We start from the raw sequence: 58,229 nt of genomic DNA on the forward strand, positions 1-58,229 counted from the left end.
CCAGGCGTCCCAAGAATGCCTTTTTTTTAAAAGATTTTATTTATTTATTTGACAGAGAGAGATTGTAAGGGCCTACTTAGCCAGAACGATTCCATCTCGGATTAAACAGCCATTTTGTTGTTTATGCAGTAAAATATGGTCGACCAGTCCCTGATAACAGAGCCCAAATACAAGGGCGGGTCAGGTCAGGTGGAGAAAACAGAGCCCAAATGCAAGGATGAGTCAGGCCAGGTGGAGACATCCAATCACTCTCTCCGTAAAGAATGTGGGCCCCGCCTTTTGGGCGCCTTTTGGGCACCAATTCTGACTAAGGTGATAGGCTAGTTCAAATAGCTACTACAGGGTGAATTGTAATTCAATTGGCCACCCGTGTGGAACCTAGCATGACTACGAAACTTTCTCTGTGTGTTACAATCTCATTGGCCACCTGTGTGTGGCCAGGCTCAACCACATGGCCTTTGCTCTATAAAAGTTAGTCTGTAAGGCTGGGAGTGGTCACCCTCTCTGTAAGAGGTGGCCCCAACCTGTGGGTTTGATTCTGGACGCTTGGCACGAAATAAAGCTTTGCTTGACCTTCGCTTTGTATCAGTCTCGCTCCTTTGAACACGGACCCTAACAAGATCACAAGTAGGCAGAGAGAAAGGGGAAGCAGGCTCCCTGCTGAGCAGAGAGCCTGATGCAGGGCTCAATCCCAGGACCCTGAGACCATGACCTGAGCAGAAGGCAGAAGCTTTAACCCACTGAGCCACCCAGGCACCCCGAGAATGCTTTTAATAAGACAATACCTAATGGTATCTGTGAAGCCTTTTCAAGGCTTGTAGAAATAGTTGCAATGGATTAATAACCATTTCAGCTGGGGTGCCTGGGTGACTCTGTTACTTAACTGTCCACCTTTGGTTCAGGTCATGATCCTGGGGTCCTGGGATCGAGCTCTACAAGGGCTCGCTGCTCACCATGATTCCCTGCTTCTCTCTCTGCCCCTCCCCCTCCCCCTGTTCATACTTTCTCTCTCCCACGATCACGCTCTCTCTCGCTCATAAATAAATAAAATCTTTATTTTTTTTAAAGAGTTATTTAAGGGTGCCTGGGTGGCTCAGCCGTTGGGTGTCTGCCTTCGGCTCAGATCGTTGTCCCAGGGTCCTGGGATCGAGCCCTGCATTAGGCCCTCTGATCTGCAGGAAGCCTGCTTCTTCCTCTCCCACTCCCCAAGCTTGTGTTCCCTCTCTGTGTCTCTCTCTAACAAACAAATAAATAAATAAAATTTAAGCAAGTAAGTAAATAAATATTTTGCTTATTTATTTGAGACAGAGGAGAGAGGGAATGAGGGGTATGGTTGGGCAGGCCAGAGCAAGAAGGAGAAGCAGGCTCCCCACTGAGCAGGGAGACAACGTGGGACTTGATCCCAGGATCCTGGGATCATGACCTGAGCCGAAGGTAGACACTTAACCAACTGAGCCACCCAAATGAAATCTTAAAAAAAAAAAAAAAAAAAGAACAAAAACCAAACAAAACATTTCAGCAGTGGAAGAGAAAGGATATTTGAGATTTGCTGAAGATATGGATTCTATTTTTTTCTTTTTTTTCTTTTTTGGTGGGTATCAAAGCAAGGTTTATTGAGTGATAGTAAAGCAAAGTTTATTGAGTGATAGTACAAAGCTCCCAAAGAGGGAAGGAATCCGAAAGGGTTACCTTAAGCTATGGATTCTAAATATTGTTTCATTTTAGAAAACATTCCTAAAATCCTTTTCCTGGTTTATATTTTGTTATGCACAAAAAGGTTAATGAAAACGCTGAATGTGCTCCCAAATTATATGGTGTGACATCTGGACACAAGGTTTAACTTATTTTTAGATTTATTTTTAGATTTGACAACATAGAGGATTACATTCTCTCTGTAATGGACGATTTTCGTGTCTCACAGTGAACCTGACTTTGAGAAATATTTTTGGAATATAAATCAGTAAAGACAAGTATACAAAATTATCATTGACTATACAACAAATTTGGTAAAGGCTCCGAGCACAAACATTCTGTAATTTGTTCACACCTTTCAGTTTTATATTCAGAAAAATTGTTATAGCTTTAAAAGACATAATAAAAGGTGACTGGCTGCAAAGCAGAAAGATTTTAGACCCCTTCCATAATTTTTCTTCACCCCATAACAAATTATACAATACAAAAGAGATTGTGAAATTGTCTTGTCACATACATATACAAGATATTTAACCAAGGTGGAACAGCAGCTATTATGTCTTTCAAAGGCTAATCAATAAGGCCTTAATTTTGTATTTCCCAAGGAACATTACCAATATTACCAACATACTAATAACCAATGATTGGTTACATAGGAAGCAGTTTATTGTAACTTGCTGAATAAATTGATGTGCCTTAAGAGTGTATTTCCTGCATGATGATTACCTTGCTGAAAAGATCTTTCTTTGATTCTACTCCAGGGAAGAAGCTGAAATCAGTGTGCATGAAAGGAAAGCCAAGATACAAATGGAAACTTTGATTATTTTCTTGAGAATAATTAAATTGCTTCATCGTCCTATTTCTAGATCCACCCAAACTTTATGGACAAATTTTTCTCTAGTGATTGTGCATAGCGGCAAGAACGGACAAGAATATTAGAAATTAGACATTAAAATATGAATACGACCATCTTAAATCTGCTTCTGAAAATATCATGCATCTTCTTGAAAATACACAAAACTGCAGTCTGTGAAATTGTTTCCATGGAATCAGGTCATTGCCCAAGAAATTATCAAGACCAAGAATTAAAAAGGACCAAAGTCTTTACCATAATAATTTCCCATTAGAGGAAGAAACAAAATAAACTGGTGGCAGTATTACCATATTACTGGCAGAAGTAGCCTTTGTTACTCCATGAAGCTCAGTTAGAAGGGTCTTAGTTAGTAATGCAAATGTTCCTTTTTGTTGGCCATAAGAACAGCCAGCAGTCTCCAGGGCTGAGAAATGGCTGTTCTTGCCTTACAAGGTCAAACTTTAACATTTTAGCTACCACTTTTTAAAAAACAGATTTTATTTATTTATTTGAGAGAGAGAGAGAGGAGAGAGAGAGAGAGAGAGAGAGAGCATGAGAGGGGTGAGGGTCAGAGGGAGAAGCTGACTCCCTGCTGAGCTGGAAGCCCCATGCGGGACGCAATTCTGGGACTGCAGGATCATGACCTGAGCTGGAGGCAGTCGCTCAACAGAGCCACCCAGGAGCCCAACTACTACGTTTTTAATGATCAGAAAAATGAATTTCCTTTACAAGAAAGTTCGCATTTTTTCTTTACTTTCTGCAAGTTCACTCTGTTATGGCGACATTCTCATTGACAGAATAGCGATTTTTAACTATCAAACATTCACCATTTGACCAAAATATATTTCCGGCCGACTTCACACTGCAGGTGTGACTACACTGTGAAAATAGCTCGTGCGCCCAAGAGCAGGTGTCCCAACGGGACGGTCTCACACTTTAGTGATCTGGTACTTTGTTATGGACATTGACTTGATTCATTTGTAGAAATCGGGTTTGGGAAGATCTTCAATCATTCTGGGCATGTTTGAAATGAGGACTGAGCTGGAAACTCAGGGTTTATCCTAACCGCGCCTCACACTCTGTCAACCCGAAACACACAGCCTCCGCAGACAACGCCGTGCTCTCCCCATCCACTAGTACAGACCCCGCAAACGACAACCTCAATAATCCGAGAGGTCAAGACGACTGTAGACTTCAGTTTGGGCCCGAACAGGGGCCGCGTGCGACGCGAGCCGCCACCCCGCGCTCGACGCATTTGCTGTTTCTGCAAACGAGGAACGTCCGCCCATCACGGATTTGGGCTACTCGGTGCAACTCACCGGCTCCCTCCGGCCGGTTTCGCTCTCGCGCCCCGCCCACCGCCGCCGTTCCAAGCTGGGCTGCCCTCCCGCCCTCCCGCCTCCCTTCGGGCGGTGCTCGCTAAGTGGGGCTTCGGGAAGAAAAGCGCGCCCCAGAGAGAGCCCGGGTTTGGGGCTGGGCCCTGACTCTTCAGTGCGAAAGCCTCCGGGGGTAAGCGAGCAAACCACCCGCGGGCGCCGCTCCGCAGCCGCGGGGACGGAAGTGGCCGCCGGGGCCGGCAGGGGGCGCGCTGCGGCGACGGGCGGGCGGCGCGTCTAGGCCGGAGCCGTTCCCAGGGTGCGCTCGGTGTCCACAAAGCGCCAGCTGAGGGGCCGCTGCGGGCCGAGCGCCGCTGAGCCTGTCCGCCGCCTCCCAGCCTCGCCGGCCGGCCGCACCACCTCCGCTGCATCCTCGCGCCCCAAGCAGCCGCGCGAGCCCGGGCGGGGAAGGCAGGGCCGGGCGGGCTCTGCCTGCGGAGAGGCCAGGGGCCGGCCTGCGTCGAACCGCGCGGCGACGACGACTCCGGCGACTGCGGGCCGGGCGGGACATAGCGCAGGGCCATGGCCGAGGCGGCGCCGGCTCCGGTAAGGGCGGTCCGCGCGCCGAGCGCTCGAGCCCGGGACGGTCTGGGCGCCTAGGGCTCTGCGCCGCAGACCCGAGGGAGGGGAGCAGGACGGGGCGGCCGGCCTGTCAGGCTCCAGGCCCCGGAGCGCAGGCGCTCCCGGGGTCCCGCTGGCGGGGAGAGGCCGGAGGGGCGGGGTGGGACGCCGACGCCGAGCTCCGGGCTGGGAGGGCGCGCCCCCTCCCCCAGGGCGAAGCCCCCGCGGGCCCAGGGCTCCCCCTTCCCATTTGGACGTTCGTGGCGGAGAGCGCCTCTTCCGCTAGTGAAAGAGGAATGAGTGACGAGGGGCTCCTCCCGCTTGGTGTCAGCCCCCCTACAGCCCGCCAGACTTGGGGGCCATCAGCCGTTCTCAGCTTCGGGAGCCGTCGGCACAAAATCACCTTCGTGCAGGCAACCTGAGCCTCGCACAGCCGCAGATGCGGCGGCGACGGGAGCTGCTAGGCGGGAGGAAGGTCTGCGTGACACGGGGACCCCCAGTGCCCAGTATCTGACAATGCCCGCCGCGCAGGAGGCCCTCGGTCAGGACTGCTCAATGACGGACTGGCTGGTGCGGGTTCCGAGGACAGACGGGATGAGCTTTTACGTGTTTATTCATTCCGCGGGTGTTTACCGCAGGCGCGCAGCGTGCCGAGCAGTCTCCCGGTTGCTATAGCTGCAGAGATGACCAAGAGAGTCCTTGCGCACAAGAGCCACGTAGGATGAACGGTGACGGGTCCAGTGGCATAGCACTGAAATATGCCTTGGGTTTGTCAGCTAAGAAGCCTTTGGTCACCCCCAAGGAGCGCCGTTTCATGGGACAAGGGCCAGAATGAGCAATCGAGGAGTACCTGGAAAGTGAGACGGGAAGGAAAAGAGGGAACAGTAGCAGTGGGGTAGGGAGTAGCGCAGATGGGAATGCAGTTTCGGCCCTGAGACCCATTTTCCTTTTTCCGATATATATATATATATATATATATATATATTTTTTTTTTTTAATGTGGTAGAGATGATTATGTCTCTAAGGCCAACCCTATGTAAGAAATATGATGGGAACTACAAATTTAACATTACATTTTCTAGTAGTCACATTCAAAAAGTAACAAATCAATGAAATTAATTTTAATATATTTTATTTAACCCAGGGCCTACAGAATATTTCAGTGCATAACCAATATTAACAACTTAATTTTTACATTTTTCCCCCCACACTGAGTGTGCAAAATCTGGTGTGTATTTTATACTTATGGCACATCCCAATCACAATAACCATGTTTCAAGGGCTCAGTAGCCACATGTGGCTACTGTACTGAATAGTGCAGGTCTGTCTTTCAGAGAAAAGAATCAGGAGAGATTGAAATACTGACCATAAAAAAAAAAAGAGAAAAGAACAATGTCCCTCAAAATATGGCAAGAGTTTGGCTTTTAGAGCCTAAGTGGAGTGATTAGTTTTAAAGAGGATGACACTTTTCCCGTGGGAATGGAGAAAGCATGCGTTAAGCTACTGATGAGTTTGAAGTGGGAAGGGATGTGGAAAAAAAGGAGAAAGTTGAGAGAGTTTCAGTGTCATTACTCTAATTTTCTTTTCAAAGTAGGAGGCCATGTTGTCGCCTGAGATTGAGGGGGCCTGCAGGGGACCAGAGTCTTAGTGCTGGTCACATTCTCCCAGCACCAGTACCAGCGGCATCAGCATCAGAATCAAAATGCAGAATTGGGGTTTTCCTCCCAGACCTCCTGAATCAAAGTCTGCATTGTAACAAGCTCTCCAAATGATTCTTCCGCACATTAGTTTCAGGAGCATGCTGGGGGTTTGCCGTGGCCACTTTATGGAATGGGAAGAGAAGCCCTGGGGGGTGAGGGGAGGGCACCAGGCAGTGCTGAATTCCTGCTGCTTTGCTTAGAGACCATTGGTGGGTAGTGACACCAGTTTTCCCTGGTGTGTGACATCCTTTAGTCGGGTTTACCAGCTTGCTTGTAGGAAGAGAGAAGGAACAATTAGACAGATTCAGAGCTGGAGCTGGTGAGGCAGAGAAGGTGTTGGAGGTGGTTAAAATGATCAACCGAGGAAAAAAACAAAGGCAGGAACAGGCTAGTAAGCCAGGAGCAAAAGGCATGGTCAGGGGGTTAGTAGGATTGAAGCGCAAGTAGCCAGTGAGCTGGAGAGTTGGGAGGTTGTGGCCGGGGAGGGCATTATCAGATTCATGGAGTTGGAGGGCTTTGTAGAGGTCGTTCTGGTCCACTCCTATTTGTTGTCAGCATTTTTTTTTTTAAGACACTTTTTGTCTTGCAGCATTTTCAGTGACTAGGCAGCCTGTTATTTTCTTGGAGAGATCTAGTTTCAAAAATTATTCATACAGGCCAGGGTTTGCCTGCCTAAGAATTCCACGTTGGTTCTAGTTCTGCCCTCTGGAGTGAACGCAGTATAATACTGAACAAGTGTGTTCTGCCTTCTGTTTTATAGCCATCAAATATTTGACAATAGCCGTCATGTTTTCTCCATGCTCAACATTCTCAGCTTTAATGAACTATTACTGAATGGTATAGTTGTGGTTTGTAAGCGGGGTGGTGGATAGGGCCAGAGCATGTCAGTAAAGGGTTTATCAGAAGGCAGTGAGTTCAGTGAAAGCGGGAAAGATCTGATGCACTTAGGCTTTTTCCAGAAATAGAGGGTACATCAGCAACCTGAGCCTCTGGACGGTTGGCTCTAGGGCCTAACGTCCCAGGTAATATGCCAGGTTGGTTCTCCACCCCGTTTCACTCATTCACTGTCTTACTTAATTCATCTCTGACCCACCAAAGCAATTCTCTTGGCTTTTGATGCTGATGAGCTCCACAAAGATGAGGCTTATGCAGGCAGTGTGAAAATGAGATCTAGATTCATCTCAGCTGGTCAACCAGTTAACTAGTACCCCTTTGATTTTAGTTTGGCGTAGGGCTCCTTCCAACACTCAATGTCTTGTCTCGTCTCTCCACTGCATGTAGACTTCTGAATGGGACTCTGAATGCCTTACATCCCTGCAGCCCCTTCCTCTTCCCACGCCCCCAGCAGCAAATGAGGCGCACCTGCAGACCGCAGCCATCTCCCTGTGGACGGTGGTGGCAGCCGTGCAGGCCATCGAGAGAAAGGTGGAGGTCCACAGCCGGCGACTCCTACACCTAGAAGGACGGACAGGGACGGCCGAGAAGAAGCTAGCCAGCTGTGAAAAGACAGTGGCTGACCTTGGGAACCAGCTGGAGGGCAAGTGGGCCGTGCTGGGGACCCTGCTGCAGGAGTACGGGCTGCTGCAGAGGCGGCTGGAGAACCTGGAGAACCTGCTGAGGAACAGGAACTTCTGGATCCTGCGGCTGCCCCCGGGCATTAAAGGAGATATCCCAAAGGTAATGCCCTCCCTTCTAGATAGAAAGTGGGGTCCCGGTCCGTAGACGAGGAGGAAGCCTGTTGGCCAATCAGGCTAAAGGAAAGATGAAGATTTTTTTGTTTATCCCTTTGGGAAACATTTTATGTCCCATTTAGCGGTGATTTGAAATGTCAAACTTAAGACTGGCACTCTTTCCAGTTCACAGTTGACTACTTGGCAGATAGATTTTTTTTCTCTTATGCTTTTTCCTACCCTTTCTCTCCGACTCACTTTTTTTTCTTTTCTTTTCTTTTCTTTTTGTTAACTTGCTTGCCTCAATCTTGGTGTGGAAACTAAATTAAATATTTAAGGGATGCCTGGTTGCTCAGTTGGTTAAGCCACTGCCTTTGGCTCAGGTCATGATCCCAGGGTCCTGGGATCAAGTCCCACATCAGGCTCCTTGCTCAGCAGAGCGTCTGCTTCTCTCTCTGCCTCCGCCTGCTTGGGCTCTCTCTCTTTCTTCCTCTCTGACAAATACATAAATAAATAAAATCTTTTTAAAAAATTAATTAATTAAATATTTAAATCAGCCTGTTTGAATCTGTTGGTGGTTCTGGCGAAAAAGAGGACGAGGGAAGAGCTGTAGGGTAAATGGTTAATATAAGGGTTTGGGGCCCTATAGGTCTGGGCCTATAGAGATTGGACCTTCAGCATCCTTTACAGAAGTGTACTGTGTTAGGACCAGCCCTGCTGGAGGGAGTAGCCCATAAACCAAAAGAAGATGAACATCCTTCTTAATAAGCCATGGACTACAGCCTTGAGGCGGCTAGTTTCCTGGAGTGAGAACTGTTTGCTCCATATCTATATCCTGAAGGCACAGCATTGAACATTCATGTAAGGGTCCCTGGAACTTAAATATTAGTGGAGAAAGAAAGATAATATAAACAAACAAGAAAATAAATCAATTTAAGTCCATAGATAAAAATAAAAGTGCTGTTTGGTGACTTATTTTATTTATTTATGTATTTACTTATTTATTTTTAAAGATTTTATTTATTTATTTGACAGACAGAGATCACAAGTAGGCAGAGAGAGAGAGAGGAAGCAGGCTCCCTGCCAAGCAGAGAGCCCGATGTGGGGCTTGATCCCAGGACCCTGAGATCATGACCTGAGCCGATGGTAGAGGCTTAACCCACTGAGGCGCCCCATTGGTGACTTACTTTAGATGGGATTTTCAGAGAAGTCCTCGTAAAGGTGTTGATGTTTAGGCTGAGACTGAACGACAAGAAGGACCTGGCTGTGAAGGTCTGAGGAAGCGCTATCTAGGCGGAGAGGGTGCCAAGTTCAGAGTCCCAGAGACACGGACAAACACGGAGCACTCGAGGCAAGGGGAAAGGCCCATCAGCTGGTGTGTGGTGACTGGGGGGGGTGATAGGGGTCAGTCAGGTCATGCAGGGCAGTTTTTCAGCCCTGACTTCTTACATTTTGTGGGCACCACAGCTAGAGATTCTGATTGAGTGGGTCTCAGATAGGGCCTAAACATTAATAATGCTTGCTTGCTTGTTTGCTTGCTTTTTTTTTTTTAACTGATTGATTGATTTCAGAGAGCGAGCGCCCCAAGCATGAGGCATGGGTGGAGGGGGTGGAGGGAGAAGCAGACTCCCCTCTGAGCAGGGAGCCTGATGCAGGGCTGGATCCCAGGACTCTGGGATCATGACCTGAGCTGAAGGCAGACATTTAACCAACTGAGCCACCCAAGTGCCCTGACATTAATAATTCTTACAGCTCCATTAGTGGAGTCCAATTTGCGACTGGGACTGTGAATCACTGACATAGGGGTCTGGAGACCAAGGTAAGGAATTGGTTTTATGTTGGGTGTAATGGAAAGAAACTGAGGGTTTTAAGCAGAGGAGTTATATCTGGTTTATATTTTGAACGAATCGCTTTGGCTCCTCTGTGGAGGACGGGTCAAGGTGGTAGGAACAGAAGCAGGGAGAAACACAGTAGGCGGCTGTAAGGGGTGGGGGCGATGAGCATGGCTTGGGCAAAGGTAGCAGTCGGGGAGATGGACGGTGGACAGATGCAGGACGTTTGGTGGAATTGATGGGTGGGGGTCACTGATGGGAATTAGGGAATGAGGAACGAAGAACAGTGATCATTATAAATTTGCTGTGTGATAATGCACTTAGAACTTGGGGTTTTTTATTTTAAAGATTTTATTTGGGACGCCTGGGTGGCTCAGTTGGTTAAGCAGCTGCCTTCGGCTCAGGTCATGATCCCAGCATCCTGGGATCAAGTCCCACATCGGGCTCCTTGTTCTGTGGGGAGCCTGATGGGGGGCTCGATCCCAGGACCCTGGGTTCATGACCTGAACCGAAGGCAGCCGTTTAACTGACTGAGCCACCCAGGAGCCCCTAGGGTTCTTATGAAAATTATTGAAGCACTTAGAACAACCCTAACTTGCTCAAGATCACATAGGTGGGAAATACAAATAGTAGAGTGGTATCGTAACCCGGTTGGCTCCAGAACACATGCTCTGACCCACTGTAGGTTCACTGACCCGTAGGCTCCCAGATGGGAGGTGGTGGCATTTACTGAGATGGGGACTGTCTTGAGGGGTGGGAAGGAATGAGGACTTCTCTTCTGGCAGTACTGGGTTTGAGATGCTCATGACACATTCAGGAGCGATGTTAAGTGGTCTCCGCGGCTCAAAGATGAGGAGTATTTGGCAGTCACTGGTGCACAGATCACACTGTAAGTCATGAGGCTGGAGGTCATTGCCTCAGGAGAGAAAGTGGAGAAGCAGGGGGAAGAGTCCCAGGATTATATCCAGGAGCAGCAGAGCCAGCAGAGGAGGCTGAAGAGGAGTGGCCAGTGAGGTGGGAACAAGAGGGGAAAGTATGTGGGGTCACAGGGCAAGGAGAACAGGCATTCCAGGAGAGACTTGTCCTTTGAGTTGCATGTGACCGAGAGGTCCAGAAAGACCATGACAGAGTATGCTTTGGCAACACAGACCTAACCCGTGGCCTTGCCAAGAGTTCTCTTGGCCCCGTGCATGTGTTGAGGGTGGGGTTGGGGGGAGGGATAGAAATCTGAAAGGGGACGGGTTAAAGAGTGAGTGGGGAAGAGAGAATGATGACCGATGCCTCTGTGCAAGCTTGCAGAGAGGGACATCAGTCCACATCTGACAGAGAGCCTTCCCCACTGTGATTCACATGTGTGTCTACAGCCTCTCCTGGAGATTAGCAGAAAAGCTAAGTTAAAGTGTGTATCCATTGTCTTACCTGGAGAAATGGGTAACAGTTAAACTCTTAGGGTGCTTGGGTGGCACATGACTTGGCTTTGGCTTAGGTCATGATCTCAGGGTTGTGAGGTGGAGCCCCATGTCAGGGTCCGTGCTCAGCAGGGAGTCTGCTTGAGTTCCCTCCCTCTCTGCCCCTCCCTCTCCAAATAAATAAAATCTTTAAAAAAAAATGTGAACTCTCCATCTTAAACTCCAAAATCATATATAAAATAATGGGATTTTCTTAAAGATTTCTTCGTGAAATTAGAATATACTGGTGATTTACTAGCTTTAAATATGGGAAGTAAAATCTGTCTTTGTCTAAAAAAGCTCTTATTCTGTCCTTACTTTTGAGGGCCAAGTTCAGAATAATTTTCCCACAGTGTTCTTCTTAGTTTCAATTTTTTAAATTGTGGTAAAATAGGGGCACCTGGGTGACTCCATTGGTTTAGTGTCTGCCTTCCGCTCAGGTCATGATCCCAGGGTCCTGGGATTGAACCCCATATCAGCCTCCCTGCTGAGTGAGGTGTCTGCTTCTCCCTCTCCCTCTGCCTACCACCACCCCCCTTCTGCTGCTTCTCTCTCTCTCTCTCAAGTAAATAAAAGCTTTAAAAAAATTTGTGAATAGGGGCGCCTTGGTGGCTCAGTCGGTTAAGTGGCTGCCTTTGGCTCAGGTCATGATCCCAGAGTCCTGGGATCAAGTCCCACATTGGGCTCCCTGCTCAGCAGAGAGCCTGCTTCTCCCTCTCCCTCTCCCTCTGCCTGCCGCTCTTTTTATGCTCTCTATCTCTCTGTCAAGAAAATAAATAAAATCTTAAAAAATTCATGATGAAATAAATACAACATAAAATTTACCCCTAGACCTTTGTTTCTTAATGGGTATGTTAAGTTTATGAAGATGAGTATGTATGCTTTTTTTTTTTTAAGATTTTATTTATTTGAGAGAGTGAGACAGAACAAGCAGGGGGAGCAGTATAAGGAGAGGGAGAAGCAGGCTCTCCAATGAGCAGGGAGCCTGTTGTGGGGCTCGATCCCAGGACCTTGGGACCATGACCTGAGCTGAAGGCAGAGGCGTAACTGACCCAGCCACCCAGGTGCCCCGAGTATGTATTCTTTTTATTGGATTTTTTAATCTTGAGAAAACGTGTGTGTGTGTGTGTGTAGTAGTAGTAGTAGTAGTAGTAGTTACCAGGAGTCTTTCTTGTTCTCTGATTTTCCTTTTCTCATAGCATCCTGTTTTATTTTATGGGTGGTGTAATATCTCTCAGATCTTTGTGGGGATACTACTTAGGAGGTAGCAGTAGTGTGGTTTTGTTTTTCAAATTCTGTTGCCTAGGCATTTCTGTTCTTTACACATTTTACCCCCCCATTTTTTTTAATTTTTAAGATTTTATTTATTTGTCAGAAAGAGCGTGAGCACGAGCAGGGGGCACGGCAGGCAGAGGGAGAAACGGGCTCCCCTCTGAGCAAGGAGCCCGATGCGGGACTCGAACCCTGGACCCTGGGATCATGACCTGACCCACCCAGGCATCCCTCCTCCCTCATTTGCTGTTTGTGTGGCCGGCTGTTCTAACTGGTCCTTGAGACTTTGTACTTAGCTTGTATTTCAGAGTTTAATGACAGGAAGCTCCAGTGATGGGAGGGTGAGCTCGCCTCGTGACCAGCAGCTAAACAGCAGAACCGGGAAGTGCTGTGTGAGGTCATAGTGTCCACACCGGGTACCTGGGGAGGCAACTTCTGTGTTTCTTTCCAGGAGAACCTTCCACTTTTTGCCCAGGCAAAAGTGCCTCGCTTTAGAAAAAACTATGCTGGAGGATGGGGGGTTCTGTTCTGCAGATGACCATCCCCTACATGAAGCCTGAACTCCAGCCAGGCAGGCTTCAGAATTCTCCTCTGAAAGTTCTCTGCAGTCTCCTGTGCTTCCGTGTTTTCCTGTTCCCGTCAAGCCTGTCCATAACCTGTCCGTCTTTTAGGACTAACCAGAGCCCCACCTCTTCTAGACTCATCCCATACCCATTGTAGCTTAATACCTAAAATTTCTGGTCCATGTCTTTAGTTTGAATGTAATCCTATGCTTATTTTGGGCAGAAACCAGTTTTTATGATCTTGATAATTAGGATAAGCCTTGTACTTAGTGGATATTCAGAATATGTTGTATTGTGTGAACTTAATAGCTGCTCTGCATTTGTGCCTGTCTCTGTGAGGGACTGTTTACAAGTAATGTCCTCCAGCCTCCCAAAACTCGGAACCCTAATTTATCACCTTTCTCCCTGAAAACCTCTTGGACTTCTGGAGGCTGAATCTGTGCCTTACGTTTTTCCTGTATCCTTCCAGCAACTCACACAGTGTTTTGTGACAAGTAGGGACTCAGTGAGATACCGAATGACTGAACTGCAGCAGGGAGACCTAAGCCCAGTGTGATTATCATTCCAGGTGCCGGTGACATTTGATGATATCTCCATCTACTTCTCCACTCCAGAGTGGGAAAAACTAGAAGAATGGCAAAAAGAACTTTACAAGAATATCATGAAGGGCAACTACGAGTCTCTCATCTCCATGGGTGAGGCCAAGCTGTCACCTTTTGAATGAGGTGACCGTGGCTCCAAGGGGGCTTTGAACAGGCCCTTGTCCCCAGCAGTCCTCATTTTCACTCTGTCTTCACACACTTCACGCTTTATAGCAAACCAGAGATTTCCAGTTTGCTCTTGCTAAGTGAGAAATCATGAGCTCTCCTTCTGCCGATTTGCAGGATGGAGAGTGCAGCTCAGGGTTCCGGCTGGGCCGCAGGTGGTTTCCCTGGGTGTCCTTCACTTTGAAAGGGCCTTGTTCTCCACCTTGAGGCACATTGTCCCTGTCCCTCAGTGAAAGCAGCAGGCGGCCAGTGCTGACGTGGCATGCGTACCTTCCCACACGTTACCGCTCCTCTTACGTGCTTTCCAAAGAGATAGCGTCCATACAGGAGGTAAATCAATGGGGCCAAGTGCTACAGATTGGGAAAGGAATCCCCTGGGACCGTGGACCTCAGAGCCTGTAGCTCAGGCTTAATGGCAATTCGTTTTCGTCCTCATTGATCTCTTGGTCATCCCCCCTTTCCCTTCTTCGTCTCCTAGATTATGCCATGAATCAACCTGATGTCTTATCTCAGATTCAGCCAGAGGGAGAACATAACACAGAGGAGCAGCCAGGACCAGAGGAAAGTGAGATTCCCACAGACCCCAGTGAAGGTAAGTAGCAGAAGAGATTGTCCCCTCCTTGTCTGCCTTTTCTGGTCAGAGACAGTGTGGCTCGGAGCCGAGTAAGCAGGCTTCCAGAGACTTCCCATGCCAAAGCAGCTAGACCGTGAATGGATCCTCAGGTATTTAAATAGGAGCAAGCACTTAGACCCTGCGGGTCCTTTGCCTTCTGCCACGAGTACCGCGAATCTGGGGCTGTTAGTGGTATCCCACGACGAAGTTCTGAGACCTAATTATTTAGTAAAATAAACATGTCCTTAGATGGCAGGGGAAGTAGTTGCGCTCATATGAGGGGAAGTGGCTTCAGTGAGTGTACACCCAGTTGTTCAGAAATGCTGGGGGCGGGCTGGGCGTCTGCACGGTCCCTGGGAGACGCACTGAGCCAGCAGAGCCTGAGGATGTCCACCTGGGCCGAGTGGACTTCGCCTGGCTTGGGAGGCGGCTAGCGCTGCCCAATGCTCCTTAGTTTATTCGGCGGCCGCTGGCTGACACTGAATGGGAAGGACTGCTCAGCCCAGTCCAGTGGTTTTCCTTCTCTCACGTCTCACCTCTGCTGTCAGCAAAAGCTCATTGTTTCGTTCTTTGCTGGACAGAAAGTTCACCCTTCAGACATCTCTATTAGATGAACTTTTCTTACCACCTACCCCCTCTCCCATACACTGTTATTTTTCTCTAACATCTTATTATGAGACTTTCCAAACAGAAAAGTTGAAATAATTTTGCAGTGAACACCTAGATACCTACTACCTAGATTCTGCCGCTAATATTTTACTCTTCTTCATTAGCAGTATTTATCCATCTCTGCATCTCTGTTAATCCATCCTATTTTCAATGTATTTCCAAATCAATAAAGACATTAATACATTTCCCCATAAATAGTTCAGGATGAATATCATTAACCTAGAGTTCAGTTTTTTTTTCCTTTGGAGGTAAATTTTACATACAATGAACTGCTCAGATCTTAACATTCTCTGACCCTTTAATTCTCTGACATTTAATTCTCTGACATTCTCTTTAAGAATGTATGCGTGAGGGCGCTTGGGTGGTTTAGTTGGTTAAGCATCTGCCTTCAGCTTAGGTCATGATCCTGGGGTCTTGGGATCAAGCCCTGTGTGGGGCTCCCTGCTGGACGGGGAACCTGCTTCTCCCTCTCCCTCTGCCTGCTACTCCCCCTGCTTGTGCTCTTTCTCTTTAATGAATAAATAAAATTTTTTAAAAAAACAAACAGGAAAGAATGTGTGGGTGATTATATTAAGCAATGTAACAGGTTGAATTTGATTAACTTTATGTCATGGATATAAATAATCTGAAATCATATCAAAAAGATGGGTGACTTGGTTACAGTAATTATTGGAAATTACTCCTTAGTTTACATTATTAGTTCTGTGACAGTTTTCAGCTAGTATAAATCAGTGTGTCATTTTATTTTGGGGGACAAATGGCAGAGGTGTAACTTGGTTTTGTAATGATGTGTGAAAGTTTTAGTTAGCTGCCATCTTGCCAGTTCATTTTTACCGTGGTTAAGACTCCATTTGGGTGGTCAACCAAATATGTTAGCACAGATTTATATAAAATTAAACCATCAGTGTAAGCATTGGATTTCTTTAATGCTTTGGTTAGATTCTGTGCAGTTTTAGCTTACATTGCTGATTATCCATCTAGATATTTACTAGAACTTGAGGATAGGATTCAAATGATTTGGACTGATCAATATATAGCATTTTTTAAAAGATTTTATTTACTTATTTACTTATTTGATAAAGAGAGAGCAGGGGGAGGAGCAGAGGGACAAGCAGACGCTGCACTGAGCAGGGAGCCCAATGAGGGGCTCAATCCCATGACTCCAAGATCACGACCTGAGCCAAAATCTAGAGTCAGATGCTTAACCGACTGAGCCACCCAGGCACCCCTATTTTTTTTCTTAAAGATTTATTTATTTATTTGGGAGAGAAAGTGTGTGTAAGTGAGGGGCAGGGGGAGAGGGAGAAAGAGAATCCCAAGCAGACTCCTCGCTGAGCGTGGAGCCTGACGCAGGGCTCGATCTCATGACCCTGAAATCACAAACTGAGCCAAAATCAAGAGTCAGGCACTGTGCTACCCAGGCACCTCAGTACTTGTTTTCTTTGAAGATATGCTCCAGGGGCACCTGGGTGGCTTGGTCAGTTAAGCGTCTGCCTTTGGCTCAGGTCATGATCCTGGGGTCCTGGAACTGAGCCCCAAGTTGGGCTCTGCACTCCGCAGGGAGCCTGCTTCTCCTTCTAACTCTGCCCCTCCCCCTGCTTATGATCCCTCTTTCTCTCTCAAAAAAATAAAATCTAAATATACATGCTCTAGGCTGTGCTGGGGGTCCCCAAGTCCACCCCCAGGTTTGGTCCTTTACTAGGAGGACACACAGGGTTCAGCATAAAGTCATGCTTAGGGTTAAGGTTTATTACAGCAAAAGGACCCAGAGAAAACCAGCAAAGATAAAAGGCGCACAGGGCAAAGTTTGGAGGGAACCAAGGGCAACCTTCCAGAGGCCTCTTGCCATAGAGTCTCACAGGACACTTGCTGTCCCTCTAGCAATGAGTTGTGACAACATGTGCAGAGTGCTTTCTCCCAGAGAAGCTCATTAGAGCCTCGGCATCCAGGGGTTTCACCGTGAGCTGGTCAGGTAGGCCTCCTCTGCCCCACGCCAGAATTCTAGACCCCTGAAGGCAGACAAATGCTCAGCATCGGCGACAGTGCACAAACAGGTTAGGCCTGGTGCAGCACTCCTAACACTGCGGGCAAGTTTTCTATCTGCACAGGGATGTAAACCTTACAGACAGGCCCTTTTGAGAATAGGCAGTCTCAGGCTGCCTCTTTCAGATTTTCTTTCTCCTAACGCACAAAAAAACTCCCGATTCCTTTCCGTGGAGAATAGTAATAAACTGTCTGCTTATTAGGGTTCCTAATAGATTGTCCCACACAAATACTAGGTAGAGGTACTAATTCGAGGCCACTTTAGTGATATAACTAATAAAATATCTTTTTGATAGATTGTTCTCCATTTAGGGTTCTTTTTTTTTAAGTAATCGCTTTACCCAAAGAATCTTTTTTTTTTTTTTTTTTTTTTTTTTTTTGCTTTTCAGCAAGCAGCCTCTCTTTTCTAAAACATCATAGTTTTTAAAAATCAATTTTCAGGGGCGCCTGGGTGGCTCAGTGGGTTAAGCTGCTGCCTTCGGCTCAAGTCATGATCCCAGGTCCTGGGTTCGAGCCCCACATCGGGCTTTCTGCTCAGCGGGGAGCCTGCTTCCTCCTCTCTCTCTGCCTGCCTCTCTGCCTACTTGTGATTTCTCTCTGTCAAATAAATAAATAAAATCTTTAAAAAAATAATAATAAAAATCAATTTTCACATACTGTGCAATTTGTTGTTAGACCAGAGTGTTTATATTGGAATATTGATGTACTTTTAGAAACCTTTTTTTTTTTTTTTAAGATTTTATGTATTTATTTGACAGAGATCACAAGTAGGCATGGAGGCAGGCTCACCGCTGAGCAGAGAGCCCGATGTGGGGCTCGATCCCAGGACCCTGGGATCATGACCTGAGCCGAAGGCAGAGGCTTTAACCCACTGAGCCACCCAGGCGCCCCTAGAAACCTTAATTTAAAACAAACAAAGAAGCCTTAATTTTCTAAAATACATTTGTATTTTATTCATATTTCTTATAAAGCCCATAATTTATTATTGTATATCATTTTGGAGCTTTAGAAGAGCTGTGCATTATAATTAAGTTTATAGGTAGAATGGTAGGAGGGATTTGACTATAGTGATGGTAAAATGTGACAGCCCTTCCCTTTTATGTCCAAATATCTTGGAATTAGTTTTACATTCTGTCTCTGTCCCCATCATCTGAATTTGATGAAGAGAAAGAAAAATTATCATATCTCCCTAAGGAATAGTCATTGATGCCTGGTGTCTTGGATAAAATTGCATATAATTAGTGGAGAACAGTAGTGAGTGGGAGGACGCAGAAAAATATAATCTTGAGATTTTCTGCAATTCTTCTTTAACTGTATGTATCACTAGGGCCACGTGCAGACCAGCTGTGTGTGTGTGACCATTATTTGGTGACTTATAACTTGAATATTGAACTACCAAGTTTTTAGAATTTTTTGGAGAAATACTTGACCCAGGAAGTTCAAATGGAATAATTACTGAAAGTCCTTTATCTTTGCCTTTCTTCTGGTTCAGAAGCCATGAACTCATGCCAAGACTGTAGCATGACCCCAAAGGAGAGTGAATTCATTTCTAAATCTTGCAGCTGTGGGGAGACTTTGTGGGTCATTGTTTCGGGTGCATTGCGATGATCCCGTCTATCCCGTCTGCGTCTGTTCATTCTGGTCCAGCAAGGCTGTCTTTTCCTAAACAAAATCAGTGATTAAGGCACATCCCAATAAGATAATTCTTTTATTTTAGTTTATCGTATTGGAGAACAAGAATCATTCTGGGAATGAGAGCACTTGGAGGGTTTAACTTGTTACACAAGCTTTTAACGCGTTCACCTGACAGCGCTTCAGTCCCACATCTGTTTCACAGAAAGTTTTAAAAGAAAGTTGTATTTTTACCAGTGGTTGTTTCACGGGTCAAGTATTGTTTGTTGTCTGCTTAAAAAGTCCGATCTCAGCACCATTTTAACCCAGTTTATACTTTCATCCATACCCCAGAACCTCAAGATTCTAGCTTCTTTGCAGACAGCATGGGTCCTTACACACACATACACAGACACACACACGCACAAGCACACACCATCAGATTTCCTCATGGTAAAAATGACATTCAAACAGTATAGACATTATTTTTTTTTTTAATTTTATTTATTTATTTGACAGAGATCACAAGTAGGCAGAGAGACAGGCAGAGAGAGGGGGGAAGCAGGCTTCTTGCTGAGCAGAGAGCCCGATGTGGGGCTCGATCCCAGGACCCCGGGATCATGACCTGAGCCAAAGGCAGAGGCTTTAACCCACTGAGCCACCCAGGTGCCCCTAGACATTAAATTTTTATGTTTTCTTGTGATCAGCTTTTCTATTTTTATTTTTTATTATTTTTTTTAGTTTTATTTATTTTAGAGAAAGCATGCGAGCTGGGGAAGCGGCAGAGGGAGAGAATCTCAAGCAGACTCCCCACTGAGTGCAGAGCCCTACACAAGGCTTGATCTCTCGACCCTGAGGTCATGACCTGGGCCAAAACCAAGAGGTGGAAGCTCAACCGATGGTGCCACCCAAGCGCCCCTCAGCTTTTCTACTATTAACTTCCTCGCAAAACTAGAACCTCAGCATTTTTCCATTTCCTCCTACCTGATTAGTATTCAGTTTTTTCTATTCTTTGGCTTTCTCCAAAGCCTGCTGCTGGCGTGAACCAATGATTTTACTTTCGTCCTATGTTTCTGTACATCTCCACTGTTGGGGTTCCTCAGGCCTGTGAGGGTTGTGCTTTGAGAGCTGCCGTGGTGACCTGACCAGCAGTTGCCATATCCTGTCGCCATGCAGGTGTCTGTAGGAGGCCATCACAGTACTCAAGTTCTGCTCCTTTGTTCTCACTTCCAAAAGATCCTCACGCTATCCTCCCACCAAATTATAGGAGCCACAACAGTATGCTGTGCATTCTGTGACACTAGTGCCAAGCCCCAATTATTTTATCAAATCAGTATTTCCTTAGCTGTACTGATCTAGTTAAACGAGCCGAGGAACTTTCAGCATCATTATTCAACAGGAAGGGTTAGCTTCCTGGGGTTCTCATGTTCGGTGACGATATACTTAGCCAGTGGGTTCTAATAACAACAGCCGTTTACATTTCTGGAGAACTGAGTTACTTTTTTTACCCTTCCATAGTTTTTATGGTTGACTGCTGACTAATGTAACAAAAGATTGGAAAGAATTCAAATACCCATCAATAAGGGACTCTTGAAGAAACAATGGGACTGCTACATAGTGCAGCTGTAAAAGGAATGAGAAAGATCTCTGTGTACTGCTACACACGGATGCCCAGAATATATTGTCAAGTAAAAAATGGGTACAGAAAAGTTTGAGTAGTATGCCATAGAAAGAGGGGGAAAAAATGAAGATGTATAGATATTTGCTTATATTTTTATAAAGAAACAATGGAAAATTAAAACAAAAAGCAGTAAGAGTGACTTTCTATACAAGGAGAGAGAGATTTGAGATGGAAGCTAGTCCTCTCTGATTGTATTTTATAGTTTTGATTTCAGAACCTTATAAATATTTTATAAAATTTTAAAAAATTAGGGACGGCTGGGTGGCTCAGAGGTTTAAAGCCTCTGCCTTCGGCTCAGATTATGATCCCAGGGTCCTGGGATTGAGCCCCACATCGGGCTCTCTGCTCAGCAGGGAGCCTGCTTTCTCTCTCTCTCTGCCTGCCTCTCTGCCTACTTGTGATCTCTGTCAAATAAATAAATAAAATCTTTAAGAAAAAAATTTTTTTTAAATTTAAAAAAATCAGGCACAGGCTGAAATAATTACCGTATGATATGTGCATAACATACATATGTAGAATAGATTTCTTTCAAATGACTAAAACAATATTTTAACTGTATATCCCTAGAGGGATAGATCCTGAAGACTAAAGGTCACAAAATAATCTTAAATTGAGTTCATATTTTTGTTGATATATTGGTATTATTTTGACACAAGTATTCAGATAAAGCAAAGATTATGTTAATGTCATGAGAAACCAAAACTCTCAGGGTAAGGGAGATAATATACAAATATAAAATCAAAGGACTTGGGGCACCTGGGTGGCTCAGTCGTTAAGTGTCTGCCTTTGGCTCCGGTCATGATCCCAGAGACTTGGAATCAAGCCCCGCATCGGGCTCCCTGCTCAGCGCAGAGCCTGCTTCTCCCTCCCCCAAGCCCCCTGCTTGTGTTCCTCTCTCACTGCCTCTCTCTCACTGTCAAATAAATAAAATCTTTAAGTTAGTTAATTAATTAACTCAAATAAAGTAAAAGGACTTAAAACCCTGTAATCTTAAATATGAATCATAAATTTTAACATAAATTCATGAACTTTTTTCTAAGGGTGCCTGGGTGGCTCAGTCGTTAATCAACTGTCTTCAGCTCAGGTCATGATCCCGGGGTCCTGGGATCGAGCCCCCATCAGCCTCCACGCTCAGCGGGAAGCCTGCTTCTCCTGCTCCCACTTCCCCTGCTTGTATTCCTTCTCTCGCTGCCTCTCTCTCTGTCAAATAAATAAAGAAAATCTTTAAATAAGTTAATTAATTAAAACAAAGTAAAAGGACTTAATTAAAACCCCATAATTGTAAATATGAATCATAAATTTTAAGATAAATTCATGAACTTTTTTCTATAAGATAACGTATTTTAATAGCTCTGTCTGTGGAAAGGAGCTAGAAGCAACAGCAAGCTATGAGCAGTTAGTACCCTTCTCATCCAGATCACAGTCTCTAAATTCCACTTCGCAGATCAGCGATTGTGTGGATGGAGCCGGAAATGTACAGGATGCACCTGGGATAGTCTGTGGCATCAGAAATGAAGGAAACTAGATGTTTGATATGTGAAAAGACAGAGCTGCTCTGAAGAGGCTCCTGCTGGCCAAAGAAGGGACAATTGGAGCGATGAATTGAAACTCATCAAACAGATAACATTCTACGAGTTCATAATGATAAACCAAAAAAAGAAAAAAAGTCAAAACCATTTGAATGACATTGGGAGGTTTTTACTTTTTTTTTTTTTTTTAAGATTTTGTTTATTTATTCGACAGACAAAGATCACAAGTAGGCAGAGAGGCAGGCAGAGAGAGGAGGAAGCAGGCTCCCCTCGGAGCAGAGAGCCGGATGCGGGGCTCAATCCCAGAACCCTGGGATCATGACCTGAGCCGAAAGCAGAGGCTTTAACCCACTGAGCCACCCAGGCACCCCGACATTGGAAGGTTTTTAGCGCGCTCATTCAGAAAATTGATGAAGAGAAATAATTGTGCACTTTAAAAGTCTTATAGGTTTGATGAATAGAAAGTTCTTCCTCTGGATAGCTGCGAAAAGATCCTCTTCCTTAAACCCTGTCTGTCCTCTCCTGCTTTTCTTTCTACATGTGTGGGTATAAAATCTGGGAGAAAAGAAAGATAAGGTTGGACTGTGTTTAATACATTTCATCTTGTAGTTTAAAGAGGGAGCTGGAAGGGCAGCCTGGCTGCGTGCGCCAAAACCTGCATCCCCCCAGTGTCGCGGCACAACTGCCAGTCTTTTGGGCCTCAGTGTCGTCAACCTCGTATTTCTGCTTTGGACACACCTTTAGATTTCCGTGGTCTCTGATTTAAAAGGCATTGGGCAAAAACAGTGAGTTCTGCCTATTTGTTACACATAAAACCAGAACCTGCCTACAAGGCTCTTTGGAGAAATAGTCTAGTTTGAATTTGCTCTCTGCACCTTGTCAGCTTGCCAGCTTGTCCTCTCAGGCCAAAAAAGGCTATATAGGCCTTGGCTGGGGTAACACGCACAGCTGTTTCTGTACTGACCAAATGAGCCATGTTATGTGCAAAGCTTTTAGAGGCTGTTCTTTTTTCTTTCCAAAAGAACGCCCCCTCTCCCCCCACCAGGCTGGAGGGACTCACAGAGACTATTCTCCTCTCTCCTGGGGGTTCAGGAAACAATGAGCTGTATCATTTAATAGGCAGAAGTAATACAATCTTTTAGAGCCCAGAATTGGAAACCTGGAAAGTATGTTTAAGGAGTCAGATCTGTGTTTAAACAGACCTGACTTTGTAATTCTGGGGATGCCTTTGTTTTTTTAATTAACATCTAAGGAAAACCTTTTTGGTCAATCTTGGTTTCTTCTGCCTTTTTCCTGTATATTTTATTTTTATTTATTTTTTTATAATTTTTTTAAGATTTTATTTATTTATTTGACAGACAGAGATCACAAGTAGGCAGAGAGGCAGGCAGAGAGAGAGGAGGAGGCAAGCTCCCTGCTGAGCAGAGAGCCTGATGCGAGGTTCGATCCCAGGACCTTGGGATCATGACCTGAGCCGAAGGCAGAAGCTTTAACCCACTGAGCCACCCAGCCATCCCTTTCCTGTATATTTTAAAGCAAACCTTTGATAATGTGGCATTTCATCATAAATACTACCTTACTGGCAATGTATTTAACCTCTAGGGGCCCTCTCTACCAAAATGGAGAAAATAGACCCTGCTTCATTATTTCATAACCAAAGCTGTGAGAGGAAGTGAAAATATTTTGGAAGGGAGAGTGCTAACAAAATGGAAGGCACTGCTGATTCTAGAAGTATATCAAGGTGTCCGCTCCAAAATAAAACCTATGATTTGTTTTAAACTGAAAATAGTCACTGAAGTTGAGTATATCATGTAAAAATACATAAATGTGGCTTCATTTCGAACTGGTTCTCCAGATGCTGTATGCCTTTTTTTAAAGGCTGGTGCAGTTTTGGTTTTGTAATCAGAGATAAATATTTGGGCAAGACAGTGTTCAGTAAGCCAACATGATCATTTTCACTTTCCGAGTCGAGCCCTGAAGGCCATTCTCTTCCCCCCAAACAGAGCCTGGCATTTCAACATCAGATATTCTGTCTTGGATCAAACAAGAGGAAGAGCCCCAGGTTGGGGCCCCACAGGAGACCAAGGAGAGTGACATGCACAAGGGCGCCTATGCTGGTGAGTGAGGAATCCGAGCTGCCCACACCCAACTTCTGCTCAGGCCAGGACTGGCCGGGGAAGCCGCCGATGGGAGGGGGTTGTGAAGGCCAGGAAGTGGAAAAAGAATGGGGAAAGGGGTGTGGGGGGAAGACAGGCTCAAGGAAGTTAGAGATGAAAATGAAATCAAACTAAGATGAATTTTAAATGAGAAAACACACTCTTTTATGTATAAAAACAAAGTAGATCTGTTAGAGGAAGAAAAAGAAGTGCATTCAGAGGGACCAACGGCATGAGAATGGGGAAAGACACAAGAACATGGGAGGATCATGTAGAAAAGGATAGAACAAAACGGGAGGAGACCAGCCATAACAACAAGAGTGTCCTTGGAGAGGCGCGAATGTCGCCGAAGCGCTCTCCCTCAGGACAGACGGTGGTGGCAGAAGCAGCAAATCGCTTCTTTCCAAGAGCCTGAACTTCAGCGAAATTTTGCCTTCTGAATTGTAGAAGAGACTCTCGAGGCCAGAAGGAACCCATTATATGACTTAATGCAAGCTATTTTTAAAGATCTTCTATTCCCTATGTTCTTTTAGACTCTAGGAAACAGAAATAAATAACTGTTACTGCTCCTCGGGTATTTATATCGGGCACACACACATCAGTCCTGGGCATGCCTACTGCTAAGTGTCCGCGGTGAGTGGGCCGGGTGACTTCTATAAAAGAAATGAGGAGTTTGGAGAACATACGTCAGTTTTAGTTTGGGTGTCCAGATAATGCCCACAGCAGGCTGCGAAGTCAGAATTGGGCCCCACAAGATTGGTGTGATAAGGCTGGGCATACTTCTGGAAGTCGGGAAGATAGGGGTGCGGGCTACAAAAGGGAGGGCAGCCTGAGCAGAGATGCAGAGGCAGAAACAGGGGCTCGGTTTTCAGGGAAAGCAGGGAGCGCTCACGGGAAGGATTTATCTGGCAGACCGAAGAGGAGTAGGAGTGGGTGAATGCGGAATTTTAGGCCTTGTCACAAAAGGGAACAGAGTCAAAGGCCAGGAGCAGAGGAGAAACTTAGCGAGAGGAGCGCTGGCAGGGCGGAAGCGGGCGTTTCTCCCTTTCGGAGCGGGGCGGGGTGGTGTTGGGGTGTGCGGAACAGGCACGGCGGAGAGCTCTGATGATTTGCCGCAGGGACCGTCCAGGCCTTGATGCTTGTCTCAGATCGCCACTGACTTCCTCTCTGGGCCGGTTAGCTCAGAGCGGCCTGCGGCAGCCGGGTAGCATCGCGGGGGGCCGCCACGAGGCCCAGACCGCTGCTGCCAGGTGTGACTCTGAGTCCTTTCTTTCAGATGAAGATCTCGTCATCAAAGCCGAAAGCCTCGCCAGAGCCTCCTTGTGCCCAGAGGTCCCAGTCACCTTCTCTTCACCACCGGCCGCGAAGGATACTTTTTCGGATGTGGCTTTCAAAAGCCAGCCGTCCGCCTCCATGGCGCCTTTTGGACGTCCGGCCACGGACCTGGCCGAAGCCTCCGAGGGCCAAGTGACCTTTACTCAGCTGGGCAGCTACCCCCTGCCCCCTCCCGCCGGGGAGCAGGTGTTCTCGTGCCAACAGTGCGGCAAGAGCCTCAGCCAAGACATGCTGCTGACCCACCAGTGCGGCCACACCGGGGAGCACCCCCTAGCCTGCGCCCCGTGCCCCAAGCACTTTCCCCCACAGGCCGAGCTCGGTGGCAGCTCCCAGCCCCACGCCAGCGAGACGCCCCCCACCTGCCCGCACTGCGCCAGAACGTTCACGCACCCGTCGAGACTCACCTACCACCTGCGCGTCCACAACAGCGCCGAGCGCCCCTTCCCCTGCCCCGACTGCCCTAAGCGCTTCGCCGACCAGGCGCGGCTCAGCAGCCACCGGCGCGCGCACGCCAGCGAGAGGCCGTTCCGCTGCGCGCAGTGCGGCCGCAGCTTCAGCCTGAAGATCAGCCTCCTGCTGCACCAGCGGGGCCACGCGCAGGAGCGGCCCTTCTCCTGCCCGCAGTGCGGCATTGACTTCAACGGCCACTCGGCCCTGATCCGCCACCAGATGATCCACACGGGCGAGCGGCCGTACCCGTGCCCCGACTGCAGCAAGAGCTTCATGCGCAAGGAGCACCTGCTCAACCACCGGCGGCTGCACACGGGCGAGCGGCCCTTCAGCTGCGCGCACTGCGGCAAGAGCTTCATCCGCAAGCACCACCTCATGAAGCACCAGCGCATCCACACGGGCGAGCGGCCCTACCCCTGCGCCGACTGCGGCAAGAGCTTCCGCTACAAGCAGACGCTCAAGGACCACCTGCGCTCGGGCCACGGCGGGGGCTGCGGGGCCGACAGCGACCCCTCCGGGCAGCCGCCTGGCCCCCCGGGGCCCCTCCTCCCGGCGCTCGAGGCCCCCGGCCTGGCCACGAGCACCGAGGGGCTGGAGGCCAGTCAGTGGTACGGGGACGGGAGCGGAGGGGCCGTTCTCTGAGCCTCGCTCCTCCGGTGGCTGTCTGTGCTCCCCGGTTTCCAGCGCCCGAGAGCCCCTCCACGCCCTCCACCCCCTGCAGCGATCGCTCTGCGGCTCGCCGGCGACAGGGGATCGCAGACACTTGACTAGAGACATGCTGGAAGTTTGGAACTTCACAACATCCCAAGAACACATTTCGAAATCCGGAAAGACCTGGAAGGGAGCCCAGCATCCCGATCTTTACAGAAGTATTATCTAAGCAGAAGTTATGTAAGAGGGTTGCAGAGAGGTTGGAAAGCGAGATTTGGCCCGGGTTAGTCCATCCCAGGGTGATACGTTGATAATGACTGTGGCTCTCGGTAGAGACAGGTGCATGGGAGGAGCCTCCAGATTTGGAAGCCCATCATGAGGCATGAGGGTGTTTCATTGAACCTCATTGATTCCCTGATGGTAAGATAGTTGTTAGAAGAGAGTGTTGGACCCTCGGGCAGTGGTACCGCTTCTCCCTGGTAGGAGCTTAAAGTCGGCTCCTGTGCTCATGCGCCGCCTCTCCCGGAATGGTAACTCAAGACTGCCTTCCTAGGTTTCCTAGACTAATTCTTCTGATACGTTTTGTTTAATTTGGGGGGGGGGCGGGGAGCAAGAAGTCTGACTTTTAAAGCTTCTTAAGGAGAACGGGTCTTTGAATAGTTTGATTTGCAGAATTCAGGCTTTTACTGGCATTTAAACTGCTGGGAACATTTGCCGAGGTCCTGGTTTAAAAAGTGGGAGCAGTGTTCTCCGAACTAGCTTTAAAATCTAGGGAGCCCAGAGAAATTTCAGATGAGCCTAAAATGTGTGCCTGAACCATGTTTCTTATAAGGAGTCATTTATGTCCAGTTTTTCTGTATTTGCAAGCTAATAAGCTGATTTTTCTGTTCCTGGTGTTTCGTGTTCTTGACAGTCCTCAGCAGAAAAGATCACAGCACTTTCCGGAAGCGTGATGGAGCTTCAGAAAATGCCAGTGGATCTCAGCTTTCATTTCCCCGGTTGTGAGATGGTGGTGTTATAATGCGGCTTTCCTGGGCCAGCAGGGCGTGGGTTCACCCCTTCTGACTCTCCCCATTGGCAGTGGGCAGATTGAGGAACTCTCTAGATCCCTGAGCACTAAGCACTACATACAGACGAGGATAGCCTCTTGCTGCTTGTTCTGCTTTTAGGGATCTTGGCGACCATGTGTTATTTTGTCGGGGACATTCAGTCAGAGGAGAGCGTCTGAGTGTGTCCTCCTCAGTGGCTTTGCAGTGGGCATAAGTCCCTTTCCCTTTAGAGACTGCAGATTTTCATCTGTACAGTGAGGCCGGTGGAAGGATTAAAGTGAGCTGCTAGAAATTTAAAAAAAAATCATAAAACTTGTGACACATTTCTTCTGCCAAAATTCTCTATCTCTGGCTTCTATCCAGGCAAAGCCAAATAAGACCCCCTAAATCAGAGCAGAGACATTCTTGTTGAAACTTGATTGAATTCGATTTGTTTTACTCTTGCTGGGAGCCCGAGTTGGGAGACAGAGACGGCCCTAAGTCTTGGGCAGTAAAGCTGTTTATTCCTACACTCTGTTTCCCCTGAATCCTTCTAAAATGCCTGGAAACAAGGTCTGCAAGTACTTAGAACACTTTCTTGATGAAATAATAAGGGAGAGACCCATTTTTTCCTTATCACCTAGCTCAGCCTTCACCTGGCCTACCTCTGCCGAAACACGCTAGGAAAAAGTGTTACCCTAGCTAGCTTTGCTCCTGGGAAGGCTCTGTCTGAACACGCTGCCCTTTAGAATGACTGCACTTAGGGAACATCTGCTTGGGACATTCACAACACCAGGGGTCTGGGAGACCCAAGAAATATGTGTGAGACCTAGTCTGCTGCTGTAATTTATAGTCTAAAGGTGATAAAACAAACAAACAAACAAAACAGTATAGAGCAAATCAAGATGACTGATGCAGTCAAATGCTCTTCCCTGAGCTATACCCCCTGAAGATGACTGATGAACAGAATATTGGGATTCATATTGGGATTAAGAGCTTTCTAGCTAGAATCCGGACCCATGCCATGCGTAAATGTGGGGGTTCTGGGACTCCCAAAGCCAGGGTTCCAGCTTCACTGCTGACCCACTAGGAACTTGGTGTGCGACCCAGCTCCGGTTTGCACCTTGGTCTCCTAATTAAAAGGGAGAAGAATCAAAGTGCTATCTTTAGGTGGTGAGCTCCCTTTTCTGGAGGCATGTAAACATTTGCTAGGGTATTCTTGAAAAGGATTCCTGTGTTAGGTGTGATGTTGGTCTAGATAATATCAGAAATTCTTTTTTACTCAAAGATTGAATGAGGACACGGAGCTTGTTAATGAAAGAGACCTGTGGGTTAAAATGCTGCAGATAGATCCCACAGTCCTTTCTGCAAGGAACTGTAGCCAGCAGGGACCCAGACTTCGGCAGTCTGTGAACACGGTTCATATACCAATGAGGCAAGAGCCGTGAAGCTGAGTGAAAGGGAATGGGCAGGGCCATGCCAGAAGGATGGAAGTGGGCGTTCTAGACCTCAGCCCCATGCACCCCAGGGGTTTTCAGCTGTGCATTCCGGTCTCCTTTCCCTGCACCCACCCTCTACCCCGTAGAACTCCAGGCCGGCTCGTGAGTTTGTTTGCTTAAGATTCAAGGGCAGATACATAAAATGCGCTCGGTGGGAAAGTTAAGTCCAACGGAAAGGTTTCAGTGTGTGGAGATGCTTGGTCCATCAAGGGCTCCTGGGAGAACGTGCACTTAATTGTTGAAGTACTGAGGGTTGGTTGTCAGGACGAGACAGGAGAGCGGAGAACCCAGAAACGTGCCCCCCATCATGTGTCCCCCCCGGGCGAAGAAGCCCGTCGCACACAATAGGCCTCTCTCCTCAGAGTAGATCGAGATGTCACTATGACCAGATTCACTCTGCTAACTACATGTTTCATTGTCACCGTTAGATGAGCCTCTGTTTCGGCCACAGATGTGAAAATAAATGGAAGTTGATTGCTTGTCTAGAAAGTGAGAGAAGTCTCTGATCCTTTTTGCTGGATATTTGATACTAGAAACACCATAGCTGGGCTCTGGCTAGAGCAGTGCTTTACATGACTTTCTCAATATTAACAATAACTGCAGAGTTCCCGGTGGGGGCCTCTGCTGGGCTTCTTTTTGGCGCATTTTGGAGAGACTTGGATGACCCATGCCTAGCTCAACCAGGATCAGACCCTATGGCTTACTGAGGAATAACAAATGTTCACGGTCTCAGTTCCTTTAGCCATTCCAAACGGGATGGAAAACCCAGTTTCTGCTCACATTTTGTCTCAGGAGAGTCAGGTACCTCAGGCCTGCTCCCCACCTGTCACCCCTTATCGCAGCTGCTTAGACAACAAAAAGCTATCTGGGCACCGCTCAGTGGCAATGCCTAAAAGCCAGCCTTTCCCCGGATGGCTTACAGATAAGGAACTCTTACCACCAGATTTGTTTTTTCCTGTGTGTTTGGTGGATCTCTCGACCCTGCTCTGTTCACTTTACAAAGGAAGCACTCACTCCTCACAGGGTCTGTGTACAAGACAGTTTTAGACCAGGGAAGTGTCGGGCTCTTAGCAGCTCAAAGACCTCAAGTGAGGTCAGACTGGCAGGGAGTGGAGGAGGGTGGGGGAGTGCACAGACACTTAACTTGAGGACACACGTGGGCGAGTACAGCGAAATGGGCCTAGACGCTGAGTCAGACCTGTTCTCGGGTCCTGGCATCATCACAAGTAACATATGTTACTTAACCGTCAGGAGCCTAGTTGCCTTATCTGTAAAGTGAGAACGAGGTCTGTGTCTCAGAGGGAAAGGAAGCCGGTGTGAAGTCCTCAGCACTGAGCCTGCCACAGAAGGTGTCACTACGGCAGCTGTCATCAAAGGTGTCCGGTACCGACCGGACAGACGGCCAGGCCCGGGCCGCTCTACCGAAGCGCGCACGCCATTGCCGGATGTCTCCGCTTTCTGCCTGCCATCTTCTCTGGTGTTTAACCTGTCCTCGTGCCCTGTCTTCTCTGCGCCTGCTGGCTCCTGCAAGGTCCTGTGTACTGGGACACCATGTGGCTCTGGTTCTTTTGTTCTTCAGATTCTGAAGCAGGGAGCTGGCCCAGCTCCTCCTCCTCTACCAAGTCACACAAGTTTCCAGCCAATACTTGGGTTGGCTGCCCTCGGGTTACAGGTGCACCTTGGTTCAGTCCACTATAGTCAGGAGGAAAGGGCCTGTGTTCCCGCCACCAGCGTTCGTGGGCCCGGTAGAGTCACTTGGGAATGGCAAATGGTGGTCCAGACTGCACTTCTAGTATTACTAGGATCGGCGAGAATCTTTGTTTCGCCTATGACAGGGTTCCTCCAAAGACTTCTACTTCATTCGGACTCTCAGAGACCAGTGCTTCTTGTCCTTAGCGTAAAGGACCTGGAAGGTACTATTTATGTATCTTGCAAAAAGAGCAATCTCTCACTTTCTAGAGGGTTCCTCCTCCCTTTATGACCCTTGTCTAGTTTTCTTTTTGAACGTGTAACTCTCTGGTCATAATCATACACATATCCACAAGGACTTTCGTCAACTTGGTCGAATTGCCTCTTTGAAACAAAAGAGTAATTCACGTTGGGACCAATCAACTGCTAAAGAAGGCAGATTGACAGAGCACAGTCCAGGAGACCTCAAAAGCAGTGTGATGTCACTGCTCTCAGACATCGCCAGGTCCATTTCAAATATCTGACAAAATCTCATTGAGCCATGTGGCTTTGTGTTTATCAGCGAAGCCAGTATTTACTGTAAAATCTTATTCCGAAAAGTAAGCTGCTCAAGAACAGAGGCCGCGTCTTGTTTTGTATTCCTCGTGGGCCCTGTGCTGGGGGGACGTGGGTGCTCAATGCATGATCGCCCAGTGGGAAGACCCCCAGGGTGGGAGTGAAGAACTGGGTTCCGGTCCTTGTCGAACACTAACTGCCTACTTGATACCAAGCAAGCCACTGAATTTGTGTAGATCTCATTTTCCTAATTCAGATGGAACACAATGGTAATATCCAATCCCTTCCAGCTCTAAAATCACGGAATTTAAGATTTTACGTCTGGGTCCTATGTTCCTTGTCTGGTTTCTCCCCACCTTCTGCCCTATTGAGAGATTGCTTTGACGCAGCAGAATAAACGCCTTGGAGAGTTATGATCCCTAGAATCTTATAAGTACTCCAAAGCCACACAAACTGACAAAGTTCTAGCGAAACTATAAAATGTTGTTTTAAATACGCAATATGCATTTCATTGCATTTGTTTAAAGCATAGGAAAATAAAAAGACCTACCAAAATAATAATGATGGTTCTAGGGTACTGGGGTCATTCGGTGGTTGTTTTTCCCTGTGTTTATAATGTGAAATATTTTATATACAGCATTTATAGTACTTTACAAGAATAAGGATTATTGGAATGGAAAAGTTCTTGGAAACGAACTCAAGAGGCCAGAGTTTTAATCGTGCATCCGTTTTCTTATTCCTAGCATGAGGATAATACCCACTCAACCAACTTTACGTAGGTGTTGGGACGCTCAAATGAGGAAAGGTCTTCAGAAGTGCTTTGAAACATTCCAGGCCAGTGAAAGTGATGATGTAGTCGATGCAGAATTACTTGTTGAGCAGTTTAACAATTTCGTGGATGTTTCAGATGCTTCTCTTCATTCAAGACTGGGCAGTAATCGTTCCTTTACTCCCAGTTTGCTCCCCTGTGCTGGGGAGAAGCTAGCCCGAGATTACGGTCTGGGGAGCAATGGAACAAAAGCAGTACGTGTGAGGAGAGATTGAAAACTAAGTGCTCCAGAAAATGTTGGGTTGCCCTATTTAATGTGTTGACTTGTACCAGCAACTTATGCAAGATCACTGGTTTTATGTACCTGAGGAATTATAACGAGTTAGGAAGGCAGGCATGTTACTGGAGAGATTGGGTTAAGCAAGCAGAAAGCAGTACATATAAGTCAGTTCTTGGCTTTGAATTATAGTTTTAAAAAATTGTGTAAGAAAAACAGTATCTACAAGCCAACCTCACCGAGTAAACAGCAGGATAAAAACAATGGATGGTAATTAAATCAATCCTACATTTAATTATCACTAAGTGATAATTCAGGATGTTCATTTCTGCGTGGTGATCCCGTGAGGCTGGGACAAGCACATGAGGAGGGAGACTGTTACACTGGTTTGTTCTTGGCTGGACATTAGAATCATCGGGGAACTTAAAGAAAAATACTTACACCAGGGCCCACCCTGGCAGGATCTAATTTGCCTGGGACAGAGCCCGAGTGTTTTGTTTGAGTTGCCCCACATGATTCTAATGTGCCTGCAAGTTGAGAAGATCATAGAAAGAGAAGTGAGTTCTTGGACTGGAAATGACCAGTTAGCAGGTTTACTGGAGGCTGTGGACTGTGGGGGGCTGTGGGCTGCAGATTAATAAAGGGCAGATGAATCCAGTTTGGGACGTTGTAATTTAGTAGGAGATCAGGCTATGAGAATTGCTGTGGAAAAAGTTCTGACTGATCTCTATAGTTAGGTTAGGACCTCTGGAGGTCATGGGAAAAGCAGCATTCACTTCAGCCGTGCCCACTGCTCGCGCTGTCCGGAGACCTGGTCTATGAAACACCGGTGGGATCCCACATGAGCATACACGGGAACCGGAAACCGGGAACTGTCCGGGGGCCTGCGCTGTACCCTTCTGTTGTGGTGACGCTAGCAGATTGCTGAAGAATGAAGAAGGACCATGGTGATGTCATTACCAGCTCAGATTTAACAATAACGCGTGGTTTCACACCCTTTTTGTTGCATTTAGAAAAACCAGTATTATTCCGTATGTGCTCCAGACTTGATTTTGAATGAATTTTGGCCATTTTTAGTAATCAAATCCACACTCAAAAATTGAAGAGATAACCATGAGAAGATTCAAGAGAACATACTACAGTTGTTAATTCCCAACATGAAACCTGTGTCCTGCCTATGCAGGGTTTCTAAGCCCTAGGTAACATTGGGATAGAACCCTTGAGCAGCTAACTCACTTAGTCACCCGAACAATTACATGTTTATTACAACGGAGCAAAGTACCACACAGTCATTAAGAACCGAAGAAAAGCCAACAAACTTCACTCTACTGTGTCAAGACTTGTAAAAAAAAAAAGGTGATGAAATGCCTATTGGAAGTAGACTGAGAATAAACTCAGGAGGGAAAAAGTATTTTCTCTAAACTTTCTGAAAAGCAGGAATTTTCAGAAGTTAGTGAGAAAGAGGGAAAAAGTGTGTGTACGTGCACGTGCACGGGCACACTTAAGTTTGAATAAAAAATGTTGGTAAAAGGCGGATCTGAAAAGGCAAGCATGTTGAAAACTCATCAGTGAGAGCAAGCAGACCTAAAAACTGTGTGATACAAAATATTTTACTGTGATCCCCACATCAACACTTTCTCCCTTGTCTAAATAGTACCCTCCCCTCCATAAGCCCTGCCTCTGACTCTTAATCACGCTTAGGATGCTGATGACTTGGACGCCTACAGGTTCCCCTTACTTTGGAGGTTGGCATAACTAGATCCTCAAGTGAAGATAGCAAGTTGTAATCACAGATATGTCAGTGAGTGAGGGGAGCTGAAGCTGCTCTCCTTTTCCCTTCCCATGGATTACACTGTTGTCACTAAGCCTGCTTGTTAAATTAGGCCTGGGGAGACAGCAAGACAGCAGTGCAAATCCGGTTACACTGTTCACTTAGCTGCGTGAATCTGGAGGTTTCCTTTCTCAAATGAAGCTTGGAGCTGTCGGTGGGGCTTGGAGTGCTCGGGAGCAGCAGGAAGACTTAGATAATGACGGACACGTGTATTGGGGTTCTCCAGAGAAACGGAACTAAAAGGATATGCAGCCGCCTATGAGTTGACATTTATTCTAGGAATTAGCTCTTGTAATTATGGAGGTCAAGAAGTTCCATGATCTGCCATTTGCAGGCTGGGGAACCGGGCAAGCCAGTGGTGGAATTCATTCTGAGTCCAAAGGCCCAAGAACCAGGACAGCGAATGTCCAGAGGCAGGAGGAGATGGATGTTTCAGCTAATCTGCATCCCCTCTGCCTTTTTCTACTCAGGCCCTCAACGGATCGGAGGTCGCTTTTGTGAGCGCATCTTCTCTGGTCTTTGGATTCAAATGCTAATTTCTTCAGGAAACACCCTCACGGGCACACCCAGAAAAGTGTTTTACCATCTATCTGGTCATCATTGGCCCAGTCAAATTGATGCACAAAATTAGCCATCACGACACATAAACCTTCAGGAATTTATGTATCCCCTCTCCTTTGGCCTCTCCCACATGCTCTGGTTCAGCATCTATCACTTCGAATTCCCTGTCTAGAGCACTAGCTCTAGAATCCTAGTGAGGAGATGAAAAGCAGCTCCCACCTGAGAGATGGATGGGCCAGTCCTGGGTCCTTCCCCTCTGAGAGATGCTCATTAACACTGACACTTGACATTTTATGATCCATGTTGCCCAGGGGCGCTGACTCTGCTCCTCAGTAATTTAGACAACTGCCTCACAGTTACCCAGTGATTCAGAGGAACAAGCCTAGTGACCTGACAGCTCTCCTAGGACAGGATCTCTCCCATCCTAGCCCAGCTCCCAGCCCTGCCAGTCCATTGGTCACTGGAGTACTCAACAGAGGGTCCGTGGGCCAGTGCAGCTACAGGATCCCCTTCCTCACGCCCTTCTTGTTTTCCTTCTGGGAGATGTCCCCTGATCCCCCCTGCTTCACGTCCCCCCTGCTGCAGCCACTTTTTTTGTGGCCTGAGTCGCTAGGCATGGCTGTTATAGAACCGCTCTAGTACAGCGAAACCCATGCACTTAACTTCTGTTGGATTTGAGTCGCTTTGTGTATGTCATGGCAATGAACGCAACCTCTGGCCCTGGGCGGCCACTCTGACTGCAGGGGTTTCGGGTGTGGCTGGCTTCGTGAAAATCCGCCCTCCGTGAAGGAAAAACACGCAGTGGATGTCCTGTGATGGTGACTTACTGTGTAAGTCAGTTATAAGTAGTGTTATAACTAGTTTAATGCTTGAGGGGAGAAGTTTTAACTGCTTTTTACTGAAAAGATGACTTAAACCATTGGGGCTAATCCAGCCTCTCTTTCCCACCTTTAGGAAAGCGAGAAAATGATTGTCGATTGGTAGGTCAGAATATGCACTCTGAAATGTGTCTCACTCGTGGAAATGAATTTACCTGGAACTTTTCAGACTCTGCTTGTCTGGTTCCCCCGACAATAGTGGACATGGTTTTTACAATCAAGGCACAGCCTGTGGCCAGGGAATGGAGGGGAGGCGATCACGGACTTCTAGGAACATAACCTTCACAAGCCTGTAAACTGCTTGAGGATAAGAGGGTCCACAAGATACTCATTCTGCATCCGGATGCCTGACAGAGAAAGCACCTGGTAATTGTTCTGAATATGATGCTCTAAGCACACGTCTCACTTGGGCGGGTAATGCCCTTTATTTTACTAAGTGCAGTGTGACAAAAGGGTACCCGCCTGAGGTGATTGTGTGGTAGGTCTGCCTCTACACAGGGCAGTAAGTAGCTCTGGAGATCTCTGTCTTAAAAAGATAGGAACCAGTAATTCAGGAAAACAGAGAAGCCACAATTTTAAGGATGATTGTAAAACTTATCTCTGGGGGGTAACTACCCTTGCTGGGTGCCTGTTATGGGCTAAGCACTGATCTCACCTCATTTGACTGTACAGCTGCAAAGTAGACATTATTTGCTTCATTTTTATTTGAAGAGACTGAGGGAAGCGCAGAGAAGTGAAATTGCTCACAGTCACAGCTAGAGAGCTGTGATTTGGGAAGTTAAACTCAGGTATATGCAAATGCAAAGCCCACCTCTGCCTAAGCTGTACCTGGGGCGTAGTAGCTGCTCAATAAATATTTATGGAACGAACAGGTAAATTTCCCGCCCTCACCCTCTCTTCTCCAGCGGCCTACCTGGGCCTTCCCCTGGTTCCTCCTCTGATTTGGCTTGATGTTTCAAAGTGATGTTGACCTACATTTAAAGGTTTCGGCAGAGCCTGCTGTTAAAATGCCCTGCGCCTTACTTGGGAGGGAGAGTTCCACCCTCTTCTGACACATTAGCCCAGATCCCTTCTGTATCATCCAGACCAATGCAAAGGCCTGGAATTGGTCCCAGTAAATTTGGACTGGGGAGGGAGAGTGGGAGGTAAAGCCTGCAAAGGCAGGAGGGAAGGGCAAAGGCCGGGATTAGTATTGCAAAAATTTCAAAAGGGTCAGTCACCATTTTCCTCTGGGATACCCAATACATATTTGCAGAATTAACAGGAATCAGGACCTGGCATTGTTTGGGACTTTAGGGCAGGCCGTCCCACACGGAGGGCTCTCAGGAGCAGATCCTCCTAGGGCCACTTTGGGGGTGACGGTGGGAGCGGCCCCGCCCCCCCCCCCCCCCAGTGGCCCCTCGCCGTCCCCGCAGGCGGGCAGGAGCTCGGAGACCATTGGCTGGCGAGCTGGCTGCGCAGGGGCGGGGAGCGCCGCCGAAGGGGACTGTTTGCTCCTACGGGCTGTAGATGGAGCTGTCCGGCCCCGGCGAGGGGGAAGGCGCCTGGAAAACGTTCTTCTCCCTGGCCGGCCCGAGCGGGGAACAGCACTCCCAGGATGCAGTTTGTGTCAACACGGCCGCAGCCTCAGCAGCTGGGCATCCAGGGCCTGGGGCTGGACAGCGGGAGCTGGAGCTGGGCCCAGGCTCTGCCCCCGGACGAGGTGTGCCACCAGGAGCCGGCGCTGCGCGGGGAAATGGCCGAGGGAATGCCGCCCATGCAGGTGGGTGCAGCCCCCGCCCAGCGCCATGGCCGCGCCGCCTGGCCGTGGGGGCGGGGCGCGGGGCTGCGGGGCTGGGGGGTGCGGGCGCGGGGCTGCGGGCGCCGCGGCTGGGGGTGGGGTCGTGGGGAGCGGTGTGGGGGCGAAGCGCTGGGGGCGGAATCCGAGGCCCGGCGCGGGCCGGGGCGCGGGCGGACTCGTGCGGCAGGCGGGGCGCAGCGGCCCCGAGCAGGCCTGGCCCGCGCGCGCGCGTAGCCGAGCAGCAGGCCCCGAGGCCGCGTGCTGGCCGGGCCCGGTGCCGGCGCCCCGAGGAGGCCCCGCGGGGAGGCGGCGGAGACCCAGCGGAGCCGTGACCGCGGCCCCCACCCCACCCCACCGCGGCCCGGGCTCCCCTTCGCGCTGGGCGTTGGAGCGCTCGGCCCGCCGCGCTTGTCCCCCAGCCACCGGCCGTGTGCGCCCCAGAGTGCCCCCGCGGGGCCACACCCCAGCCACCTGGACAGAAAGGTGTGCACGAGAGCTGTACTGCCGTCTCTCGCCAAGTGCAACGAGTAATTCACTTTCCCGTTGCACCGGGTGTGGCGGAGGAAGGGGGCCGTTGAGAGGTGACTTTGCCTCGTTTGCAGCCGTTGGCAAACTTGGCTGCACCCTGGAGTCACCTGAGCAGCTTTTCAGACTCCCGACGCCCAACTTTGTCCCCAGCCTGTGCGATCGGCGTCTCGGGGTGGAGAGTGGACCCCCGTCAGGTCTGGAAGCCCCGTAAGGATCTCAGTGCGCGCTGGAGTCTGGGAGCGGGGCACTGTGCAGAGCGTGAGAGCTGAGTAGTGTTCCCGGGGCCAGTGTGGGAGCCGCCCCGGGCTCACCCAGCAGAAGCCCCCCCGTGCCCGGGCCTGCTTCTCCACCCGGCTGTCACCAGTTAGCCAGGAGTTGCTGTGCTGTGTGGGATCGTTTTTTTGGTCTCAGGGCTCCGAACCTTCCAAAAGTCATCTGGGCCTGGTGACGCCCTGAACTTCCACCATCAGCCCTTTTCTCCTTCTCTGGGCCGGCAAGAGCGAGGCCTGCGTGAGCCCAGATGGATGGCTTTGATGGAAACTTCGCCTCTTCACTTAGCAGGGTCTGGCACCCGGGGCCCTGCTCCCCTCTATCCCATGTCTCGGGTGGACTCCCTGGGAGCTGTGGGGTGTTCCTCTGTGGCTCTCACAGCTGCTCTGAGTTGGAGAGGGCAGTTGGCATGCCTGTCCCTGGCCAGCCCACATCACCTCTCAGCAGCAGGCCTCCGCTTTGCCCAGCCGGAGGGCCTCATCAGCAGCAACAGGGAGGAAAGAAAATGACACCCCCTCCCATCCCACATGGCAAGGGGAGTTGGTTATCAGCCCTGCTGTTGGCCGGAAGCCCTGGGTCCTGGTGCGGTATGGGACCAGTTCCCAGGTCACCAGTGACCTGGGACCACCCTCTCTTGGTCATAGCTCAGCTCCCTACGTGGACTCATGGGGCCTCAGCTTCGAGGGGTAGGAAGGGGCCTGGTAAGTCCTCACAGGCACGTCCCCTCCTCTCCTCCTCAGTGAGTGACGTTTTTTAGCAAACCTATTTTCATTTTAGAAAATGTGAATCAGGAGTTGGGTATGGAAAAAACGCTGCTCGTCCGCTCACTCTTGTGGGCTCTCTGGGGTCTCCCTTGGTCGCAGCTGCCAGGACGGGGGCAGCAGCTTACCTGAACCATGCTTTTGTTACCCATAACACCTCGTGCTTCCCCCCCCACCCGCTGGCAGTGAAACCAGGGGCGGTGGAATGGCCATCGCTGTCTCTCTGCCTCAATCCCATCATCTTTAAAGCAGAGATAATCATTCTTGCCCTAACCTGCTTAGAGATGGCAAGGGAGATTAGGGTCAGATGACTTCAACGGGGGAATTCTTACTTTGAATCAGAAGGCACTAGACGACTCTAGAGAGAGTTCATCATCAGGCCTAGCCCCTGAAGAGAGAAGCTGTGCTGTGAAAGGGGTAGGTGACATCCTGGGTGGCGGTCCACAGCCTTGACTTGCAAAGGGTCAGGTGGGTAAACCAGTGACCGTCGTAACTCCTGCAGGCCGGAAATGGGAAGGTTCACTGGGGGACTAGTCGAGCTATTGCTGGGGACAGGAATGAACACCCCAGCCTGGGGGGCGGGGATGGCAGAAGGGCGAGAAGCTGTGGCATCTGATTCGTTGTTCTCTGTTCTCAGGCTCCCCTCCCCGCCTCACATAGGGTCTCCGCCCAAGCTGTCACTTTCTCCCTCTGCACACAGGCTCAGGAGTGGGACATGGATGCTCGGCGACCGATGCCTTTTCAGTTCCCGCCCTTCCCGGATAGGGCACCTGTCTTCCCTGACCGCATGATGCGAGAGCCCCAGCTGCCCACGGCAGAGATCTCACTCTGGACTGTGGTGGCTGCCATTCAGGCTGTGGAGAGGAAGGTGGATGCCCAGGCCAGCCAGCTGCTAAATCTGGAGGGGCGGACGGGGACGGCCGAGAAGAAGCTGGCGGACTGCGAGAAGACGGCCGTGGAGTTCGGGAACCACATGGAGAGCAAGTGGGCCGTGCTGGGGACCCTGCTGCAGGAGTACGGGCTGCTGCAGAGGCGGCTGGAGAACATGGAGAACCTGCTGAGGAACCGAAATTTCTGGGTCCTGAGGCTGCCCCCGGGCAGCAAGGGGGAGGTGCCCAAGGTATGTGGTGGTCCCCAGGGGCGGAGATGGAAGTGGGGACCGGCGCAAAACTCTTGGTTTCATTCGGCTGGTCCTTCTCACAACACTTTGTGGCTCCCTCTTGTGTTGGGGGGGGGGCAGGGGCGGGCAGGGAGCTGGACGTGAGGCTTGATCTCGTGACCCCAAGATCATGGCCTGAGCCAAAATCAAGAGTTGGACACTCAACCGACTGAGCCACCCAGGCACCCCTGATTTCAGTGTCTCTTATAGCCCGCCTCTCCTTAACTTAGTCACGAATGTTCTGCCTCCGTGAGGCTGCCCTCCACCCGTTCCCCACAGACTATGCCTGCTTCTCTCAGGCTTTCCTGTCACCTTTCCCAATAACCCAAGGTATCTGGTTGTCTGGAGACTCCTGCCACTCTTCATGTTTGGGTTTTCCACTTGGCACACACAGAGGACAATTGGTCGTTGATTATCTTTGCACGTGCACATTTGAATGCAGCTAAGACAAACTATGCTCACAGGAGTTGCTAGGAGGTTGTGACCATCCCCTCTGTGGGCTTTCTCGCAGCTCAGAATTCATGTTCCCTTTCCCCTTCCATTCCCTCTACTGCACCCGCCCCCACCCCCCACCTCTTGGATCATCAACACTGCACTGTCCATCGATGACCCTTCTGGTGTACTGAGAATGTAGAGTCACTCCAAGAAGCAGCCACTATGCTCATCTACCTGATGCCACCTGGAGCCTTTTGGCTTCCCTGTTCCTGCGGCCTTGCTGGCCCACTCTTCCACCCCTCACTGATTCACCCCACCCACTCACCTTCTCCCCATTCTCCTCTGTGTCATCCACTCTCCCCGCTGCTGGCCATTCTAGATGTCCTAGACGTCACCCGTCTCTGTGATGAAAACCTCCCTAGGCCTTGCCTCTCCCTCCAGTTAGTGCCTCATTTCTCTACTCCTCTTTAAGCAGAATTCCTTAAACGTATTGTATTTACTATCTCCGGTCCCTTCTCTCCCTCCCCTTTTTAGCCTTTTTATTATAGAAAACAAACATGCACACAAGTACACAGAATAGTGTGAGGAACCATCACGGGCCCATCATCCAGCCTCCACAGCTGTCAGCTCTCGTCAGTCTTGTTTCCTCTAAGGCCCCACCCACATCCCCTCCTGTTTTATTTATTTATTTATTTATCTATTTTTCTCTTTTCAACTTTTAAATTTTTTTGATAATCATATAATGTATTATTAGCCCCAGGGGTACAGGTCTGTGAATCACCAGGTTTACACACTTCACAGCACTCACCATAGCACATACCCTCCCCGATGTCCATAACCCCACCTCTCTCCCGACCCCCCTCCCCTCCTATTTTATTTTGAAGCCAATCTCAGGAATCAGGTTTTTGGGTTTTGGGTTTGTTTTTGTTTTTGTTTTTTGTTTTTTTGGTAATATTTCAGTGTGTAGCTCTGAAAGGTAGAGACTCTTTTTCTGAAATAAGACTCTAGTGTTACTTCCGCCACCACAAAAGCCTCCACCTACTCAACTATCCAGTCAGTGTTCAAATGTTCTTTTCTTCCAAATGCAGTTTAATTTGTTTTCTATCGGTTTGTTTGAATGAGAACGTAAGAAGGGGCTGTGTCTTTTAAGTCTCGTTAAATCTTTCGGTTCCTCCTCCATCTGTCATCTTTCCTTGAAATCCGTCTGCAGATGATACTAGGCCACGCGTCCCCTTGAGTTTCCGATTATCCGGATTCTGACGCTGCGTCCTCCACAGTCTCATTGCGCATGTTTCTCTATTCTCAGTATCCCCGTAAGGTGGTGATTGGATCATTCTGGAGCCTCTGCCCATCAGGTTTCTGCTCCCACCTCTCCATCCTCCTGATGCCCACAGTCCATTCTGCCATCATCTTCTCTGCCCTCGAGGTGACGTTGCACACAGGTTACTGCCCCCTCCTTGAGACAGCTTTTCCCGGGGCTTCCAGGTGACCTCTCTTGATTCTGTTCCTATCTCCTGGTGGCTCCTGCTCAGTCTCCTTCACGGGCTTCCCCACCTCTTCCTGACCTCTTAGGTTTGGGGTGGTCCAGGGCTGGGTGTTGTTGGCCTTTGGCTCATTATCTCTATTCCCTCCCTCATGATTTCGCTCAGTTTCAGGTTTTAAGTGCAGCGTGGGTGCTGTCGGCTGCCAAAGGCGGTCTCCCCCGCCCACTCTCTCCCCGTCTCTTGCCCAGACTTCCTTCTTGAAAGCCAGATGCACGTGCTTACCTGCTACTGCAGCAGGACTCAGGAAATGTCTTAGGTTTAACACAACTAAGCTAAACTCCCGTCTCCTGCCTGAAACCTCTTCTGCCCCATCTTCGTCTCCATGAAAATAGCTCTGCCCTTCCAGTGGCTTGAGCCAAAAACTCTGGGGTCATGTTTGCTTCTCTTTCTCAACCCTCCTTCTGATGTATTCGTAAATGCCGTCTGACTTTTCTTCAAAATACCATCACCAGGCTGACCACTCCTTTCCACCTTCATGGCTCCCACCATTGTCTGGGGAAAGCCACCGTCACCTCGCCTCTGAGAGTTGCCATGGCCTCCTGCCTGGTCTCCTTGTCTCCATCCTTGTCCCTTCCCCTATACAATCTGCTCCCAGCAGAGCAGCGAGAGTGATCCTTTAAAAATATAAATCAGTTACCGCTGCTTAAACCCCCAACTGGCTTCCCACCTCATGCAGCTTAAAAGCCCCCATTCCATCAGGGGCCCCCTGTCCGGCCCCACCTTTCTGACCTCATCTCCCCTCTGCCCCTCTTGTCCACTCCTTTCCACCCACACAGTCTGACCTCAGGACTTCCCTCCATGGGAAAGCTCCCTGCCCGTCGCTTCCGTCAGGGGTCTGCCCTTCCGTGGGCCCCCCAACACCAAAGAACCATGTCCCCCCAATCCTAGCACCCACTTTCCCTGTCCCTGCTCCCATTTTCTCCAAAGCGCTGTGCCATCGAGCACCTTATTTACTTCTTTTTTTGTCTTCTTGGTTGGTCTTCCCTGACCGGAATGTAATTTCTGCTTGGTTCACCACTGTGTCTCCTTGCCTGTAACTGCACTGGCTTCGGTCGGTATCCCGAAAGTGTTTGCCGTGTGACTCTGTCCAGCGGGAGAGCTCAGGCTTCCACGTGAGAGACTGGGTCTTCTAGGTCTCCATATTTTTTTGAAGAAGTGAAGTGTTAAGTACATAATTTCATCAGTAAATACCCGGCTGGGCACTCTGAGTTTCAGTGTTCTCATCTGTAAGACGAAGATGAGAACACATTTATGACCCGGGTTGTGAGGAGTCACTGATTTTGTTGATGGGCAAAACCATGTAGACTGTTGTCTTAGTTTTCTATTGCTGAGTAACAAATTACCCCAAAACTTGGAGCCTAAAAATATAATTATTTGCCATTTTGCATTTTCTGTGGGTTAGGAATTCAGGAGCAGCTTGGCTCAATGATTCTGGCTCAGAGTGTCATGAAGTTGTAATGAAGCTGTTGACTGAGTTTGTGGTCATCTGAAGGCTTGGCTGAGGCTTGAGGCTCTGCCTCAAGGACGGCCCACTCGCTTGGCCATTGGCAAAGCCTCAGGTCCTCACTGTGTGGACATTCCAACATGGCTGCTTGAGTGTCCTTACAACATGGCAGCTGGCTCTGCCCAGAGTGGGTGAGCCAAGAGAGAGACCCGGATGGAGCTGTCCTGTCTTTTATGACCTAGTCTCAGAAATTGTACACATCACTGTTTGTTAGAAGCAAGTCACTAAATCCTGCCCACACTCGAGGGGAGGAACACTGGGCTCTCCTTTTTGAAGGGACTGCTGAAGAATTTGTGGATGTATTTTAAAACCCACCAGCTTCATGCAACACAGAAGAGTTAGTTAATGTTACTAATAATAGTTATAATTCACTGTGTACTGTCAGCCACGCTAAGTGTGTTCTCTTTGTGGGATTCAGGGAAGGCTGTTGTCTCTCAGATCCCGCGCGCCTTTTGGATTCTAGTATGTCTGTTAATTGGCTGACAGATAACTCATGGGTAGGCTCCCTGCTGTCTCTGGCCAGACAGACTTCTGCTGTATCCTGGCCCAGGGAGGTTTTATGTCCTGATGTCTCTTTCCAACTGTGCGACTCTGATTCCAGAATTGTGACACTTCATAGAAATGGTGGGGTGACGCAGAGGGGTTGGCATGTTGGAAAAGATGATGAACTTGGTGTTGGAGACATTTAGTTGAGGTACTTCAGAGATGATTAAATGGAGCCGCTCAGAGGGCCCTTGAAATCTGAACCCGAAAGGGAGCAAGGAAAACAGAAGAGTATTGTTGTCAAAGAGGTAACCACGGGAGTTGTGCGAAGAACGAGCTTGCCGAGGAGAAAGCAGAGGGACGGGGAAGGGCAGAGACAGGGGGTTGGGGGAGGAGGAGAAGGCAGTAAGCTGGGTGGGCAGGAGGAAGCATAGTCGGGGAAACCAGGCAAGAGTGGATTCCAGAAAGGCGATCTGAAAGGGTAAAGGTTAACAATGGCTACTGGTGGCCTTCCAGGGTGTGGTTTCAGAGCATGGGGGTTGGTTCACGGACAGATTTTAAGGTGGGAAAGGATGCATGGATTGTGAAGAAGGAAGTACAAAACGTGTCTCTTGGGGTGTTTCAAGTGAAGAGGCAGAGTAGAGTTTGCTTGAGACAGTGGGGTTGAGTGGCAGGTGGTTCGTCTTAGTTTGGGTGACTTGCAAGGGAAAGCCATTGGGGAGGGAGAGCCTGAGATGTCAAAGAGAAAAGTTTGAGTGTTTCAGTTCCACAGGCAGGTGCTGGAGGAGAAATGAAGGGCACATTAGCAGGGGGTTGGCTTGGTGAGAAGGGAGCTTGCAGCAGCCACCTGGGATCAGGCTCCTGGATGGGGAAGGTGAGGGAGGGGCGGGGTGGCTGGCGAGAAGAGTTGAAAAGTTGAAGAGTTGAAAAGAAGAGTTGGAAAGAAGCCTCCCAGGGAGCAGAGGAGACGTCCGCAAGATCCCCAGAGGCTTCCGAAGCAGCCTTGGGACGAGTGGCGTGAATGTATGATGGGTGTCGCTTGCAGAATTCCATGACTTTTTCTAGGGGCAGGAAATGAAAATGAAGAAGGTGGTCTGTATCCATTTTCGCGGCTTGGGGATATGCCCCAGTCTGGTGGAAGATCCAGGAAATGAAAAGTTGTGTTGTGTCTCTAAAGCTGGGTGGTGGGTGAGCTATCAGTAGTAGGTGACACACGTGTGCCCACCACACCCGCACAGGATACCCGTGGGGTTATGGGCACCTGATGTGAGAACAGACATTTCTAATTCATGGGAAGGTGCCACCCACTCACCGAGCTGGACACCAGAGGGCCTGGAGCCCAGAAGGCTGTCCTTTCCTGATGGGGACAGAGGTGCCACTTGGGCTAACTTTGGCCCTGTGTGCAGGTGTGAAGACCAGTGGACTCAAATTAGGGCCGGAGAGAAGGGGGGGGGGTTGGATTTCCCAGTGTGAGTGGAAGACTGGTCCTGTGGGGGTGGGGGGGGGGGGGTGGGAGGGGGCAGGGCTACGTGTCCCAGAAGGGAAGTTCAGACGTTAAAGTCGTGAAGTGAAACCCTTTTGAACGATGGGGACCAAGGCGAGGCCACACTGGTGAGCGTCTGAGATGAGTCCAGACGAGGATCCTTGTCAAACCAGAGTAACAGTCTCATGGAACAGACGAGACTGCCTGGATGAACAGGGGCCCGGCATCTGGGACGGATGACTCAGGCTGCCGGGGGGCTCTTCCTCGTGTTGGCAACAGCCGCTCGACATAGTCAACAAATATTTGCTGGCTCCAGACTCTGCTTCTAGAGGCTTGGGATGTCGCCATGAACGAAACAGAACGTGGTCCTGGAGCTTCAGCGCCTGCCCTTAGATTTACATGTTTTTAATGACAAAAATGTAACTGCGTACCTTGCTGAGGTAGTAACCTGACTGGAAAGACAGGTTTCCTAACAGGGTTTTACTGCTCTCGGCTCACTGGTCCCCTTGCCCAGAACCTTCCACACTGCTCTCACCCTGAGTGCCAAAAGCAGCATTGACTTTGGCTTTACCTTCAGGGACCCAGTTCCCCTGAAAGTGAAATTACAGAGGATATGGTGAAATTCCTTAAAAAAAAAAAAAAAAAAGCAAAGAAAAGGCAGTGTTGACCATCTTTGTTTTGGGAGCATGAGAAGATCCAGAATAGGTTGGGCTGACTCCACTCCAGGGGACCGGGCTGGGATTTGGGGGATGGGGAGCCAGGGTGAGCAGAAGCGGGCTCTGGGGTGGAAGGGGCCCCGTGGCTGATGGAGGGGGGGCAGCAGGTGTCAGACTAAGACTCCTTTTGGCCAAGGTTCCTGTGACGTTTGTCGACATCGCCGTTTACTTCTCTGAGGATGAGTGGAAGAACTTGGACGAGTGGCAGAAGGAGCTTTACAACAACCTCGTTAAGGAGAACTATAAAACCCTGATGTCCCTGGGTAAGAGCTCCTTCCCTCCTCCGGGGCAAGCAGTCTGGGCAGAGCGCAGTGGAATGGTTGTCAGAGGTGGGCAAAGCGTTCACGTTCATCCCTGCTGGAGATGTGAGTGACTGTCTGCTCATGAGGCCATAGAGATAGAACGAGTATAACCAGAGGACAGTTAGAAACCCAGTAACAGGGCCTGTCACTTTAGCATTGAGCTGCTTTCATTCTGGAATATGGCCAGACCGCGTCATAGGCACGTGACCATGAGCTGCCTCCCCATAGCCTTGCACGAGCCACAGCCGGTCTGTGGCTGGCTGCCGGGGTCCAGCTGTTTCTGCACCAGAACTTGGAATCTGGTGCCTTGTTTTCAGGGTTCCTCCCAAGAGATTAGCTGACGTAGGTGAGGGTACCACCTAGAGGGGCTCTTGGCGGGGGAGGGGCTCTGGAGTGGGGAGACTTCTGCCGCCGCCCTTGATCGGGGTCCACGGGTCAACTTCACCATGTCCTTCCTTCCCCTCCCGCTCATTCCAGACACGGAGGGTGCAGTGCCCAAGCCGGATGCCCCATCGCAGGTGGAGCCCAGGGAAGAGCCTTGCGTGTGGGAGCAGCGTGACCCAGAAGAGAGAGAAATCCTAATGGACCCAGACGCAGGTGATGGCAGCTGACAAGAGCCCCAGGTCCAGGGAGGAGGAGACCTTATTCCAGACAGCGCCGCCCCTGGTCAGCTCTCACCGAGATGGAAGGTGCCAGGGCTCTGGTCCTGGCTGTGCCCCAGAGGCCTTTCGTCAGGGCCTCTGCTCTCCGGAGTGGGGCTGCCCCGGGCACAGCTGAGCCTGCGCCGTGTTCTCTGCCTTATCATACAGACTCTGCCCTTCTTTAGGAAGGTCCCTTAGAAGGTCGCTCGGAGGAAGCCCCCTCCTTTCCAGTTGTTCTCCTCCTTGGGATATAATCCATGTGCCATAAATAAAGTCACCCCTTAAAAGTGTATAATCCAGGGGTTCACAAAGTTGTGTAGCCAGCACAGAACCTCTTCATTATGGGAAACCTGAACCCATGAGCAGTCACTCCCACGTTCCCCCGGCCCCCAGCCCCCAGCCCCCAGCCCCCGGCCACCACTGATCGACTCTGTCTCTGTGCACTGGCCTGTTGCAAACAGTTCATCTGAACGCCCTGCGCCCCATTTTCCAGCACTGCAGGTGCTGAGCTCAGCAGGGCCCTGGCGCTCAGCAGGGTCACCTTGTCATCCATCCCCGTGCATGAGCTGAGATGGTGACTGCTGTGCCCGTGTTGTAGGTGGAACGAGCAGGCCTTGAGCCAGAGAGGTCGGCTGCCTCCCCTGCTGGGCTGGGGGCACAGTGGAAACCAGGACTCAGGTCTTCCGGTTTTTCCTCTGATCTTGCCCCCGACCTGAGCTACCTGCTCTCAGGGGTCGTACCTTGCATCATGGAACATCAGAAGGACACACCCCGTTTGTCACACCTTGGGGTCTACAGAGAGGATGTGTCATTGTCTCGTGTGTGTGAGGGCGCTGTGTGTCATCCACGCGGAGGTGGCCGGGCGGAAGGCTTGCTAGTGATTGTGTGTGTGTGTGTGTGTGTGTGTGTGTGTGTGTGTGTGTGTGGCCGCCTCTCTCTGATTGGGGTGAAAAACGAAAAGGAGCCTCTGTACCCAGAGGTCAAACTTCTGGCCTTGTCCTGATGAACCCAAAACCCAGGTAGGGCCGTTCTCTGGAACTCTCTCCCGGCCTTACTACATCTCATCCTGTGGCTTGGCCTACCCCTTCGTCCTGAATACTGATTATTTCTCTGCTCCCGAGACCTTCTGCTTCTTGGGGTTCCCCGCAGTTGTCCGCGGGAACCTGAGGCCCCCCATGCTGACGAGTGCCGTCGCCTGCATTCCTGACACCAAGAACATCTGGGTGAGGACAGTTCAAAAAAATACACTAAATGACATGCTTCTCTCGCCCCAGGAGCAGAGCCGCTGGTGCCTGCCCAGGATTCGTCCTCGCAGGTGAAGCGGGAGGAAGCACTGTGTGTCCGGGGGCAGCGGGGCCTGGAGGAAAGAGCCATCCCCACAGAGTCCATTACTGGTGAGTGGGCCCAGCGGCTGCCCGAGCCAGGGAGGGAGTGGAAAGGGCCAGCAGGTCTGCAGGCCCCCGCCATCGTCCGCTGCGTGTGGCCAACCAGAGGCCAGAGCCAGAAGTGGAGGAGTGGGGTCTGGGATGGGCCGAGAGACGGGATTTCCCGTGGGGCACCAACAGCCCATCTGGGCTTAGCTCGTCCTGTTTCCTCTCTCTTTTTTTGTATCGGTTTTTAACTGTTTCTCTCCTTGAAGAGGAGCATCAGGGCAGAAGTACTAAGTGTAACAATGAGTGATAGACACTGTGGTCGGGGAATATATCCGTCCGTCCGCAGCACCTGCTCCTGACTGGGAAGGGCTTTCGTTGTCTTCATCAAGTATTTATGGGTTATTGCCTCTGCGCCCATGGGGTAGGCTGGAGGGTTCTTCTTACATGACGTTCCAGCTGGACTCTGTGAGAAGCCTCTGAGAGCTTATGTGTGTTAGAATGCTCCAGAGAAACTCCACAGGGTGTGTGTGGGTGTGTCTGCGTGTGGAGAGAGAGAGACAGATAGACTGATTTTAAGGAACTGGCTTCAGGGACTGTAGAGGCTGCCATGTCCACAGTCTGTGGTCTGGAGACCCAGGACAGTCTTCTGCCCGGACTCCTTCATCCTTGGACTGAGCCATCGTTTTCTGTGGAAGCCTTCACCTATTGGGAAGAGCTCCCCCAACCATTATGGAAGACAGGGGTTACTGATTGAAATATTAATCTTCTCTAAAAAAAAAAAAAAAACCCCACACACACAAAACAAAACTAAAACTCCATTTACAGAAATATCTAGAATAATGTCTGGGGGTGCCTGGGTAGCTCAGTCGGTTACGCGTCTGCCTTCAGCATGAAGGCATGATTCCAGGGTCCTGGGATCAAGCCCCGAATCGGGCTCCCTGCTCAGCAGGAAGTCTGCTTCTCCTTCTGCCCCCTGTACCCCCTGCTTGTGCTCTCACTCTCTGTCTGACAAATAAATAAAATCTTTAAAAAAAAAAAATGGAAGGAATAATGTCTGTGCAACTATGTGGGTACTGTGCCCTGGCTGTCACAAAATTATCCATCACAAGATCTCGTAACATACTTATCCACAGGTTGGAACCCCACAAACCTCAGCACCCCCTTGGTCAGAGCCTCACCACCCCCCCACGTAAGTGATAGTGGCGTCCGAGTTGGGGAAAAGCCAGTCCCTTTCCCTCAGGCTGCCCCTGGACAGCGGCCCAGTATTAGTCTTTTCAAAGAAATCTGGAAGAGATAAGAAGGCAATAAAGTTAAATGAGGTTTAACAGACCGCAGAAGAAAGAAGACGTAGGATACATCTTAGAAAAATCCCAATAAGGGAGCGCCTGGGCAATGCAGTCAGTTAAACGTATGACCCTTGGTTTCAACTCAGGTCATGATCTCAGGGTCGTGAGATCAAGCCCCGCATGGGTCTCTGTGTTCAGCACGAAGTCTGCTTGAGACTCTCTGTCCCTCTCCCCTGCTCACGTGATCACTCTCTGTCTCTCTCTAAAATAAGTACATAAATAGAAAAAGAAAGAAAAATCCCAACAAAACGTTGGATCTAAATGTCTTCCTGGAAGGCATCATTTTCCTGGAAAATCCCCTTAGGAACGCCCGTGTCCGTGCTGGTGCTCTGCTTTCAAGCTGAGTGTCGGTGTAAGGCCTGGAGTCCGCAGGAATGGGCTCCCCTGTAGGATACCCTTATTGGCAGCAAAAGCTCCATTAATTGGGGCCAGGCCGACTTAAGCTTTTAATTAATTAGCATCCTTTAATTATGACTGAATTTTAGGGAAAAGAAGTAATTGCAGGAAATGAGAGATTTACCCAGCACACAAACTGGCAGGCTTGTCGTGTCCCCCGACACGTCCTTTGCTCTCTTCCCGCAGACTCACCGGCCTCTGCCCAGGACCTCTTGTCCCGGATTAAACAGGAGGAGCACCCATGCGTGTGGGATCAGCAGGATCTGGCGGAGAGAGATATCCCAACAGACCCCAATTCAGGTGAGCAAGATACCAGGATGATATCAAGGACAAGGAGATTCTTACTGAGTTTTGTGTCCCGGGAAATCAATCTGATCACTTCTGGTTAAGGCCAATGAAAGGCTCAGAGAATAAAATGCTGTGTATTCCTCTGGTAGCAGATTTTGGAATATAACCATTGGTAAAGTGCAGAGGGCTTTTCGAAACGAATCATTAAATGGATCATCTATTGTGTCAGCGTAACCAAAACTAAAATTATTTCTGCAGTGGCAGTTTTAGAACAGTAAGTATAACCTGAAAAGCTTTTAAAAGTTGTGTATATTTTTGTGACAGAAAGAAAGAAATTTACATTTTCTGCAAGTTTTTGTGGGTGAACACTAGTTAAATAAATGTCTTCCAAGAAACTTCTGGGTAGGGTCCAGGCATATAGAACAATAAAGAAGATCTGTTTTCTGCGGCCTGTGTGTGTGTGTGTGTGTGTGTGTGTGTGCATGTACGCATGCACGCCTGTATTTCACAGCTAGAGAAGTCCAGTGTCCTCTTGTTTGGTTATGATCCCAGAGTCTCATCCTCCCCCACCTATCAGGGAGAGAAGAGCAGACATAAAACCTAGTGTTCCTTGTTGTTTCCACTGTACAACTTCACAGTGGAGAAGCTGAAGGGCTCCCGGCCAGGTGGCAAAGCCAGCCCTTCCTGGTAGAGTCAGCAGTCCATACCTCCGTTCTCCAGAGACCTTGGTTCACTGCTTCTCCCACTGCTGGTTCTGAAGTCCTACTGCTTAGCCCTCGGTCCTGTACTGGACCCACGGTTTGCTCTGGGGCTCCGTGGACAGAGCTGGAAGATGCAGGTTCCGATCTGCGTCTGTGCAGACTTCGGGCCGGGCCTCCTCCTCCCAGGCCAGCTGCAGAAGGAGCGAGCACAAGCGAGACGCCATGTCCAAGGGCAGCTGGGAGGGTGAGGACGGCCAGTATGAAACAAACCACAGCTGCCACGTGTCCTGCGAGCGCCGGCCGTGGCCTCTGCACGTGGCGGTTCTCTCCCCTGTGAGGGGAGGCTTGGTGGAAGGGAACAGGGCTCAGACTGCCTTCTCTCCATCCGCAGAGTCTCTGATCTCAGCGCATGACATTCTGTCGTGGATCAAGCAGGAGGAGCAGCCGTACCCGTGGGGCCCGCGCGACTCGATGGAAGGAGAGCTCGGATTAGATTCTGGTCCCAGTGAGTAACGCACCCCCCGGCTTGGAGCCCCTGGGTCTTTCGTCCACAGGGATGGTGGCTTGCCTCCGCCTCCCCCTCCCCCCCAGAGGTGATGTCCTGTCGTGGCAGCGTTCCCCCCATCTCCATCGAAGCGCTATCCCCTTTCCTTTTGGAGGATGGCAGCTGTGTTTCTGTCCTGTCTTAACAACGTACTACAAACTGGGTGGCTTAAAACAAGAGAAATGTGTTGTCTGTTCGGGCTCTGGAGGCCAGAAGTCCATAGTCAAGGGGTCGACAGGGGCATGCCCCCTCCGAAAGCCATCGGGGAACCCTCTCTTGCCTATCCCTGGCTTCTGCCGTTGTGGCAATAGTTAGTGTTCCCTTGGCTTGTAGATGTGTCACTCGTCTCTGCCTTTGCCCCCCGTGGCGTTCTGCCTGCGTGTCTGTGTCCTCACCTGGCTGGCTTCCTTTAAAGACGTAAGTCAGACTGGATCAGGGCCTCCCCCCACTCGCCACTCCAGTATGACCTCATCTTCACTAATTACCTCTGCAGAGAGCCCCTTTCCAAAGAAGGTCACTTTCTGCAGTCATGGGGTTTGGATTTCAGCACAGCTTTTGGAGGGACATAGCGGGGCCCTAAGAGCAGGGAGAGAAGGGTAGGCTGGGAGGGGACTGACCCGCTGGCACGGGAGCAGGCAGTGATGGGGGCAGGTGGCTCAGGCACCGGAAAACACTGACCAGAGCCCCCAGCCAGCCCTGAGCGGGTTCCCCACAGTAACTGACGAAGAGACCGAAGTCGGCTTTGGGGAGGGGATTGTTGTTTTTTTTAATCCACACAGGTATGGAACCAAACGTCTCACCTGACTTGGGCTTCCTGGGTCTTTTTTTTGAAATTCCACTTATTGGCCAGTGACTTGGGCACATGTTCGTGGATTATTGAACACTCTTGGTGTCTGGCTGGCGTTCCTTGCCAGAACCGCGACCATCGCCTTGTTTTCAAGATAGCTGACTTAGCGTCTGCTGGTCAGAGCGCTGGAGTAGCCAAACAGTGCATTCCTCGTGCTCGCCCCTGACACCCCCAGGAGCTTAAAAGCGAGGGAAGAGCTGAGGACATAGATTCTTTTTTTTTTTTTTTAAGATTTTATTTATTTATTTGACACAGAGAGAGAGAGAGAGAGAAAGCGAGTGCACAAGCAGGGGGAGAGGCAGAGGGAGGGGAGAAGCAGGCTCCCTGCAGAGCAAGAGAAGCCTGATACAGGACTTGATCCCAGGACTCTAGGATCATGACCTGAGCTGAAAGCAGTGGCTCAACCAACTGAGCCATCCAGGCTCCCGGACATAGATTATTTCTGACCGGGAAGGCCGTTGTAAGTCAGGCGAGTGGATCCCAGTGTCTGAGAGAAGTTGAGTCCAGCTGAGAAGGGCAGGCGGGGGCTGGAGGGGTGGGCAGGGAGCCGGAGAGGAGCAGTGTTATGCCCTTGTTTCAGATACGACTTAGAGCGGTTCCTCTCCCAACCTGCTGCTGGGCTGGGGTGGGACGGGGAAGCCCGGCCACTGTCTGTGAGGACAGGAAGAAGTGACAGCAATTTCCACTTCTTTCTTGCTGGTACTCGGGCCACTATTTCTGGCCTTGCAAGCGTATGTACTAGTTCATCCGACCTCTTGCCAGGAATTCTGCCCAGACCTTTGTCCCTCAATGCTGTCGTCTGATTTGTCCAAGTTGGCTAGGGGTGCATGGGCCTGGGTGAGCCTTTTCTTGGAGACCCGTGTGGTCATGGGGTGGATCTAGGGAAGTCTATGCCGAGCGTGCAAGACTTTGCAAGTGACCAGACCATTCTACCGCCTCAGTTTGGATTAGCTGAGTTATAGAACAATTTGCTTCATGTTTTATCTCTGGAGGGCCTTCAAACCTTAGCATTGGTGGGGGAGGGGCAATGCCCAGAGTTTGGGCAACAGAAGCATCTGGAAATGCTTCTCCTACCTGCCTAGTCACCAGAGCCTCTTGACTTTCTCTCGAAGTGGGCCTACTTTCCACTTTTTTTTTTTTTTTTTAAGATTTTATTTATTTATTTGACAGACAGAGATCACAAGTAGGCAGAGAGGCAGGCAGAGAGAGAAGGGGGAAGCAGACTCCTTGCTGAGCAGAGAGCCCTATGCGGGGCTCGATCCCAGGACCCTGGGATCATGACTTGAGCCAAAGGCAGAGGCTCTAACCCCCTGAGCCACCCAGGCGCCCTACCTTCTACTTGTTAATGAAATTACTATCTCACCTGTGATTTCTTTGAGGTTTAAAGACATGGAATCGTGTATTCTGGAGAGGAGCTGGAAGGGGAGAGGGTTGTGGGAGTCACGAGTAAAACATGGAACTATAGGGTACCCGTCCCTATCAAACTCCTTCCCCAGCCCGGGGATTTGCAATAAAGACCTAATGTCCTGTTTGACTTCGGCCTAACTGGACATTACATTTTAGTAAAAGGGATTCCTCAATTTTATTAAAGAATGTATATTTTCTTTAAGATTTTATTCATTTATTTGAGAGGGAGAGCGAGAGAGCACGAGCAGTGGGGAGAGGCAGAGGGAGAGGGAGAAGCAGTCTCCCCACTGAGCAGGGAGCTGGATGTGGGACTCCATCCCAGGACCCTGAGATCATGACCTGATCCAAAATCAAGAGTCAGATGCCAAACCAACTGAGCCACCCAGGTGCCCCCTAGTTTACATTTTAAAAAGACAAGGTCAGGAACAGACTGGAGTTGGGAGGGGACCATGAGCCAGAAGCAGAGAAGCCATTTAGGAGGATAATGTGGTTGGCACAAAGCAGATGAGGAGATGACCGTTGCTCAGAGTTGGGATGGGGGCAGTGCGCTGGGAGAGAAGTGGACGGATTCAGGACAGACTCCAGACGCGTTGCTAAGCGGTTGTGTGTGGTGGGTGAGCGGTCAGGAGTGACACCCAGGGTTGGGCCCTGAAGAACCAGGAGGCAGCAGCGCCCTTTAATGACTTGGTGAGTGCTGGGAAGGAGACGGTTTACCGAGTAAACCCAGTGCTCTGCTTTGGGTCTGTTTGATCTGAGATGGCATCCTGGTAGGCAGATGAACGTTTAAGAGAGAGCGCGGGGCTAGATGACTTTGGGCGTTGTAACCTGCAGTGATTTCTATAGCAACTACCCGGAATTAGAGCAAACTTTGTAGGTGAAGTTGACAAGACCGTTCTTGCTTCAAACACCAACTGCCAGTTCGAGGGTCCCCAGCCCACTCACTTCCGCCCAGCCCTATAAATGCAGGGGTTCCTATTAACCCCCTAGCTTTAGCATTTGACTAGAACAGCTCACAGGACTCAGGAAAGCTGCTACACTCATCATTAGTTTTATTAGAGCAAAAGGATTCAAATCAGAACTAGCCGAAAGGGGAGATCCATAGGACTAATTCTGGAGGGGGTCCTAAAACAAGCCTCTGTTGTCTGCTCCGTGTGTGATCAGGAAGTGTCACTGCCCCAGCACAGTGATGGGTGACCCTATGCAGAGTACTGGCCATGAGAGAGCTCACTTCTGTGTCTGGAGTTCTTACTGGAGTTTCTTTACATACTTACTGATTAAACTACCAGCCTTGAGATGAGCTGTTCTCTAGCCTGTCCGCTCTCCAGAGGTTGGGCTCAAAGCCCCAGCCCTCTAATCCTGTCTGTGGATGGTCCTTCTGGCATACCCAGCCCCCATCAGGGTCCTCCCTTTAGCTTAAACTGTTTGGGCACTTACCATGAATTACTCTGTGAGCATAAAACATCGGAGCCCACCGTGAATAACAAAGACACTCCTCTCACCCTGGAAATTCCAAGGATTTAGAGGCTATCTCCTAGGAACCAAGGACAAAGGCCTGTTAAATTATTACACAGAGGCTGTTTTAAGGCCGGGGCCTCTCTGTGACCTAGGGAGAATGTAGACAAAGAATGAAAGAGGAGCAGGTGTGAGCCTGGAGGAAATCCAGAGGAGCCTGGCATCACGCAGGCTAAGAGAAGAGACTCTCGAGAGAGGGACGGGTCAACTAGCTCAAACCCAGTGACGGGTTAGGATGAATGTGCGGAAGAGGCAGTCGGATTGATTTGGCAGGCTGGAGGCTGTTGATGACCTTGACAAAAGTTATTTCAGTGGTGTGCTGGGACACTTGCCGGACTCCCAGGAGTTCCAGAGCAAACGGTAAAAGCAAGGGTAGAGAACTCATCAGGAATATTGGTCTGAAAAGGAGCAGAGATGAGGTCAGACATGAGGAGAGACGGTGGCTGGAGCCTGGGAGCACGTGGGGTCCAGGGAGAGAGTTCTTTTAAGTTGGGAGATCACTGGACCCCTGTGTCCAGTAGGGTGCGCTCCATTAGTTTTAGAACCCTGAGCCGGACTACCTTGAGGAACAAAGACATCTCTTCTCCTATAGAGCTAAGAGGCAGTTCAGTTTCTGCCTCAGTTGATTCAAGGGTGAGGCGAGGTCATCTGGGACCCAGGTTCTTTCCAGCTCCCTGCTCCGCTTCCTTAGTATGGCTGGAGCAAGATGGCGGCAGCTGTTCCAAGCAATCGCCTCTAGACCAGAGGGAAAAGAAGGGTCATCCTTCTTCCTACCCGCTAAGGAGTTGAGGAAATTCCCAGAAGCCCCCTCCTCACATGTCATCAGCCAGAACGAGGCCATGTGCTTACGTCTGAATCAGTTCCCGGCCAGTGACGTCCCGGGTAAAAGTGCTCACGTTAGAGGCTGGAGGAGAAGGTGTGACGACACCCTCACAGAGGATGGAGAAGTAGGGCACGCTGAGGAGTGTAGCAGGGTGCCTGGCTGAGGGGGGTGGGATGGTTTGAGATTTGTGCAGTTTTCTCCCGCTGTCTTCAGCTGCTTGAGTACGGTTGGGGGTCCCCAGGCGAGCAGGGCAGAGGGGACAGGAGCAGAGGCATAAGGGGCGTGTCATGGCGAGTGACCCCAGTGCTGACCACGGGAGTCACAGTGGGTCAGGAAGGGAGATCAGAGGGTGAGAGAAGCGGATTGACATGCACACAGAGTCTGAAGCCTCATCAGGGTAGGAACAGGACCGGTTCAGGCTGGGTTCCCGGGGAACAGCCCCTGATATGGAGGCTCCCATGCGTGTGGTTTCCTTGGGGTCCTCCTGAGAATATGGCCTATGAAGGAGTGAGTAGCAGATTGTGTGGAGGGACAGACGATGCCCAGAGTCAGCCCCCCAGGATGGAAGGCCTGGCACCTGGGGTCAAGGTCAGGAGAGTTTCTTCAGCCTCTGCTGTTGGCCCATGTCCTGTGGAGAAGGTTCTCTGCCTGCTCAGTTTTGATGGGGACGGAAAGGGCAGGCTGGGCCCTGTGTGCTTAGGGGTGTCACGTAAGGAGGATGGGCCTCAGGCAGACACCAATGAGCAGGGGTGGAAGTGGGGCAGATGTGGCCAGGAAATGGCCTCCAGGGAGCAGATGGGACCTGGGCGGAGGATGCCAGGAGGTGGGGGCACAGGCTTCTTTACTGTTCTTCTACCAGCTGCCCTCAGTGGAGGAGGGGCTCCTCCAGGGAGAGAGGACTGAGAACGGCGTGAGGTGGACGTGGGGTGGTGGAGGTGAAGGGGTGAGAGGACCCCTAACTACAGTGGGCACAGTGGTCAGGGCGCAGATGGGGCCAGACGCCAGGGTGGACCTGGGACCCGGCAGCTGTTCGAGTCTGAAGGCCACTTGCTTAGAGGAAACGGGACTGAAAAACGCCGCATGGTTTTGGTCCCCGCTCCTTGCGTTTCGTTTCCGTGGGCCTCCTGTCTGGCTTTCACCTTGGATACGTTCTAGTACATTCTTTCCTCCCAGTGAGAAATTCGCCTTAGATAAATTAGCATTGAACATCAGAATGCAATTAAGTCTCATTATTTCCTGCCAGTTCTGCCTTCCGAGTGACTTCCAAACAGCTCCACCCCCAGGCCCCCAGGCCCCGCCCCTGCTTTCCGGAGGCGTTTCCTCTCGTTACTAACTACTTGCTTCCTGCTCCACGCACTTCCGGTGCTCTCCCCCAGGTGGCTTGGGACAGGTCGAGGGTCAGGGAGCCCCAGAGCTATAGGGAACGTGGCCGCCGGCCTTGCTCAGGGCCCTCACTTTTCCAAGAAACTGAGGTCCAGATCGCCTGCGACTCGCACCAAGCCACGGGGGGAGTCGGTTAAGGCCCCGGGCCCCTCTCCGGGGGACGGTGGGGGCGGGTGGTGGTGGTGCGAGCTCGGAGCGAGCGCTGTCCAGCCCGTCACGTCTCCGTGTCTCCTCCCCCGCAGGTGACAGCCTGCTGCTGGTGAAGAACCCGCCGCCCGCCCCGCAGCAGCCGCCGCCGCCGCCGCCGCCGGCGCCCGCCCCGCAGAGCCTGCCGGTGCTGCCCGCGGCCGAGAACGCGAACGCGCCGGGCGCCGGGCCCCCGGACGAGGGCTTCCCCGCGCTGGCCGGGGAGCGGGGCGCGGGCGGGGCGCAGGCGGGGCACGA

General features: G+C 49.9%; 2 protein-coding genes across 3 annotated transcripts in view; both read left to right on the forward strand.

The window, feature by feature from the left end:
* The first annotated feature begins 4,347 nt into the window (after positions 1–4,347).
* On the forward strand, positions 4,348–31,784 carry LOC111154345 (zinc finger protein 398). The gene is made up of 6 exons (XM_022513898.1): positions 4,348–4,467; positions 7,464–7,859; positions 13,536–13,662; positions 14,213–14,326; positions 23,884–23,997; positions 25,313–31,784. The coding sequence occupies exons 1-6, from the start codon at positions 4,444–4,446 to the stop codon at positions 26,461–26,463; spliced, it is 1,926 nt and encodes a 641-aa protein (XP_022369606.1). The 5' UTR covers positions 4,348–4,443; the 3' UTR covers positions 26,464–31,784.
* Positions 31,785–37,127: 5,343 nt separating this feature from the next.
* LOC111154344 (zinc finger protein 282) overlaps positions 37,128–58,229 on the forward strand; it is a 21,934-nt gene continuing 832 nt past the window's right edge. The window contains exons 1-8 of one of the 2 annotated variants that reach the window (XM_022513897.1): positions 37,128–37,321; positions 39,599–40,018; positions 46,359–46,485; positions 47,002–47,121; positions 48,440–48,559; positions 50,467–50,580; positions 51,661–51,774; positions 58,028–58,229. In XM_022513897.1, the coding sequence (XP_022369605.1) occupies positions 37,157–37,321; positions 39,599–40,018; positions 46,359–46,485; positions 47,002–47,121; positions 48,440–48,559; positions 50,467–50,580; positions 51,661–51,774; positions 58,028–58,229 (1,382 nt within the window). In that variant the 5' untranslated portion in view covers positions 37,128–37,156. The remainder of the gene's footprint in view (positions 37,322–39,598; positions 40,019–46,358; positions 46,486–47,001; positions 47,122–48,439; positions 48,560–50,466; positions 50,581–51,660; positions 51,775–58,027) is intronic. The other variant, XM_022513896.1, reaches the window with a different exon arrangement.

This window comes from Enhydra lutris, unplaced genomic scaffold (assembly GCF_002288905.1).
Source record: "Enhydra lutris kenyoni isolate GAN:26980312 unplaced genomic scaffold, ASM228890v2 scaffoldscaffold37, whole genome shotgun sequence".
Taxonomy (NCBI): Eukaryota; Metazoa; Chordata; class Mammalia; order Carnivora; family Mustelidae; genus Enhydra; species Enhydra lutris.

What these genes read in the sequence shown, in the direction of transcription:
- LOC111154345 (XM_022513898.1), top strand. Translation starts at nt 4,444, where the DNA reads ATGGCCGAGGCGGCGCCGGCTCCG. An exon ending in CGAGTCTCTCATCTCCATGG is followed by an intron (nt 13,663 to 14,212) that starts GTGAGGCCAAGC and finishes TTCGTCTCCTAG; the next exon opens with ATTATGCCATGAATCAACCT. An exon ending in GCACAAGGGCGCCTATGCTG is followed by an intron (nt 23,998 to 25,312) that starts GTGAGTGAGGAA and finishes CCTTTCTTTCAG; the next exon opens with ATGAAGATCTCGTCATCAAA.